Genomic DNA, 69,424 nt, shown 5'->3' with positions numbered 1-69,424 from the left:
TCGAACTTCTAAATACTCCTTATCATCACAAGTTAGATCAACATCATGTGAACTTCTAACTACCAACTAAGCTCTAATTTCATCGAATGTCAAACTCATGTGAAAATTGCAACAAAAATATAAATTTATGTATTTTTTGGCTTAATTGAAAGTTCATGTGAAAATTACAATGTTTTTTCAAAATTCGTGTATCTTTTTTACGGGGTTATTGCCGTAAAATACATCAAGTTTGCTAATTTTTTGATTTATATCATCACCTTTTTTTTTGCCAAAAAATACATGAATTTATAATTTATTTGTAATTATCCCACAGTGAATATTTCCGACGAAATCGAAACTTATGTGTCATTTACGTAGCTTATGTGGCACTGACGTGGCCTTTAATTTATTTGTTTGAGAATGATCCCCCATCCCCACCCCAGACCGTCTTCTTCCCCCCCCCCTCCCCGGCGACCGTCCTCTTCCTCTCCCCCACCCAAACCCCTCCGCCGCCCACCCCCACCCCCAGACCGTCCTCTTCCCCCCTCCCCCCCCCCCAAACGACCGTCCTCTTCCTCCCCCCACCCAAACCCCTCCGCCCCTTACCCCCAACGGCCAACCTAAGTACCCAACAGACCGTCTCCCTCCACCACTCCCGCCGCCGCCGCTTCTCCTGCTTAGCGGGCGGAGCCCTTCCCTTCCTCCAACCCCGCCGCCACTATTTCCCCTCTCGATCTCTGTCGCCTTCACCCAAAATCTTCCAATTTGCAAATCTATAATTGAGCATGGTGAAATTGGTGGTTTTGGTCGAATTTTTGAAGAAATTGGTGGTTTTGGTCGAGGAGAGAAACTGGAGGGCGGCGGAGGTCGAGCTCTGTTGATGGAGTAGGGCGGCGGAGAGGGGGCTCTGCTGGTTGGGGAGGGCGGCGGAGAGGGGGCTCGCCGGGCCGAACATCGAGTGTGTGCAGAGGATAGAAGAGGAGAGCGACGGGTTGAATTGAAGAGAAGGAAGCCATAGTTGCGCGTGTGTCTGTGTCTCTGTGTGTGTGTATGTGTGTGTGTGAGATAGAGATAGAGATAGAGGCGGTAAGAGAGAGAGTGAGACAGAGGATGAGAGGGCGGCGGCGGCGGCGACGCTGCCGTCGCCGGAGAGAAGGAAGAAGGGGGAGGGCTGTGCATGTGTGTGTGCGGCGCAGTGGGTGTGTGCGTGTGTTAGAGAGAGAGAGAGAGAGAGAAAAGTGTGTGTATGTGTGATTTGGCATCTCCGGCAGTCATGTTGGCAATTCCGGCAGTCATGTTGGCAATCCGATTGCCACCTCAGATTAATTTGGGCGAAATTATAAATGGTGGGATAATTACAAACAAATTATAAATTCATGTATTTTTTGGCCAAAAAAAGAGGTGATGATATAAATCAGAAAATTAGTAAACTATCAGTATTTTATGGCAATAACCCATTTTTTTACCATAACCCCTTTTATTTATTCACCCCTTATCTCAACTTATATGCCAAACACTCTTAAATGGACTGAAAAACACACTATATATCGTATTTGTTTAAAGTTTTAGAGAGAAAAATAAAGTTTTAGTCTGAAAAATACATACTATATATAGTAAAAAAAGAGTTTTTGTAAATGTGCATATAAATATAACAAATTTTATCTCTAGTTATAAAGAATGAAAAAATTAATATTTTAAACAAATACGATATACAAAAGAATATCGAACACTTGTATAAATATCCAAATAAAATTTAATAAACCAATTGCAGTGGACCAAGTGCCTCCATTTTTCTTGCAGACATTCCATTTTTCTACTAAAACAATATTAACATTATTTTCAGCACAATTTGATTGCCATAACTGTTTGTTTTCTACCTAAACCAGTATAGTATTGTTAGTGACTGAAAACCAAAAAGGTTTCCAATCTAAAAAAATACGACAAAATTTAGCTTAAATCATCAAAATACCTGCAGTTACACTTACACCATTCTTCAACTGCTACTTGATTCTTTGATAAATAAGTCGCTGAAGAAAGGATCATACACACACTCCTTAGCTGAACCGTAGGTATTCAAGCGTTTCTTCAGAGAGCGCAGTTCTCTCTCATCTTTCGAAGTTCTCTCCTGTGAGATTAAAGTTCGTGAGCCACACACCACAACCAAGTTTAAATGTATGTGGAAACACTGAACGAACTCTATTAGTTACCAATAAAAGACTTACGAAGGATTTCTTCAGTCGCAAGATATCTACCAAGTATTGAATCCACAACACGTTGGTCTTCGGGAAACTGTAGAGCATTACCAAAGATAAAAATAAAATTAACCTCTGGGCAAAAGATGGCAAAAGGAGTTCTCAGAATAAGATGATACGGAGTTTTTCAAGCTTGAATAATAAAAGGAGGTCTTCTCACAGTTGTTGAATTAAGAAAAGTGAAAGATGCAACAATTTTGAGGACCTCACGACTGAAAAGGTTTAGGGTTCGAGTCCCGTCAACACCTTTCAAGTCGACCTATCAAAATGCATCCATGAGTAATGATTGTGGGTAAGCTAAAAAGAAAGGGGAATCAGTGACATTTTTACCTTCCTTCCCAACATTCATCTGTGACATCCCTCATCTTCCTATAGGTATCTGCCTGCATTTAATATTATGAACCATTTTATCACTAAGTCCGACCAAAAGCATATAAGTATGACTTGGTTTCTTACTTGTATATCTCTTTTTGGACCCTCAAAAAGCTCGGGGTCCGATGATAGGTCGAGAAAGAGTATATCTTCCCCTGTGGAAGCGTCAAACTTTTGCTGTATTAGTCTTTGTGAAATCTGAGCCATAGAGTGGAAATAAGTAAATAATCTTTTACCTGTATTCATCCTTGAGAGGGTGAAATCAATAATGGATGCGACCAATCCAAAAGTTTTTATTAGTAACTTCTTTCCATCAAGAATGAATAGCAAAGCAGCAGACTCTTTCCGAGTTAACAGAACGTTACCCCTGTCCAAAATATACTCTTTTGAAGAAAATATCAAGGAACAGAAAATAATATGTTTTGCCAATGATTGAATGTATAAAAACTGAACCAGTGCAAATCCCTATGTTCAAATTCGTAAGCAGCCTCTGCCACAGCCAGTGCCAAAGTGACCTGCAATATATAGTTAAAGCTCGTGAAGCTTAGAAACTAATATAGCCTCAAAAGACATATTTTACTCCTACCTGAACTAATAAACTTCGTGCTTCATCAAAATTCAAAAGCACAAAGCTTTCAAGATCCCGACCACCATGTTCTTGAACAAAAACGACATAACACTGTAAACAATATCCTCAGCTGACTTAGAGAAAACAAAAAAAAAGGCAAACAACAATCGGAACATATATATATTAATCAATTTTTATGCACAGGATAAAGCTAATCCAAAGTGTCGTTGAAAGCATACCTGATCCGAAGAAAATTCCTTAGGGTTATCATTTTCTGAATTATTCTTCGCATCCCAGTCGTCCCATGCTCTTATTAGATTAAAATCGTAACATCCTTGACAAACCCTCAAGCTATGACAACATGAAATGGTAAATTGGGTTTAATTCTTCTTAGTGAAGTTGTTGATCAAGCCATAAACTAGATCCTAGTACTTTTTATGGAAATTGGAAAACAGGAAGTAGAATCCTGTACATATAACATTTTCTATGCAAATTGTAAATCAAGCATAGAAGAAAGAAAGGGCAGCAATTAACTGAAGTCAAAATACAGGGTTAGGTATCATATTGACAGCAGAAATTACACTAAGCCCTGGCGAAACAATGTATTAACAAGTATTCCTGTAAAGGAGTCAAATGAGTTAACACATAAGAAACTGAAGCCATTACATTTCAAGAAAATACATACCAAACACTCTGTAAACTTGCATTCAGCATAGAGGCAAGGAACAACAAATATCCAAATTGAAAATATAATTCCTTTTCTACTTCAGATACCAGGGGAACCTGATGATATATGTTTGCCAAGTTCTCAGTCTGTATGCCAAATCAATGAGTATTGATTCATGTATGTTTCAAGTTTCAACTGATTTCAGGGTTAATATCTGAATATGTGTTAAGTTGTAAAGACAGAGCAAGTTTCCTAAACCAAAAGGTAGTTTCTCATATTAGATCAAGTAACTACAACATTATAAGAATAAAGCTAACAGCATGGCCTATAAATAATAAATGCTCTCTATGACAAAACAAAAGCAAGCAGTTTTCCTTATCAAGACCTTTCCTACTACCAAAGAATAAAATGCCCAGCAAACATGCATATGCTTATAAAAGAGAAAATATAGTAATATATACTGTTAAAAAGAAAAAGAAAGTTTACTTGATGGTCTGTATGAAGGAAGTGCAGGCATTAGATACATCAGCCTCAAGTCCTCTAAGGTGATTGAGAGTGCATGAAAGAACAACCTCCTCCAATAGTTCTTCTGGTTTCTGAAGCATGTCAATGTAGTAGGATCAAAAACTTGACTTTTAATACATAATATGGATCTTAATCCAAAATGTAACAATCACAGGATACGATAGTTATGGTGATATCATATTACAAGCTGCCACACTAACAAATATGACAAGAACAGAGTGTCAGATTAGCAGGAACCTAAAAGAAGCTAGAAGAGGATACAAGAATTGTCTTAGAACAAGGAAAGTAACTTTGATCCTAGGATCTTGTAGAACATTATAAAAATGGCCAATTGTTGTAAATCACCAGAGAAATAGACCCATATAATTCAACTTTATATGGTTTCCAGCTTAAGTAAAAGCAATGAATATTTATACCTTCTGCACTTCTCCATTGACTAGCGAATCTCCACCAAATGGGACAATTTTACAAACTTTATCGCCAATCTTAAACGCTTCTCCATATGTCCCTTCCCCAACCTTGGTGATAGCCTCTCCTTCACTAATTTCAAACAATATATTTCCACAATATCAGAAACATAAGAATATAGGATATAGATAAAAAAAAATAGCAAACATGAAGTCACAAAGTATAATTATAATTTGCTGCATCACTTGCACAATAATATACAAGAAGGTCAACTAAAGTGATTACACACATAAACACCCTACTTCCTATGTCAAGCTTTTAAAGCTTAGAGACGGACTCACTCTAAGACCAAGGAGAAATGACTGGAGCGATCTGCAAGATAAACCCCAGCTTGATTTCACAATAGTTTTCTCCCCAGTCAACAGTAAGTTAGATTTAGACCAAGCCAAACAACAGGACTAGGCTTCCTACTCCTCTAGTATATTGACAATACACATTTAATAGCTAAATGTACTTGGAGTTACGTAAGAGTTAAAAACTGGACATTAAGCAACCTAACAGTCCAATAAACTCTAAGCTAAATGCTAAAGAATGAAGTGTTGATTCCCTTTTCAAACGTCTCGTAATCCAGATAAAATTCAGAGACATATGATCAGGAAAATACCATGAAATTGGCACAAAAGAAGGCAGACCAACTCAAGAAAATGAGATAAGATGAGCTGATGCACATAAAACTAGAAACTTGAGTTTCATCATTATAAATTCAATTGGCAGCAGTAAATCATAAGGATGCTAGATTTCAAAATCAATACAGACTGAGATAAGAAAAATATTATACCAAAAAGTAGGATTTAGGAAGAGAAAACAAACCAGTAATTTGATAACATGTCAGTCAGTGTTGAAGGGATTGACTGACCACAAGCATTTAAAAGAGCTGAAAATGAATCCCAACCATGACCATCCAGTGAAGATTGTCCTGAAGTCAGAGATAGTTTACTAACTGCAACCTCAATATCTTCACATGCATCCTCAATGGGCATGCTGGATGAAGGCTTGTCACTCAAGCTTGATATACGCCTTTGCTGAGTAGAATCCAAGTTCAACTGAACTCCTAGATATTCCTCTGCCGGTGTCTTTATGGTTGAAGATGAAACAGGAGTTTCCAATATCTTTGAAAGTGAGCCAGGAAATGCATATGTTTGGTTTAATTTCTTGGACATCAGCCATTTTCGGAATACTGAGGATAGATGGGGAATGACAACTTCATCAACTTGGGTGCCCATGGTCCAGGTACTAGGTTTCTTTGGTGAGGGGCTTTCTTCTAGTAATTCAAAAGCATCAACCTCTTGAAAATAAGCTCGCTCTTTATTATAATTGGGAGGCTCTACACCTTTTCCCTGTTCAAACAGACAAAGGAGATGCTGAGAAGGAAAAGAATATAGGTTTTCATCACACAATGGTTCTAAGTATCATTTCACTCTAATAATTCCAGCAGTTGCCTGTCCCAATATACCTTAAGTGCATGATACTTTACTCCATTACAAAATAAGAACCAACTGATGCCAATAATGTCATTAAAAAAATAATACTAATCCAAAGGGCAAAATTTTCTCAACGTAGCAAGTGAAACCGGAAAAAGGTAACAGCATTGGCTGGCCATACTCTAGGAAGTGGTGGTTTAGCATTTCGCCTAGCTTTCCCATGTTTTGGTTGATCCACGCATGCATTGGCAGCAATGCTTGTCCTTCCTCTGTCAATGGAAACCAACATTTGTCAACTGTTAGCATAGAAATTTCTTTTCCTTGTCAAATCGATACATAAAAAAACTAGAGTTTTTAAGAGTAAGCATTCAAATTGATGACAAACAAAGATGGTCTCAGAAACCAATATTATAGTGGCACAGCATTCGAGACTGAAGTTAGCAACAAAGGAAGTGAGAGCATGTAACAAAATCACATTAACAATGCAGCCATAACTGATAAAAGGGCCTTTAGCATTCCCTATTCTCCAATCTCTCTTCTATGTAAAATAAATGGTTACACTTAATTATTCTCACTTGTTTTTGTCCTTTTCATACGTTTACCTCTCTGCATGCTTTGCCCTAGGCACTTCATCAGACTTGTCTACTATGCAACTTTTCTGCTACTCTAGCACTCAGAGTGCATGACCAATACTCTTCAAGGAATCTGTCACGTCAGCCTTGTTATGAAAGCAAAAACCTATTTCTTTCACCAGAATTCTTATATCGTTCTCTCCTGGTCTAGTAGTTGCTACTTGGGAATCCCATCGAGACAAAATAAAATGTAGTCAACTCACATGTTCAAGACTTCTGTTATACGTAATAGTATTTGGCTGTGCCCAATCACAAACTAATATTAAATGAAATATATAAATTTTCTTGTTTATTAAATAATCCATTTTCCATCTTAATCATATAATTAGATTTTAGTGCATATTACTACTTACTAGTATCAAATGCCATACCTTTGCTTCTATGGTTTGTTTGCACAAACACTAGTATTATAGTATATACTATGTATACTGGAATGAGTTAATGATATTTTTTTTTGTTTTAATGTATCAATGAAATGCAGTCGTATACTATACTTTTTTTTATCACAGTCATTCATGTCCAGCACATCTTGAAATTTCTATATTACTATGTCCACATTCTAGTCCACTCAACACAGTTTACCATGTACCGCTATTGCTTACTATAACCCTTGGAATTTATAACCTAATTCAAATACATCTTCCAGCTTAGTCAGTTCAATCCAGTTTGTTACAAGTAGCTATATTCTATAATTACTCTATCTTCCAGCAATTAGGTACTGAGGAAGATGGATACAAATCCAATAGAAACTATTGAGATTGGAGAGTCACAAATGCTTTCATGTTTCGCCACCCTGCATTGTTCTTCCTAAATTCTTTCATGTAGATTGAAATACCTACTTATCACTTTGTTCGAACACTGAACTAACATGCTAACAGACATTATCATCTGGAATGGGTATGATCTCATTAGGAACAGTGTGCTTACCAGTTCCTGCTACTTTAAGCCCACTACTAAAGAACATAGAGACAAACAGAGAGGTAAAGAAAGAAAAGTCAGCTAAAATTAAGCTCATTACCGCATAAGCCCCGAAATGTCTTTGCATTTTAGTCAAACGACTCAACTGAAGAGTGAATTTTCATCCAACATATAAAACCAAAACCTCTCTCCCCAAAACAATCAGCACTCTCGTATGCCAATGCAATAACACAAAAATGCTGCAAGTATAATGGCAAACAAACCTAGTGGAAAGCGAGCGATTCCAACTCACACGCTTCACCGGCGCAAAGCTCTTACGGCTCCCGTCCCCGCTGCCTGAATTCGATTGCCTCCTGCCAACAGAATAATCGACAAAATCAACGCCAGTGATTTTGCCTCTGCAAATTTTTTTATCTAGCACACAGAAACAAACCTCGGCAAATCTTTCTTAACGTCAGCCTTTTGCCTCCGGTAAACTATTGCTGGCTCCCAGTCTCCAACTGATCGCTGATGTTTCTCTTCTTCTTCTGCTACGACTTCGTCCCAGAGATCAACTAACAAGCAAATACGCCGATTAAATTAGTTTGAAAAAAACTACTCCGTATGTATACTCTGTATATACTCACTCACCTGTTCGTGACGCCATAGCTGGATTTTGATTTGATTTGGGGGAAAGGCCTCAACGTCTAATTTGGTGCAGAACTTTGGAAGACGAGCCATGAGTATTTGGGCGGGAGAAGTCGCTTCTCCAGTTATTGTGCCTCCAGTTTTATCCGGTTTAAGTATTCTGCAGCAGACTAAAGAACGATTTTTGTTAAATCAACTGGTGAAGAGCCTTCGCTTTTTTTTAACGTTTATTAAATGAACAAATAAATTACAAATAAACCTTAAGCATATTTCTATAGTCTAGAACTAGTTTTTGGAACTTTTAATTAATTTTTATACATTCTCCTAAAAAAATTACTCTATCCGTCCCTAAAAATTGTGACACAATGACGGTTGTCATGACACAAAATAACGTGTCATTTGAAAAAACGACATTATTTTGTGTCAAGTTAGTTGATTCAAATCGCGTTAAATGTCAATTTATCTAATGTCGATTTGATTTTTTCCAATGATATGATATAAAACAACGTGATTTTGTGCCATATCATTTATAAAAATAAAATATAAATTATACGGTGATATCGGGCGAGTTACGTCATGACTCATGATTTTGGGATCAAAAAATGGACGCGTGATATTTTTTATACAAACATGATAGTTTGAGGTTTTTAAAAATATTTTTTATAATTCAGGACATTTTTTATAAAGCGGGTATAATTTGAAATTTAATATGAATCATATGATATTAGTCCAAATAATAAATTAGACAAATTGAAAAATTATTACTCAAACCATAACTATCTTTGTGTATAATAATGAAAATTAGTTTATTATAAAAGATAGATTAATTTTTTTTAAAATGTATAAATATAGCTCTTTGTGTGCATTCATTATTATTATTATTACTTTGAAAAGCAATGTACCTATTGTTGAATATATAGAAAAAGTACAGTTATTTATTATTTTTTTAATTAACAATTATTTGTTAAATTATTAAATTAAGTGAATGATTTCTAATCCTAAGTTCATTAAAACTCTACATAGACACAAAAACGAACTGTATGGACTCTAAAAAAAAGGAGTATTAGCCTATAAATACTCGAATTTTTTGCAAGATTGGTCGACCGCCAACAAGATAATAAATTTAGAAAGGCCCACCACCTCCCTAATCTATTGCAAGCACAGATGGCCCACTTAGTTTTGTATCTACCAACTCTCCTTTCTTCGATTTGATAAATATGAGGGTGAATTGGTATGTTGGGTTTCAAAGGTTATCATGTTTTGTAATCGATTGTGGCATTGCTAGTTTGTTAAGGGTTGAAAACTAGAGCATGCTTTCATGTGTTTTTAAAATCTTGGAAACAATTACTGAATGTTAGACATATGGCCCATTATGTTATACTAGTATGCCCGTTCGTGCGAACTTAAATGACATTTTAAATAAATAAAGTATAAATATTAAACTGAATCAAAATATAAATAAATGCAAAATATGGTTTAAAAATAAAATATTAATTACTTAATAAAATCCTGAATTTAAAAACGTAATTTTCAATTATGTATGAGGTGTAATGATAATTATAGTTATTAAATAATTTTAAATTATTGAAAATTAATATACACATTATTATTATAGAGTATTCCTCATAATAATAAATAAATAAAAAGGTTGTAAAATTTTAACAAAGAGAGAGAATAAAATATATTAAAATTTTAATAACCTATTCGTTTTAAATTTATTTTTGATGATTTTTAAATCATATTAAAGATCTTGTTACGAAGTTAAACTTAAGATGCATATTGAATATTTCTTCATAAATCAAATTTGACGATATTTAAAAAAGAATTAAAATTATAAAAGAAAAGAGAAAAAATATAGTGAAAAAATTGATGGGAGAAGAGAGAAAAAATTAGACGGAAAAATTGGAGGGAGAAAACTCCTCTTTTATATACTCCATATAGATATAGATTGGAATTAGTAAGATCGAAGATTTTTGCTTATAATTATTCCTCAATTGTTTCTCTTTCAAACACCAAAACTTTGATTTTCCTAACAAGGAAAATGAATTGCAGAATGCTGCTCTCCAAATTAATAAAGTGCATATCCCAGGTTGTTTTCCAATTAATAAAAACTTATGATTAAAAGGGATAGTTATGTCAAATACTAGTCACTGAATCATAAATATGTGCATATGGTTGATTATGCAGAGAGCAAATAACAAATGGAATTGATACATGTAAGTAATAATCAATATTAGTATGAGCATCCAGTCCACTGTATCTCCAGTCCTTGCAAGTGCTACCAAATCAAGGGCAGTGTGCATGGATCAACAAAAGGGAAGATGATGTATCATAAAACGCAACATGCAATAATTCAAAGACGAAGAATGATTCTCCACTTCATTTTAATCGGAAATCAGACGGCCAAGCCATTTTTTACATTTCTACAACGGGAACCAACATGGTGATTTTCAAACAAGAGTACGTAGGGGAAGAGATGTAAAACATGATCCTCCGAATGTGTACACGTTATCTCGTTTGAATTCATTGACAAGCACGTAATCAACTCCTGATTCAAGACGCATGTTGGAATCCTGAATGCCAATCCATCCATAAATATGTTGCACCAGTCAAACCAAAATGAAATTTGATGTTTGCAGGAAACAAAGCAAGGTTGGTCATCCCTCCTACTGCTTCTTAGCGATGTCATAAAGTATACATGCATCTGAAGCTGTCTTCATCTGTAACCACAAAACGACTGAACAGTTTAAGTTGAAGATAGACACGACCGAGGAGAATGCAGAAATGATCCGGAGAGTCACATCTACTACTTTTTAAAGGAAATATCTGGAAACTTTTATGGTACTACTTTAATAATCACATTCATGCACCATAGAAAAAATATGAACTCAAGAGAGTACTTAGAAATAGAAGACATTATCCCCATATAATTTGCTTATTGTTAGATGCATAGCAGAAAACTTGAACTTAAGAATGCACATAGCATAGCATTTAAGCATACATTTGTTGAGATATCATTAAGATAAAATGAGGAACACAATTATTTTTTGTTACTAACTCTTTACCTGTATAATGTTAATTAGTTGTTTGATTGCCCATCCAACAAGACTCAAAGGAAGTAAAGTCAGGTACAGCCAGTTTCGCGTAGAAACATTTAATAAAACCTGAGAGAAAATTAACAAAAAATAGGATGGTATAAGTATATGTCTCATTTAATGCTATACGATACAATCAAGTAAGATGAGACTCACTTCAATAAGGTTCTCAGTCGGATTATTTGCCAAAAGAAACAATATAATATAAAGCACCTGTCAGCCAAACCAACAAATTAAGTAACATATCAAAACTTGAAAGACATAGTAACAGACAATAATTACCTCACAAGAAACACAACAATAACCCATAAACTTCCGATTCCTGTAGTAAAGCTTGAAAAGCCAGCTGCTGCTATCTTTAACATCCTTATGACTACTCTTGCCCACCAAGAAGGTACTGTGGACAAAGTAGTAAGTGAATAGGGAAGCTATCACTGAGGAAGGAACAAACACATAGGAAGGTTTGTAACAGGGCTAATACCTATACATTTGCAACCAATGACTGGCAATGTCTAGAGCAAGCAATGACAAGAAAATCAACCCAGGCCTGGAAAACATCAGGAGTGAGGACTAATATTGTGGTGCATCTGTAGAAGTTCGAGACAATAAAACCTAATCAAATTTACCTATAAACTTGGGAGAGAACAACCAGCAGACAAGCTGTGCTTATCCTGTGATGTAAAATGGATTAAACAGGGTCACTTTTTTCAGAAATGGGTGAAAGGAAGCAAGGATATTAAAATGCAAGCTTACTAAAAACAAACGACAAATGTAGTAAACATGTCGACATATTATTAACATATAACCAAAAACGTACCTGTCTGTAACCATGTCAAGAACTGCACCAAATGTTGAAACTGGAAACACAAGGTTCAGGATGTTATTCCAAATTCCACTGTAATAAGCAGGTGAGACTAATATACTGTAAATGACGAATTTCGCATTAAATGTGTGTGCGAACATTCAGGCATCCGATCTATTAACAAGCAAGCTATGCAACGCCTCAATGCACACTTATTAAAGAGAAAGGTAAATCATAAACCCAAACCTTGATTCAATTTGCGTGCAAACCATCCATCCAATGCATCACATACAAAGCTAGAAACAGAAAATACACCACATTAGATTCACAATAACGATTCACCAAAAGGTTCAAAAAAAAAAAAAAAACTGAACGAGATTGAGATAGGAATCCTACCTAACAAAATACAAAAGGGAGAAAAGATACTTGTCCTTAAAGCATATCGCAAAAGCATAGCAATTCATTAGAATTCTTACATAACCTGTCCATGAGTGAACAAAACATAACATATCGAGAGGAAAAACAGCAGTCAAATCATGGATTAAGTGCAGCAGCAGTGTTGAGCAGGTTGAAAAATTAATGCTTACCGATTATGTTTGGGACGTAAAGGTAAACGGACAAGGTACTAGGTCTGGACTTGTTCGCCATTGACAAAGATCTGGCGCTGCGCGGTCGCACTGCAGTTGTCAATCGAAGGAGACGGGGCGGGGCGAGCCGGCGAGGGTTGGGCGGCGCACTGTTGTTGTGCTGCCTGCTTGGCGCTTGCAAATCGCAGCGCTTGACGGAGATGTCCGATGCGGTGAGGCCGTGGCCACGGGCGACCGGAGGAGGCGGCGACCAACGGTTGCAGAGAGAAAGTGAACCGGAAGAGGGCAGAGAGAGAGAGAGCGAAGAGAAAGAGAAATCAAAAATCTAGTACTATTTCCTAATTTCTATTTTCTGTTTTTCTAATAGTACTAATAAATTGTATTTTAATTATTTATTTTATTAAAAGTAATTTACTTGTAGATATAAATGATTATGAAGTCCGCAATTATTTATACACCTTATATTTGCAATTAAATTTGAATTAGACTTGGGTGCGGGCCGGGTCGACCCGCGCCCCAACCCTGATCCGGATCCGCGCCCCTGCCAGAGTGCAGAGTTACCAGAGACAACATGCTAGAGCATAACTACCAGAGACAACATGCCAGAGACAGAGTTCAACCAAAGACAGCTCTGCCGAGAGCCCTGCCAAAGTGCAGTGCTACCAGAGACAGCTCTGCCAGAGTGCAGCGCTACCAGCTCTGCCAGAGTGCAGTGCTGCCGAGGACAACCTTGCCTGGAGCGCTGCCGAGGACAGCCCTGCCGGGAGCCAGCTTTGCCACCGAGTTGGACTTCATATCAATGGTTACTTTTTCTTAGAATAATAGTTGATTAAATAACTAAAAGTATAAATTCTCATTAATAAAAATAGTAATAATTATTGTGATCAAATGTAATAATTTAGAAATGTTACATTTCATTGTAATAATAATTACTTTTTGGGTTAATTAACGAAAAATTCATATACTTTTTCGATTTTTGGTTTTTTCCCATGACAAAAAAAATCTGAACAGAAATCCATGAATTGGAAAATTAATTGCAATTTTCCCGTTCATTTTTTCCCCAAATTGAATCCGAGGTGGTAATCGAATTTCTAGCGTGTCACCGCCAGGAATTGAACGAGACGACGCCGTTTTAATTATAATTAAACGACGCCGTTTTATGTTTTTTTGACAATTGAATTACAAAATCTGGAAGCTCGTCGATCCAGGGTTTGTCGATTTAGGGTTCGTCGAAGCTTAGGGTTCGTCGATTTAGAGAATGCCATGAAGAATCTTGAATGGAACATTCGAGCTTTATTGGTTTTGTGTGTAGCTTGTATTATGGTTGTTTATTTTGCCTAATTCAATTCAATGTAATAGTTATGCCAACAACATTGTTTTGATAATCAATGGAAATGAAATGTTGTTGTTCATGATCATTGGAAATGGAAATGAAATGTTGGTTTGTAGATTTTAATGGCTGAAAATCTGGGAATGGAAAGCCCTGCTCAAAATACACAATCTGTAGATCTTAATGGAATGCCAGAGCTGGAAATGGAATGCCAGAGCTGACCTACTTGACAGAGCGGACCGTCACTCACAAGGCCGCCAGAGCTGCCAGAACTGGCAATTACGCGCTGATAAGGCCGCCAGCGCTGGCGACCTTAAGTGAGGTGGAAATTACATGTTATGTGGCAGCTACGTTGGATCGGAGCTCCATCGGAGATCGCCGGAAAATGGACGCGGGGGAAAATTGCAATTAATTTTCCAATTCATGGATTTCTGTTCAGACGAATGTTTACTTTTAGTTAGTTGCTTAAGTAATAATCTTTGTAAATAAAAGTAATTATTGATGTGAAGAAAAGTAATATTATTTTCACTTGATTGTACTTTTATTTTTAACTATTTTGTCAAGTAATTATTATTGTAATAAAAAGTAAGGGTTAATTACCGAAAAAACCATATACTTTTTCAATTTTTGGTTTTTTCCCATGACAAAAAAATGTTAAATATCACTTTTTGGCCCATCGTTTGAGCGTTTTCTCAAATATATCCCACCCTAAGCATATTTACAAAACAATACCCATCGTTTCATTTTTTTCTTATTTGTGGCCTGCGAAAATTTTCCGGCTACCGGTAAATGACGTGTTCCGGCCAAGTGCCATGTAGCTATTACACGTCAGCATTTAAAAAGAAGAAAACAAGAAAAGAAAATACACATCATAAGTTAAAGAATAATAAAAAATCACACCTCACCTCACTTAAAAGGAGAAAAATGGTGCGGGGCAGCGCAGGCAGAGCTGCGCGCTGGCCAGAGCTAATGGTGCGGGGCTGCTTAGCGCTTCAAGGGCATGGCTGCGCAGAGAAAGGTGCAGGGCTGCACAGGGATGGCATGCGCAGAGTTACGTTTCCGGGCCAGGGCTGCGCAGAGCAGCACTACGGGCCAGAGCTGCGCCGGGAAACGCTGTCGGGCCAGGGCTGAGCTAAGCACATCAGCGCTGAGGAGGCCTTCGAGTGCAGGGCTGCAGCTTCCAGGCCAGGGCAGCGCTGGGACAGGGCTGCAGCTTCCAGGGCTGAGCAACGCAAGGCAGAGCAGCACAGGCAGAGCTGCACAGAGAGTACAGAGCAGGGCTACACAACACTTCGGGGGCAGTGCTGCGCAGAGAACTGGGGCAGATCAGTGCCAGGCAGTGCAGGCAGAGCTGCGCTCTGGCCAGAGCAGGCATGCGCAGAGCTACGGTTCCGGGCCAGGGCAGCGCAGAGCAGCGCTACGGGGCAGAGCTGCGCCGGGCAATGCAGTCGGGCCAGGGCTGCGCTGGGGACAGCAGCGCTGAGGAGGCCTTCCAGTGCAGGGTTGTGTAGTGCAAGTAGAAGACAAAAGAGGCATAATTCAACTTTCCATCAAGCATGCTACAAAAATTCAATTCGCCTACTACAATATCAACTTACTCAAGCTAGAAGACGTTTATTAAACGACACAAACTCTACGTTGTCTTTAAAAATCCAAACCAAAAAGATGAAGTACGTCACAATCAATACAAAATACATTTTGTGAAGTCTACGCTTCGTCTCTTTTACCGCTTGCTTCAACCTCTTGTTTTCCACTCGATATTTGGTCATCTTCGTCTCTAGCTCGTCTTTCAATTCTTTAATTTTTTCGACAGCTTCCTTTTTTTTCATTTTCCACTAATCTATGGCTTCTTCTTATTGAATCAATGAGCGTTGCCTTCGCTCTTCCCTCAAATCCAACATCTGCCCACTGGAAATGGCCACAATCCTTTGGCTATTCACACAACAATTGTTAACAACTACAGCGTATAATTCAAATTGACGAAAAAATACAAGAAATGGAAAGAAAAAAAATACTCCCTCCGTCCCCAAAATAAGTTCCTCTTTGGGGACGGCACGGGTTTTAAGGAAAAATGATAAAGTGTATTGATAGTGGAGAAAAATATGTTATAATTAGTATTGAGAGTGGTGAAAAGGTGAAAAAATGTTATAATTAGTATTGAGAGTGATGAAAAAGTGAAAAGTAAGAATAAATAAAGTATTATTAGTGGTGGGGTCAATGTCCAAAAATGGAAAGAAAGAAAGAGGAACTTATTTGGGGGACGTCCCAAAAAGGAAAAAGAGGAACTTATTTCAGGGACGGAGGGAGTACTAACATACAAACGTTATCTCCAAGAGGGCATTTCCAAAACCTCATACCCGGATTATGGTAGGTAAATGACCTCACCAAATAACATGTTCCATGAATGCAAGATGCTCTTGGGTTTGAATAAACTGACTCGTCACTATCGGCCATGAGGACGTCGCAATAGATGAAGGGAGGGACTGAACGTACCGGAAAATCAACAATAAAGTCGACTTACCTGCAGGGGACGGAGGAGCTGTTGGAAATATGGTTTTGACCATATGTGAAATTAATTATTTAATTAAATATTTATTATTTAATTGAAATAATTGTTGGATGTTAATCTACGTCTCGAGTAGATAAACTTGGTATACTTGAAGTCTCAAAACCGATTTCCGGTGAGTGAGATATTGTATATCGAAGTTTGGATGTTGAGTGGTGGAATAACATTTGGAAGTGTTGGATGACTTGGGCTTCTTGGTTGGCCCAACTGAGCTTGTTTCCAGCCCAACCACCGAAGCCCATTAGGGCAGCCTAAGTCTGCAAAGAGGCAGAACAATAGTTTCGAAACTGCACAGTCTTTGAACTCTGCGAATTGATGGAGAATCAATTTTATAACTTGCAATTCAAATGGCTTTGAATTGTGTAACATCCATAATAGCTCCTTGCTGTTTAATATGCTTAAATCCTCCATATGTATGAAAGTTGCCTATAAATAGGCGTCTAGATCATGGCATTGCACACAAGAAAATTCTGCACATTTCACTCACGTCGTTTGCATAAACACTCAGTTCTTAATCATATTCCGTTTGCTGGAGCTCGTCGGATTGTGGTGCTACATCCTACGAGACGTCGCCGTTTTACCTTTGGGGAAGATTCGCCAACACCGTGAGCACTACCGGAGCGATAATCTTCTTGCGGGAAGAGATTCATCTCGACTCGGCGTTTTTCCTTTGCTGTTTGTTCTTTCAGTCCAGAGCTGCCGTCTCCAGAGCAGAGCTAACTTCCATCAAGAGCAGAGTTGACTCTCCAGAGCAGAACTGACGCTCCAGAGCAGAGCTGACGACTCCAGAGCAGAGCTGACTTCTAGAACGGAGCTGACGTCCAGAGCCAGAGTTGCGAGTCCAGAGCAGACTCGAGCCAGAGCTGACTTCCAGAGCAGACCCAACCCAGAGCAGACCAGCGAGTCCAGAGCAGATCTGATGTGAACCTCGCCGGTGCAGAGCTGAATCTTGCAGGGCTGAATTCACAACACGCGCGGAAGACTTGCTATGAACAACGAATTGGAAGGATAGACAAAGCAACAAAGATAAACAATGGAAGTATCCCAAAATATCTGAACCTAACCCACGAAATGATCTAGGCGAACGAATCCCTAAACCCCAACGTGTAGTAGATGCAGCCACTCGGGGACGATGAATGATACGCGACGAGGGATGATGAACTCACCGTTACGTCGATAGATGAATTCTTTCTTGACACAATCAAGAAGAATTCGATAAACTCAAGAGAGAATAACTCACAATTTTCATATATCAAAGTAGGGTGAAAAATTCGTCCAACAAAATTCAGCCATATATATATAGGTAAGACTAAACCCTAATCTAATGAAGGAAATAGCGTGAAAACAAGGAAACTTAAAAACAAGGAAACAACTATAACTTGTTCAGCACGTTTAAACAAAAACTGGCGAGAACGTCAGCTCTGTAAGCGTCAGCCCTGGAATACGCCAACTCTGGAAACTCCTGCCCTGGAATACGCCAGCCCTGGAATACGCCAGCTCTGGGAACTCTAGCTCTGCAAAACTCCATCTCTGAAAAACTCCAGCTCTGGAAAACTCCAGCCCTGAAAAACTCCAGCTCTGGAAAACTCCAGCTCAGAAAAACTCCAGCTCTGGAACGCCAACTCTGGACCAGCTTTGCTTGGACTTCCGTCAGCTCTGGAACTTAACTTTGCTCAGAACTTCAATCAGCTTTGCTTTGGAAGTCTGCTCTGCTCTGGCGATATGTTCTGGTCTGCTCTGGCGATCTGTTCTGCTCTGCTCTGGCGCTCTGGAAGTTTGCTCTACTCTGAAGACCTTCTCTGCTCTGGCACAATGACTTCAGCTCTGGCGAACTTGGCTCTGGTCTGGCGTGGAATTCAGCTCTTCTCTGGCGCGAGCTTGGCTCTGTTCGGGCTGCATCAAGATCCATTCCAGAGCAGACCCAACCCAGAGCCAGGTTTGTTTTTATGCTTTGCAGGAGATTTAGATTTGATAGATGGAAGAGTGAATTTTGGAGATTTTGGGTTAGAATGGCATACTTAGGCGCAAACTGGTGTCCAGAGCTGAAAAGCCCGCGCCAGATCGGAAAAGCCCGCGCCAGAGCAGAGCGCGTAGATGAGTCTGTGCCAGAGCCAGAGCTGACTTTCAGAGTCAGAGCTGACCATATCCAGAGCTGAACTTCACTATCAGAGCTGAATTCTCCTGAGCAGAACAAACTTGTCAGAGCAGAGCTAAAACTCGACAGAGCTAAAGTTCCAGATCTGTACATTCCAGAGTTGAGTTTTTCCAGAGCGTACAATTTCCAGAGCTTACTTTACGTGCCAGAGTCAATATACTTCTCCAGAGTCAACTTATCCAGGCGGACTTTACTCGCCAGAGCTGACTTCCAGCTCTGCCATACCTTTCCAGACCGTACTTTCAGCTCTGCCATGACGCGCCAGAGTTAGCAAATCTTCGCCAGAGCTTGCGATACTTGCTGAGCACGCGCCAGATGGACTTTCCTTCCCTGTTACGATTCTATTTCCTTAAGGCTAGCTTTGCAAGGCCGATTTTGATGGTAACTAGGGCTGGAATGAAGTCTATAAATAGGGTCTAATATTCATTGTAACCAACTTCTTTGCCCTAATCTTCCGTTCAACCTTGGAGAGTCATGGTTCCAGCGCTGCAACCAAGACTTAGGATTTTATTGCTTTCTTTAATTCTTCAAGTTTTCGTTACTTTTGTTCTAAGTTACTTTCAAGTTTAGCTTTGTTTAGTTTATTTCGATTTTGTAATCAAGTGACAGTGATTGCACCTTCGAGACGTTTACGATATTTCGTATTTAATTCAAGTTCTTTCGTTTCATTATGTTTATGCTTTGCTTTTACGTTTATGCTTTCTTTTCAATTATGCAATTTAAATTATGCAATTTCGTTTCATGCCTAGTTTAGAAGTTTTAATTCAAGTCTTTAAATTTCGTAATTTAATCGCATTTAAATTCTTAAGTTAGCTTTACTTTAAGTTGTTTAATTCTTGCCTAGGGTTTCATAGTTTCTTGCCTAGATTAAGTTTAAGTTTAATTTACAAGTTTAAGTTTATTTTACAAGTCTTAGTTTAATAATCAACCTTTACTGCTTTCATTACTGCTTTCGTTGTGACATAATTAAGAGCCCTTTAAGATCTTCATTGAGAGACGACATTGGGTTAACTTACCACTACTAGAGTGTCCTTGTCCTATTGCAAGTCAATCTAGAGGTGTTTCTAGTTGAGTCAAATTTTGGCGCCATTGCTGGGGAGGGTTTTAGGCGTTTTAGTTGTGTCGCTTTTCTTTACGTTTTTACTTGCTTTATTTAATTTTCAGTTTTTCCCTCTTTTGTTACTTTCTCTCCCTCCGGTGCGTTTAATCCGTGTGTTTAGTGTTGTGCATGCAGGGACTCCGTAGTTTGAAAGGACAACTGGTGTCTTCGTTGGATAGCACAAGCACAAGGGTTTTTAGAAAGAAAGGAGAGGAGAGCCCTGACTCTAGTTCGGACGAAAGGGAGAGTGACAGAGCTGACGAGCTCTGGCTTGCCACCATTCTGGACGATCTCGTGAACTCTGACCACAAACGTACAGAGCTGAATCCAGCACAGGAGGAGAAGGAGATGGCCCAAAATAACCTACAGTACATGGGAGACTTTTCGCGACCCGTAATTGAAGCCACCAGCTCTGCCATTGTTCTACCCACTGCAGTCCGCAATTACATACTGAAGCCACGTAAATCTTTTGTGTTCATCGCAATTCTTCGTCAATTTTCTTTACACAGCGCTTGAAATATTAGGATCAATTGCAGACACATCAACTATCCAAACAATGTTAGTTTTGATGGAGAAGTAGGCCAAGTTCTTGTCTCCCAATTGCATCTCCATAACCCCATCTTCAAAAACTTTGATGGGGCAAACACAACCCAAGAAATAATCCACATCCACGCCAAGGTCAATGATAAATTGCTTTGTCTAAGATTTATCATCGCCATATTCCTTCATCAACCATATATGAATCTCATTTACCAGGCTGGAACACATCAGGCTGGAACACATCAGGCTGGAACCAATCAGACACACATAAGTAGTCCCCTAAAATATGACATTATGGAATTTCAATGACATTTCAAATTACACTACAATAGTTTTTAAATGATATTATGATATATTCGAAACAAAAATATAAGATTTCAAATGAAACTATCAAATTTCATATGACACTATGACATTATCACCCTTTGAAATATTGTAATATCATTTCAAATCTTAAAGTTACATTTGAAATGTCAGAAAGTTTCATTTGAAATGTCATAGTGTTATTTTCGTAGTGCCATTTCAAATATTAAACTTTCATTTCGATAGTGTCATAGTGTTTTGAAATATTGTAATATCATTTCAAATCTTAAAATTTCATTTGAAATGTCAGAAAGTTTCTTTTGAAATGTCATAGTGTTATTTTCGTAGTGTCATTTCAAATCTTAAACTTTCATTTCGGTAGTGTCATAGTGTTATTTTAGTAGCATATACATTTTTTTCTCGTTTTTTTCTTCTTCTTATTTTTTCTTTTTCGTTTCAAATTTTTAATTATTTTTTTATTTTATTTACTTCGAAAAATAGTATCATTTGTTCTATATTAAAAGTTTCATAAAAAAATAGTATCATTTGTTCTATATTAAAGGTTTCATTTAGTAAGAAAAATAGTACTTTATTCTATATTTAAAGGTTTCATTTAGTAAAAAAAATAGTATCATTTGTTCTATATTTAAAGGTTTCATTTAGTAAGAAAAATAGTATCATTAATAAGTGATATTAAAAGTTTCGCTCTTTTTTTTTGTTATATATTAAAGGTTTCATTTAGTTTGAAAAATAGTATCATTTGTTCTATATTAAAGGTTTCATTTAGTTAGAAAAATAGTATCATTTGTTCTATATTTAAAGGTTTCATTTAGTAAGAAAAATAGTATCTTTAATAAATGATATTAAAAGTTTCGCTCTTTTTTTGTTATATATTAAAGGTTTCATTTAGTTTGAAAAATAGTATCATTTGTTCTATATTAAATGTTTCATTTAGTAAGAAAAATAGTACTATCATTTAGAAATGATATATTAAAAGTTTCGCTCTTTTTCTTTTGTTCTATATTAAATGTTTCATTTAGTTTGAAAAATAGTATCATTTGTCCTTATCCAATCCGCTCTTCTCCGCGAACATCAGCCCCACCAAGTTTCCACCAACAACGATTTAATTCGCGATCTTACAGCTCTGCCCCTTCCTAGCATCCCCCATGTAGCTCACCTTCCCCAATACGTCGAACAACGGCCTCAGCCACTCCACCACCTCCGCGTCTCCGCCGGCGAAGATCGCCAATTTGCCGAGAACGACACCCACGTCGCCGCCGGAGACCGGGGCATCGACGGAGTAGCAGCATTTGTCGAGCACGGAGCGGTAGATCTACTTTGCTAGGGCGGGATGGCTGCTGGTGTGGTCGACGATGACAATGTTGGGGTTGAGAGAGGGGAGAAGAGTCTCGAGAACTAGGGATTTGACGTCGGAGTAAAAAAAGAGTATGAAGTAAAAGAAAGTCAACTACAGTAAAAACAAAATTACTGAATGCAAACGGTCCGAATTTAGGAAATGGGTCAACATCTGGGCCGGTGCAACCCGGGTGCACCGTGCACCTGGTTGCACCCAAGAGTGCCTCTTTTCAAATTACTATTTTAACATCGAAATGTATTTATATTTATCTACAATATTTTGTTCTTATCTCTATGAATGCCACGCAAAAGGTGCTCTAACTTTTAGTTATGGTGATGTATACGGTTGGTCGATTATACATACATCAGTTATATGTTTATTCATTAACATTTTTTTTTTGTGGGAAATTTTTAAATTTACCTTTAGCATCAAAATAAAAGTAATTTAAAAAGACGAAGTAGGAAAAAGCCGTCCTAACTTTCGCAGTCAACTTCAATATTGTATGAAATAAAGGAAAATAATTGGTAGTAAAGAGAGTTCACGGATGACAAATGCAGTTACCATATCTCACTATTTAAAGATTCAAGGTCAGCATTCAGCAATGCTGTGTGTATTTTATTATCCCTTCATCAAATTTAATTCAAATAATCAAGAAAAAAAAGCACATGACAAAGAAGTCATCTTCAGGAAAATGTCAAGAAACATTACTATATAATTTGTGTTGTATAAATGAATAAAAGAATATCCAAATCTCTCTGACTTTTGGTATGCTTCCATTTTACTGTTTGTGTTTTATAACCATTTGTTTGCGTTGTGTTTAATTGTGACTGACGCTTTTCCTCACTACCTACCTCTGATAACTCCACTCTTCCTTCTTTCTCTCTCATCATATTCTTTGTTTATTGTATTATCAATGTATTTAATGTGTATATCCATGATCATATATTCATATTCCTTTCCTGAAACCACCGCAGACAGCAATTATCATTTCATTATTACCATCATTAATTAATTATCAGCACCGTTTAGCATTCTATGCACCTATGCTGCATCTGCAACTACAGCACTTTCTTTGTTGTTATCTGGGTAAGTGTGGTTGAGGAGTGTGGAACACCCACCACTCACATTTTTGTGTGTTTTTCTGAATTCCCAAAAATAAGATTTACCCAGATTTGCAATTTAATTTCTGAAGGGCTTATGGATGAAAAGATTTCATTTTTCTTTTATTACTTGAGGTTTCTTGAAATGCTGGCATTCTGGGTGATTCTGTAGCTTTCTTGGGAAGAGATCTGTTGTTAAAGGCTTGGTTTTTTTGTAGTTTGAGAAAAATTATTCTGTGAAAAAGGGGCTCTCAAGATCTGGGCTTTCAGAGGTTTCTTTTCTTGTATCCAGTTCTCATAAAGGTAAGAGCTAAGCTTTTTGAGATATCACGAAATGTCTCTCTTTTTTGTCTTACAATTAGTTTTGTATTCTTGGTTAAGATTCATGTAATAAAGTTCTTCTAGATAAAGAGACTTTTGCTTGTCTTAACTTCAGTTGGAGGTGATATAAAATGGGTCTTCTTCAAATTGTGTCTTGTTGATCTACTTTTCCTCTCTTGTAATCATTGGCTCCTCATATTGCTAATCCTATACTTGTAATGCTGTAATCTTTAGAGGAATGTTAAGCTGAAGTTGAATTTGAAATAAGATTTTGTGAATCTGCCTCAGGTTTAGTGCTGCTTGCTTGTAGCTTCAGTCATGTTCTTTATTGTGCATTAGTAATTTTCCCTCTAGAAGTAAGTTCCCAAGAACCTTTAACAAGTGACAGTTGGAGTTGGAAAAAGATTGTGGGAATCTAAAATGAGGGGCTCAATAATTGATTTAATTTGAGAGAACTCTTGTTCGTTCTTTGCTTTTCGTACCCTTCGTTCCTGCTTGTATGAGATTTAGTAATTGAATCAAAATTACTTCCACAATGTGTCTTGTGTGTTGGCTCGTTGAGTGGCAGCAGGTCTCGTTATTGCCATTACGATAAGTGTTAATGGGCAAAAATGCCCTATCCCTTATGTGTTTTTTGAAAAATGCCCTCTCTTATCATAGAAAGCATTCTATGCCCTAAATATGTGAAGCGCCTAATTTACCCTTTGATGTTGATGGGTTTGCTTGGTTTTTTGTGAAAGTCTTACATATTTGACCGATTTGACAGCCATCTGTCATAAAAGTCAACGATTTGACAGCTATCAGTCAAGAGTGCATATGACCGTGGGTGGCTAGATTATGTGTCCGCCCGGCCGGACACATGATTTTACCGGGCGGACACATTATTTTATCGGCCGGACACATGATCTGCCACCCAAATCATGTGTCCGACCGATAAAATAATGTGTCCGCCCGGTGAAATTATGTGTCCGCCCGGGCGGACACATGATCTAGCTGCCCATTGTTCATATGTATTCTTGACTGATAGCAGTCAAATCGTTGACTTTTATGATTGATAGCTGTCAAATCGGTCAAATGTGTAAGACTTTCACAAAAAACCAAGCAAACACATCAAATCAAAGGGTATTTAAAGAATAGGGCATAGAATACTTTGTATAATAAGAGAGGGCATTTTTACAAAAAAAAGATAAGGAAGTGGGCACTTTAAATTTTTGCTCTTACGATAAATGGGTTTTGGCAGCAGAGACCTGGGCTGTGAAAAAAGGTTGAAGAGAGATTGTGATGTTATTGTAAAACTATGATGAACTATGAATTTTTTATGCAAAATAATGCTAAAAACATTATTGATAATTAGTTATTTTGCTTGCTCCTTGTAGAGGTTCTTTGACATTGTCAAGGATGGCTTCCGACCTTAATGCTGAGCTCTCGAAGAATGTTGGGGGTTTGGGCATCAAGGTTTGGGAATTCATTGGAATAATTGTAGGGTTATTGATTGTGGTTATCCTCTTCGTGTTGACGTACTATCTTACCTCACAAAAGAAATTAAGAAGGGCTCAGGAAAAACTTCCTCTTAGCCAGATACCTACTGTTTCAAAAGAAATTAAAGAAGTACGAGTAGAGCAGGTTTCGACTGAGGAGTTTGCTCCACGCGACGGAATTCTTCTCACCATTCATGATAAATCAAGTGATAAAGAATCAGACAAGGTCTTGGTTCATCTTGGAATGCCAAAGGCGAAAAATGCAGAGAACAGCAGCCAATCAGGCTCGTTCCGTCATATTGATAAAGATATCTGCGGATCACAATCAGGCGAGGAAGGGAGTTCGGGAACATTTGCATCGTACAAACCATCTTCATCGCATCCAATAACTGCTCCTTCTCCTTTAAGTGGTCTGCCTGAGTTTTCGCATTTGGGTTGGGGTCATTGGTTTACCTTAAGAGACCTTGAGCTCGCCACCAATAGATTTTCGAAGGAGAATATTCTCGGAGAGGGTGGATATGGAGTTGTTTATCGAGGACAGCTTATTAACGGTACTCCTGTGGCTGTTAAAAAGCTCCTCAACAACCTGTAAGTTCTAAATTCTATTTCAGTTTCTAGTAGAATCGTAGAGTTAGTTGCAAAATAACTTCAGACCTTTTGCCATTTTTGTGATTTAATAATATGTCAGTAACAAACATTTGATTTGTTGTAATTTCTCACACCAGCCCTAATAAATCCATTTCAGTTTAAGTGAAAAGAAACTAAAACAGACGTATTAATTTGAAGTTTGCTAGTTGTGATTCCACGTTTTGATGTTCTATACGCCAGCATCAAAGAGAGTTAGGTTTACTTTCACTGAAATAACGGGCTGTGTATCCAATCGCAACAAATAAGAAGCTCATAGTTATGAGATTGCTAAATTTGAAAAGAGATTAAATTGCAATGATGGATAAAGGTCGTGTCTTTTCCTGCAATCAACCCTATATCTTTCGTCGGTGGGCTTTCATGTCCATTTTCTATGGCTAATATATTTGTCTTATTCCACTCAGAGGTCAAGCAGAAAAGGAATTTGGAGTGGAGGTTGAAGCTATCGGCCATGTGAGGCACAAAAATTTGGTTCGACTGCTGGGATACTGTATCGAAGGAACTCATAGGTACTGTTTGCCATCAACAACCTATTACAGTTTCTAAAGCTGTAAATTTCCTTTGTTGTCGATGCATACATTTTCGAATTTCAGAAACGTAAACATAACTGTAGTCGTTGCTTCCAAATTAACGTGACAGATCCATTATGAGCTCTATAACATTTAGGACTGGCTTTTATATATTTAGGTATAAATTTCACATCTGATCATTCTGAACTGCTCTCATTTTATCATTTCAGGATGCTAGTCTATGAGTACGTTAACAATGGTAATTTAGAACAGTGGCTTCATGGAGCTATGCGCCATCATGGGTATCTTACATGGGAAGCCCGGATGAAGATTCTCCTCGGCACAGCTAAAGCGTAAGTTGCTTAAGCTGCGACTTCACCTTTCCAATGATCCATCCATCCAAACCTATGATTGTAATTTCCATTTTTTGGTGATAAAAAATGTCATTTTATTGTGCTTGTGGCAGTCTCGCCTACTTGCACGAGGCAATTGAACCAAAAGTTGTTCATCGGGACATAAAATCCAGCAACATTCTGATCGATGAAGACTTCAATGCCAAGGTCTCTGATTTTGGCCTGGCCAAGCTGCTCGGTGCAGGAAAAAGTCACATCACAACTCGAGTAATGGGTACCTTTGGGTGAGTTTCCGTATTTAGTTTCTTTATCTGAAATCTGGTGGCTCTTAAGCCTTCCGATGCTTGTCAACTTTAGAAAGGTTCCACGGTACTTTAAAAAGGTTGGTTCAAATGATTTTCAGGTATGTTGCCCCGGAATATGCAAATACCGGCCTTCTAAACGAGAAGAGTGATGTTTATAGCTTTGGGGTTTTACTACTGGAAGCGATTACTGGAAGAGATCCGGTCGACTATGGGCGACCTGCTCCAGAGGTAATTACAAGCCACACATTGTCTACTGAAATTCAACCAAATAGGCATACATATTTTTATAGATTTACTGCCACATATCATTTGAAGCTTGTGCAACCAAAATGTAAAGGTTTTTGTTTCTAGTTAGATATGCTTTAAGCCTTCTTAGGAAGTGTGATGCTTCCCTTTATACGAAGGGCATTTCATTATAAGCTCAATGTCGCTGTCAGACGACAATCGATCTAAACTTGGCTTCAAATGCTTTATTATGTCTTCTACTATGCACTCATAATTCTTAGTTAGTACTGTATTCGACTGGAATTCTGAGTCCTTGCAGGTTAATCTAGTCGACTGGCTGAAAGTGATGGTTGGAAGTAGGCGTTCGGACGAAGTAGTAGATCCAAACATCGACACAAGACCATCTACTAGAGCCCTCAAAAGGGCACTTTTGACAGCTTTGAGATGCGTCGATCCAGATTCTGACAAGAGACCCCGGATGACCCAAGTTGTACGGATGCTTGAATCCGAAGAATATCCCATTCCCAGAGAGGTTAGCGTCTCGTCTTTTTAACTTTCTGACAGCTACTTCAGCAAAGTATATCTTGTGTTGCTAGTTGGAAGATGGAAAAGAGATGTCGTAGATGATTGTCCCCTTCTAGATCACGTACATGAACCAAGCATAGGTGCAACTCCAAATTGTCTTTGGCAAAAACTTGTGTGTTTATTAATCACCAATTACGATTTGTTAATCACAATTAGGATTTAATTAGGGCAGATGCACCGGAGCGTGCCTTGTAATCTTTTAGGTTAACCCCAAACCATATTGGAATCTCCTTGTCCTTTTCCACTAGCCTTTTCCTAAGTTCATTCACAAGTATTTCGTTTTTGAATAACACAGCATTTTGCAAAGTCGAGGAGTATGAAGTTAGGGGGCGTTTATTTTGCATGATTGACTTGAGGATTTTTCCAATCCCACCCTTTCAATGGGATAAGAATCAAGCAAAATTAGCTTAAATGATAGAAATAATCAAGGGCTTTGGGATATTCCAAAATTTCAATCCATCAAAGTAAACAAGGGATTAGTCTTACTATTTTTATCTATTACTGCTAATCCTCCAAAGTAAACGCCCCCTTAGAGGATGATTTATATCTCTTAGCTCATGTTTGTGAGACAAAGGCGACCCGTGGCCGGACAAAATGCATTTGGAGCATAGTTTTCTTCTTTTGGGATCCTAAGTTAATCTTTGGAGATTTTAAAACTTTATAGGCTACTAACCATTGTTTAGCCCATCATTTCTCCTTGATCTAAAGACCTTTAACCATAAAAATTTTCATGCTCGAATTCTCCAGGATCGAAGGCACAGAAGAACACGAGCAAGTAGCAACGATATGGATTCACAGCGAGATCATTATGATACAGATAAAAGTGACAGCCAAGAGCCAAAGCCAGAGAGCAACAAAACTTGAATAGAAATCATCATGTCGTCGTTTCGAAACGCGAGAGTTTGACATGGCTGGCAACGAATGATTTGCTTGAGGAGGTCCATGTGCTGTAGATTGGTGCAACTGCAGGGATTTCTTGCTCCTTTTTCCATATTTTTTTTTTCTATTTTGTGCTTGTATATTTTTCTTTTTTTCGTTTGGTTTACTATCGATTATTGTCCGATGCTGCTAGCATGATTCATTCGTATACAATATGTTATAGGTAGATGGTTGCTTTGTGATGAAAATGGTGGCTCATGTAGTTCGCCATTTGTACGTTTATGATAGTAGGGATACTTTAACAACGTAGATTATCAATGGTGATGTAATATGTAATGCTAGTCATTCTTGATAAATTTATTTGTTGTGTAGCCATCTTCATAAAAATATATATTTCATGTCACTTTTGACTCTTTCAATATAAAAAAAGACAAATTTTGTAAGGTGTTCCATGATTAGGGATGTCAATTAAACTCGAAATTCTTGAATTGGTCCGAATAGATCGACAATTCGATAAGATTAGGGTTAAAAAAATTTAATTTGAAAAAAAATACTATAATTAGAAGCTTCCTAAATAAGTTATATGTTCACTGATGTAAATATTTGAAGCTTCCTAATGTATTGAGTCGTTACTTCCTTTCTAAATGCAATCTGATAAAGTATATCAGTTTCATATTGACAAGCACATATCCAAGAATGTAAAATGCAAGCATCATATTCAGGCTGTGTACAATTTTAAAAACTGATCAATCAAACCTAAAATCTTGTACCATGACAAATACTTCATTCAGCAACAACTTTGTACAATGCTAGTTGCCAGCAACGAATAAAAGAATCAAAAGTCATTAGGGTGCATTGTTCATCATTCAAGATGGCTGCAGCAGCCTCTGTTTAACACGCTCGGACAGTTTCCCGTGTTGTTTCTCGTATTCCTCCTTCAACTCCTCCAATCGCTTGGACACCTAATTAGTAGTTAAATAGTAGTATCAAAGGTATTAGTAGTGATACTTGGCAAACAGGCAGACGGTGTACAAGTCGAGTCAAGGAATAAGTTTAACTCTTCTAATCCACTGGATTCTGCTACTTTACCAATTTGCTGTTTCAATAGTTGGCCTTAAATAAACCCAAGTATGCAAGTCGCAATATGGAAGGTTCACATAAAAGCATGCATGCACGCGTGTCTTTTCACCCTAACCGACCAGCAGGCAATAGTCAAGTGGTCATGGGGTGGGGTAAGCGCTAACCTCTATGGAGTAAGCCATTGGTAATAAAATATCTGGATTCATGGCATCTTCAGGAAAATTCCGCAGCGCATGTATAAGTTTTTCGAAAGGCAACTTCACCTGCAAAAATACATAAAGTGTCATCAAATTCCAAAAGAAAGATAGAAGAGAAGATTGTGAGGATTCGGATAGGGTGACTCCACCAGATCATCATGGCAGAATTTTAATAGTGCTAAACCAACTTTGAAGACAATCTTGACACCCTAGGAAAAAATAGTGACAAAATGGAATCAGCAAGTTTAAGGGGGTAACTATATATGATAGGTGATTTGCAATATATAAACAAAAAGTGAGAACTAACCTCGAAAAGAAAGACATCCCAAATCCTAAGAGCCAAATGGAATGGGAACGAGTAAGAAAAAACGGTTATGAACCATTGGCTAGCATACATGCTAGGGTTTATCATTTCTTGAGAAAAATGCCCTCCCAACTCCGGTAATTGCTCTTTCACTAACTGATCAAGCTGGAAAAGATATTGCTGCACAAGAGGCAAACCAACCTGCGCAAATGAATGAATTTCATCAATACTTCAAAATTAATGTGATCGTTTAAATAAAAAAAAAAGAAGAAGATCATATTCCCTCAAAAAAGAGGTAGGAGTAGGGATGATATATTTCCCTCCATAATCTTCCGACTTCCCTTAAAACTTTTAACTGAAACTACTGATAATTACATTGCACATTTGCACCAGAATTATTTATTCTCCCAATGACATGAACATATAACTAAAAATTGGAAATTGTTTATTCGTTTTGGTTGATGATGTTCTAAAAGAACTTTCGCCAACATACGCCCACCAAAGTCATTTTAATTCCCAGGTTATGAAATGAGATTTTGAAAATAAAATGATGAAACTGCTCAATTAAACTTTACCAAATACATTCCTTCCATTGGAGCATGGACAGCTCCTTTTAGAAGGGCTACCAGTAACCAAAATGCATCTTCTTCACTCATATAAAGAAGCAAGAGACCTGCGACAAATCCCATGCCCTGCAATAAGCACAATTTCGATATGGTGAGAAACAAAATATCGTAGATACGTTGATAACTAACAAGCTGAAAATACCACCCACCTGTACATATCCAACGTCTCTGTCATATACAGAGTAAGCTTTTAAAACATTATAAAGGGATCTTTGACCTGGACCATGTCTCTGCTGGAAGAAAACATGCGAAGGAAATGTACGAGAAATATCTCGGATGATATCTAGCTCAGAAGCAGATGTCTCATATATGACTAGTTGCTGCAAAGAAATAAATAAAACAGTATGATTGGATAGATATAACAAAGACCTGCTTCAATAACATTCATCGGTTCACAACAAAAAGGTATGAAGAAAATTGTAATCCAGCCGAACCAAACTCATAAAAATAAATAAATAGACCATGGCAAAAAATATTATAGTCCAGCATTCAAGCATCATATACACAAGGACTCTTCTAAAACTTTCGTGTGAACTAAATCAAACTCCAATGAGGTGTTCAAAATGCACAAGAATTGAGAATTCAAGATTAAGAACACAAGATGTTGCCTTTGCTTCGGTCAATTGGGTGATCCAGCCACCAGCTATATAAAGCTACTATTTAACTATAGTCAACTAGATATCCTTCTTTATACAAGTTGATGGAGTTAAGGGATATTATGCCATGAAGCTAATGAATTGTTAAACAAATAATAGTTGTGTGATGGATGATCTATTATTCGGTAAGGAACACAAGGAACTCCGACAGTTATATCAGGTATACCTGCACCTTTCCAGAAATTATGTAAAATCTTAAATTAATTTCTCATACCCTAACTAATGACTTTTGCCATATCGAATACCAACGAATAGCAACCAGCACACCCAAAGATAGCCTGGCAAGGTACTGGTCAAAGGGAGCACTCAAATAAATAAAACAGCTAACAAAATATCCCTGAATAAGTACATCCACTTTTCCGTTCAAATCAGCAGTGCTGTTCCGACTGTTGATTCAGTCACACTCTACGATGGTAAATTCGGATCTGCAGATCACTGACAATTATCTCCTTGTGCTATATTTGACAGCATACAATAAATTCAAGGATGTCACATAACAGTTAAGCTTTTAACTTTATACTCTTTTACACATTACTTTCAGCAGGAAACATAATGTGCAATAAGAAGGATGCTTATTCCGTGCATAATTGGCATAAAAGTAAAATTTGTTCACCTCATAAACACCTGGATTCATGAGCAAGAGGTCACGACTTCCAGATATCAGTTGCCAGACAAGTCCTCTTAGACAATCGGGAATTCCTTTCCTTATTCTCCTTTTGACAACATGGGGTTTCCTGCGAACATAATGCTTCCAATCACTTCCTCCAACCCCTATCATCTTTCTCCATTTTCTAATTCTTCTTTCCTCGCTGGAAATGAATATTAACGTGAGCATTATGATGTTTGAACAGGATCAACAAAACATATATACAAGCAAATGAATAAATAGTTCTCAGCAAAGTGCTCTTTGAAATATAACAGATTCCTTTCGCACATCACTGTCAAGTCCAGCTTGATGGAGCTGTTTGTTATCTCTTCAGCAAGTGGAAAATATTTATGAAGTTTTCAGGTTCATATAAGCAGGATTTGTAACTTCAATCTTGGGTGTTTTCCTTCTCCTCACTTTAAAATAATACGTTAAGGGCTCGTTTGGTACGTGGTTTGGGATAAGACATGATATCTTTGACTATGATATCTACTAATTTATTAGATATCAATATCATGTTTGATAAGATATATAAAAAAGATTTTACGTTATCACACCTCTCAGGTGTGATACAGAATCCAAAAGATATGGATAATAGATAACGGGTCATTAATTTATAAAGGGCTTTGAGTTTTGAAGCAAACAACATATTAGTGTGTTGTAGGTATCTATCCCACACTTATCATGCATAGCAAACAAGCCCTAATAAGTACAACAGTGTGCTTCCCAATTACTATCAGTTTAGAATAAAGTAAAAGTACACCAAAGATTCATAGAGTTCAAACCAGAAACCTTTATGCCACAATTTAAACTGTACTGAGAAGCTGCTCTTGGAGAGTCTTCTTTTTTAAAAGGGTAAATTCATCATTCTAACAAGAAATTTATTGCATTTTTCAAATCCCCACCTTTAAAAAATATCAATTTAATACCTCACCTTTAGGACTTGCTTCAAATCAAACATCAAATCAAAATCCGACAACCTAAAAATGACGTTGAGTACTAGAATCCTATCGAATATGATGTCGTTTAGTTTTGATTATGATTTTTTAACATGAAACAATGTTGTTCCGATGGAAAGGACGTCACTTAGGAATGTTGTGCTACGCGACATTTCCCACATAGGATTTCGGCACTCCACATCATTTTCCAGGTTGTCGGATTTTGATTTAATGTTAGAAAAGGTGAGGTACAAAATTTATATATTTCGAAGGCCGGAAAATTATAGAATATGCATTGAAGTTTAGGTTAGAATTATGAATTTACCCTTTTCACAATGAACAAAGAGGCTTTTGCTCAGATTTGACCTCAGGTTTATCCGATGCCGAGAAATTTATCTTAACCTAGCCTTTTCTTCATACTAGGTGCCAGGAATATTTGAGTATTAAGGGCTTGAAACTAGAGTGTAGAATATGGTGCTGATACAATAGGTGCAGCGTATAACCGTGCACTGGCAATCTAGTTATCAGAAAAAACAGAATGCGGAATTTAATCACCATAAAAGCTACAGCTATAATTGATGCAACACAATAGATACCTCTCATACTCTGCAGCTGATCTGCTCTTTGCTAATCCATCAGGTGAGTTAGTTTCCTGCTTTACAAATCCAAATCGATCAGCTTTAGGCAGTGAGGCAGGCGAGGGCTCTTGTTCATCCACTCGTTTCTTTTCCATCCGAGAAAACCCCAAAAGCTAGAACTAGATACTGCTACAATGTCAGCACCAATGGAGCCTCCATTTCAATATCAAACACAACAACAAATCCTGAAAATCGCTCAAGACCAAGCACGAAGCAGCATAAATCAGATTAAACAATAGTATATATCAATAAACGCAATATATCAAAATCGATCCATACAAAATCATATTCGAGAAAATGAAAACCAGACGCATTGGTGCAACAATCTCCTTTAACATATATGACCCCAGAGCATAAAAATAGAAATACATGACGAAATACAGATAATGGAAATGATGGCCATCAAAAACAGGGTTTACACTCCACCTACAAATTAACAGTTAAATAGCATAGGAACTACAACGAAATAAACATTCGATTTAGCATATGATTGATGAAGGAACATTCCATCAAAAACCAAATTAACAGTTAAATAGCATATGATTCGATTTTGTTTTTCTATTTTTCTTTTTGACCGCTAATATTTGTGGAAAATGCAGAGAGATTGATTGATTGATTGATAGGCTTAAGAGAGAGAGGAAGAAGAGAAGAGAGTAACAGCAGTGCTTGTCGTACCGGTAAGATGCGCGTGGTTGGGGGGTGCCGCGACGGCGGTGCGTGTCGCCGGCGGATTGATGGCAGCGCTGGCGGTTGGTAAAAAACGTGTAAGAAGCTCGGGTTTGAACATTGTAATCCGTTCCCAAGTTTTTAGAAGGAAAAAAATAAGAAAAATCACTAATCTGCCATTCACATATTTGCATTTAAATATTTTATAATATAAGGCAACATTTATGAAATTAAAGATGGTTAAATTTTTAAAAGATTTAACAAATGGGTCAAAGTAAAATTATATATATAGTATATGAAAAGGTTATATTGAAAAAGACAAATATTTAAATAAGTGAGAAACAATCTCATCCATTGATCGTGATTCATCAAACGATTCAGAATTAAGAATAAATCTTGTGTTCAGATTTTGATGAACATATCAATACTTATGATGAATATATCAGTAATTTTTTTATAAATGGCGTATTTGTTGAAAAGACGTATTTGTTTAAAATTTCGCATTCCAGGATTCGATCCGCAAACGTTCAATAAAATTATTGCTAAGTTTATAAAAAACTATTGACATGTTCAACGTTCCTAACTTTCAGAAAGAAATTAATTTCTCCATAAAACATAACCTATATATATATTTGCTATCGAAATATAAAAATTTATAATTTTAGGTTTCTTACGTACATCATCCATATAATTTATACTTCTTTCATCTCATAATAAGTGTCTACTACTTTTTTTTTTTACTTTTTATTCATAACAAGTGTTTATTTTTAAAAGTAAAGTAAAGTGTTTATTCCTCTCACAAAATAAAAGTGAGCTCCACTACATTTTAATTTTTTATTCTTTAATCATACATATCTAAATTTTTATGCCAAAAAAAGAACATTTGTTATGAGTGGAGGGAATATAATTTAAAATTTAAAAAATATAAATATTCTTCGTGCACCGCATGAAAGGCAAATCTAATTTATTTATTTTTCTTTTGAGGAAAAAGGTAAATCTAATTTAATTTATAGTCTAACTTTGATTTATTTTTAGTACATCTTGAATTTTGAAATATTATTTAATTATAATTACAATCATAATGAAAATATGGCATTAGTTGTTTTATTATACAATAGTGTGCCAACTTTCGAGCACAATTTCAATTATATCAATAGTTCAATAACGATGGGCTACCTGCCAGTAGAGATCCCTCTTTTAAGATAGAATATAGGAGTATTAGGTTTTTGTGTTTGAGGCGATCGATCCATCGTTTCAAACGTAATTTCGATAAGGAATGACCATTGCCATATTTTTGATGTGATTATAATTACAATTTAATAAATTTTCAAAGTTTAGGACATATATATATATATATAAAAATAAATTGAATTTAAATTATAAACTGAAATTCATTAAAAGTTTCAGCTACAAATTATAATTAATTATAAAAAAATCATCTTAATTACATTCTTGTTTACATCGACTATCTCCACTTATCACTTTTATACAACTTAACCCAACTTCATTTAAAGAAAATATATATATTCACTTTTCAATTCTCTCATTTACAAAAAAAGCTTCCAAACTAATAGTAGTACTATAATTTCTGCTCTATCAGTGACACTAGCTCAACCTAACCACCTATACTGTTAGATAGGGAATAAATTTTCATTGCTTAAAATGAATTTTGTATTTTTTTTTTCATAATTAACATGTACCGGAGATATTAATGTATTATTTAATTATATAAATAAATATAAGCCTCACAAATATTTCAATATATTGGCCGACATATTTATAATTCAACAATTATTACGTGTTTTTATTATATAATTGTACTTGTGTAAGAAAAGTGTAAGAATTTTTCTCAAAAGCCAATGCAAATTCATCAACAGCCAATGATATATTAGTCCATTAGCTTTTAATTTGAGCATGATCAATGTTTTTATAAAAGGAAGCATATTTTCATTATAATTTTAAAATGTGGGTATTTTTACCCATTAATACTTAAAAAAAAAAAATATTGTTCGGAAATCTAGGTAGTGATCGGCAAGATGAGCTAGCCGTCGACCAATTACCTCATTTTTTATTTAATTTTGGTTGAGAATTCAATAGAGTACAATTTTTTACAGTTATATGACTTTTAAATTCACATGACTATGTAATCACATTTCCTACAATGTGATTCATCTGAGATTAAGACAATAATTCAGATTTGATCTTGAAAATGAAGTTAATTAGTTACAACAATGGATATATATATTCGAATAGCATATATTAAGTACAACACGTTCTCACAAAAAAATACTATAATTTTTTTACTGTAAGTCTGCAACTAACCTTAATTCTAATGTAAAAATTTCAAATATCTTATATTTTGGAAAGGAGGGGAGTATATCTATCTACATGATTTGCCTTTCTAAGTAGGGATGAGCAGAAACCGAACCGAAACGCAAAATCGAATCGTTTCGGTGCGGTTCGGTTCCGAAAATGAAAAACCGATAAGTTTCGATTTTTAGTTTTTGGTTCGGTTTTAAACCGAATCGAACCGATAAATATTAATATTTTATTATATAATTAATTTTCTAATTTTTTAATATATAATTAATTTTCTAATTTATAATATTAATTAATTTATCTTTCTATATTTTCTAATATTTTATTATATGATCTTGACTTGTTATGTTTTTTTTTTGAGCTAAGACTTGTTATGTTGCTATTTGTTAAACTTTGAAACTTGTATTTGTGTTTTTGTAATGTTTTAAATCCTTGAAACTAACACTTTTTGTAGACTAAGTATTATTATGTTGTCGGGATTTGGCATTTGAAATTTGTGTTTTTTACATTATTTTACAGGTTTTAATTGATATTTTTTTCAAAAAAAAAATTGCATTTCGGTTCGGTTTGGCACCCCCAATTGGTGCGATTCGGTTCTAATTTTAACCATCGGTTCGATTTTCAATTTTCGATTTTTGGTTCGATTTTGCACCGAACTGAACCGATGCTCACCCCTACTTCTAAGGTCTATTTTCTATTCGTAGTTCCTATATTCCCATTATTTTTAAAAATAAAAATCATGCTGTAGTCAACTGCCATTAATTATAATTCTTGGTAGTGAAGTCTTGGATCTGTAGAGTAATCGATGACCTCATCAATAGTGCATTAAACAACGCTTACTACATAATTAATTAGTATTAATTAATAATTAGTCATAGCTGATAGCTGTGCTTGTGGTTTGACACATTGGGTGGGCGGAATTAGATAAGCTCAGTACGAAAAAGATTGATGCATGCAACGTGGGGCTTGTTATGAGATGCATAGTCTAGTATTTGTATACTCCATTCGTCTCATAAAAACATGAACAAAGAGAAATGACACGTGTCTTAAGAAATGTTAGTTGAGAGTTAAAGTGAGTGAAAAAGAGATCCCACTTTAAAAAGTGTTGTGAGAGTAATGAATTAATTAAGAAAAGATAGTGGTGGGCCATAATGAATTTTTTTATAAAATAAGTGTAAAAAGGAGGGATGAAAAGTAAGGGGATAATTTCCAAAAATAGTAATGTTCATGTTTTTGTGAGACGCTCCAAAATGAAAAAAACGCTCATATTTTTGTGAGACGGCGGGAGTATAAAGTTAGGTTCACTTAAAAAGAGAAATAAATACTTCACTACAAATACAATGTATATTTATTGACCTACTTTTAAACGTCTATGGTTGGCTACTCCCTATTCTCGATCGATCGATAATATTGCATGGGTTATTTATAGAATTAATGACTCGTAAAAGTCACGAAATTTGGACATATTATAATTTTATTTTTTAATAAAAAAATTCTATTTATAAAATCTCGAATTTTGGACGTATTCCAGTTTCAATCTCTAATAAAAGATTTTGCATGTAAAACTACAAATTTTGGATATATCTGAATTTTATTTTTTAATAAAAAAAATTTGCGTATAAATATTAAAATTTTTAATTTTATTTACGGGAATAGTATCGGACCACGTAGACGTAGGTAGTATTTAAAGTGTGGAAAGTTGCCATTAACAAGCCATGCCATTTGTCAAGAAACGGGTAGAAAAACACACACGATTCCTTCATAGAAAAGCATCATGCATCATGCATTATGTCCCTGACAAATTTTCTTTTAAAATATATGTACATGTATATATATAAAAATTAGGATATGTACTCAAATGTCAACAGTCAACATCATTTAGAAAATATTTTAATCAAAGAATTCAATGAATGCAGATAAAATCATAGGCGTGGATATTTTGTTTTTTTCAACATATCAACGAACATTAGTATGTTCATTAGTATTTTCTATAAACATATCAATGAACATAATATATGGATGCATTATTCACGTAACAGACTCTTCATCAAATTAATATTCCATAAATAAAATATTTAAAGTACACAAACTACAAATAAAATAAAAATAAAATAAAAAAATGTTAAAAAATTACGAAAAAACTACCATATAGAGAAAACAATAAAACTAATTAAATCATTTAAACTTGAATCAAAATTTATGAATAAATTAATTTTTAAAAAAATTTAACCTTATTTTTGTCCGGACAAATTTTGTCCAAATAGCACTACTCATATAAATATACTACTCCCTTCGTCCTTGTAAAAAGTATTCATTTGTAAATGATACGAATTTTAATAAAGTACTCAGAAGTCAGATCATTTTATGAGAATGGACGAAAATGGCAAATTGAATACATTTTTCATAGTATAATATAACTATGATTGTTTATACGAATTGATTCTTATTTCCCACGCAAAAAGCATCCGAGTGCATTAACAATGGCGACGAGCTGTGCATGATGCATTGCCTTACCTCATGATAGTCACAGGTCCCCGTCAAGCACCTCCCTATCCTACCACCCCCCATGAAATTAACAGAACGGAAAAAGTTCATATAATAAAGCTTTTCAACTTCTAGCAAAAGGCTAGCAATACCTATTGCAGTTGAGCGGAGCCTGCGATTCTCTCAGATTTCGTGTTTCAGAAGAAATGCAGGTTTAGAGAGAGAGAGAGAGAGAGAGAGAGAGAGAATGGATAACTTCATCGGCAGAGACGAAATCGAGTCGTTCAGAAACGAGCTATCCGATCTAGGCAGAAGCTTGAGATCATCGTTCCGGCGTCGCGCATCGAGCGTCCGCACCGATTCCGCGTTGAGCTCTGTCATCGCCGATGAAGTAGTCTCTCAGTGGGCGGAAATTGACAGGCTGCCGACGTTTGATCGGCTGAGATCTTCGCTCTTCGACGAAACTGACGGCGGCGATGGAAACGGAGGCAGAAGAAAGGTGGTCGACGTCACGAAGCTTGGCGCGCCGGAGCGGCACATGTTCATCGAGAAGCTTATCAAGCACATTGAACACGATAACCTTCGTCTTCTGCAGAAAATCAGGAAGAGAATGGATAGGTACCATTTATTTTAGTCAAATTATGCTCTCATGTTATTAATTGGATCGTGTTTATTACTGAAGATCGATGAAGTCAATGTCTTGAGATTTCGAATTTTTTGGGTGCAGAGCTGGTGTGAAACAGCCTACTATTGAGGTTAGATATTCAAACTTATCCGTAGCGGCAGAGTGTGAGGTTGTTGATGGGAAGCCTCTGCCTACTCTTTGGAATTCCTTCAAAAGCTTGATTCTGGTAAGTTTGCTTAATTATTTTAGATGCTATATGTTTTATGAATTGACAAATTAGATGCTTTGCCATAGCAAAAATCAACAGAGAAACAAGTTTTGCCTGTATAAACTCTTTATTGATTCTTGTCACAGATTAAGTTTTGTTCTGCTATCGGATTATTAGCTATTTGGCTAAATAGTAAAACATATTTCAAACAATTAGACTAATATTACCCAAACTATAAGAAACTATGCAAATCTATTCCCGACGAAATTTTAGGGTGAATGAAATTCGAGTAAGATTGTTTGATATGAACCAAAAAACTTGTTCAGAGAAATTCTCAACCATTCTTATCAAGCTTTCAGGTACTCAAAATTTTTCCGGCAATGGATTTGCTGGATAGTTTTATGTTGTTTGTGTATTAATTAGTCAAAGTTGATAGTTCACGATTGAATTGAAAAAATGATAATAATTTGTTGGTCTCTGAAAAATAATCAATTTTTATTATTTTGGTATATTCACAAAAAATAATAATCATTCTATTTATAGACATTATTCCACAACATATTATCCTTAATATATCAATTTATTTATCTATTCTACCACGTAGTGCGCCCTTTCTTCACCCACAACACAATTAATTATTATTATTAACACTGCCCTATAGGTGGACTCTTTCTTCACTCACAATACATTCAACTACTTTTAATTAAAACTATCTCGGCCCCTTCTAGGACCATTTTTGGGAGAGGGAGGGAGTATGTATTAGGCCTATTTAGCCTACTGATTATTTAGCATAACTATGACTATAAACAATGAACCACATGAATATTAGGCCTACAGCCAAAGTGTTGACGTTGTCCTGAGCTTCTACCAGTGCTTTTCTGCAATACTGCTTCTGGATATTCCTTTGGGAACATGCAAAAGTTATTACCATGTTTACTGAAGCACGTTCAGCTCTTTGTTTTGCGCTCTATTCATTTCAGTCGATTTTTAAGGCCGTTTCACTAGGAGTTAATAGGAAGAGAAAGGAGAAATCTATGTGGATTTGGATGTTTCAAATCATCTGCATAAAATCAGAAAAGCAAAGCTTCTGGAATAAAATGTCCACTTTTTCTTTGTGTAGGATATCACCAGGCTTGCCCTGTCTGCCAACACAAGAGGCCCGTATAGACATCATCAAGGATGTCAGTGGCGTCATCGAGCCTGGAAGGTGAAGTGAAAAAGCTTTTCATACCGTCATATGTCACTAAGATTCTTAAACTTCACTGGGTAGTTCTTACTTGCTTTCTCTACAGATACTGTTTTCCAGCTCTATATATTTTCCTTGTCGATCTATCAGTCCATTTTGTCTTACCCTATGCATTTCAGTATGAACACTCTTGTTTACGGGGTCCTTTGATATGCCTCGACTAACACATTCAGCATTTCAGTTTATAGATTGGATTCATGTAATGTTATACAGATTGCACAGAAGCTCCACCTGATATATCCCTTTCCTTTTCAAACCATCAAAAGTCTGGAAACAGTCACAAATGGTTCAATTATTGTGTCCCATTATTTTGTTGTATGAAATATACTTGGGAATTCGGAATTCTTAAACTTTTTCATCTTATCTAATCGCAAAACCATCCCTACCCATTTATCATCATTTTAAGATGCCAATACAGCCTGTGTTAGCTCCTCTCAAATTCAACACGGAGTGTTCAATCATCTTCAGATTCTATGATTAGAGTATATGCTGATAACAGACTCTTATGCAACAATACGTATGCAAAGAAAATATATTCTTGTAAGTGACAGAGAGTATCAGATTGAAAATCCTCTGCTGCCATCACTATCATTTAGGATGAACTTATAGACTATCTGCTAAAAGTTTCCAACATATCATATCAGTGACAGAGGCAAACATTAAAATTTTATTCATTACATTTTCTGGCTAAGGTTATCTTGCTTAGTTAAGTTTTCCATATCTAATGTGCGACTCCTTTGATTACAGAATGACTCTATTACTTGGTCCTCCAGGATGCGGAAAGACTACCCTTTTGAAAGCTTTAACAGGAAATTTAGACAAATCGCTTAAGGTAGTTTTACTTCCCTTTTCCCCTCCTAATTTTTAAGAACCAGAGATGTTTGAAAGATTAGGTCCAACAAGGAGAAGAAATATCTTCCTTTTCTCGTTAAGTGGGAAATAGTTGTTCAACACTTCTCCTTTTTAAGGAGTGGGCATAATCTTTTTAATGTGAAATGACAAGAAAAATCAAGAAGAAGTTATCTCTTTATTTGTGATGTTCTCAAAGAGTATGATTACTGATGTCAATATGGTCTGGTACTAGCTCTTATAGTAATATGTAAGATTGTTTATTCTGCTACTACAGGTTTCTGGAGATATCTCGTACAATGGATATAAACTTGATGAGTTTGTACCTCAGAAAACGTCAGCTTATATAAGCCAAGATGATTTGCATATCCCTGAAATGACTGTAAGGGAAACACTTGATTTTTCAGCTCAGTGTCAGGGTATTAGTAACAGAGCAGGTATGCTATTTAAATGAGGAAACTCAGATTTCATTTTGAAAACATTTGTTATTAAAGTTGTGATATGCTGTTTTCTTCTTAAGAGATTATGGCTGAGGTCAGCAGAAAGGAGAAAGAAGCCAACATTGTTCCTGATCCAGAAGTAGATACTTACATGAAGGTAAATTTTCTTTGATTCGTTAACTGGACCATGATATCAATCTTCAAAGTGTACTATCCTGGACAGTGGACACCATCTTTTTTGTAGGACCATCATACCACCTTAAATAAATTCTAAAACCAGGAAAGGATTTCTAAAATGCAAGTCTAAAGAAATTAAGAATGAGAGCTCAAAATCTACCCAAGATAATTGCTCCCAATAGCAATACTTGATTCCATTCCAATCTACAACTTTTGAGTAGCGAATCTTTTTATCTATCTTTGAGTTTTTAGGTAAAATGTTGCTACGTCCTGATATCTGCACTATTGTGCAGGCAATTTCTGTGGAAGGACAAAGGACTTCTCTTCAGACCGACTACATTTTGAAAGTATTTTTATCTAGTATTTATTTATTTATTTTTTGTCTTTTTTGGATATCTTTGCTGGAGCACTTGTATTTGACAGTTTTCATATTCTTAGATTCTTGGTCTTGATGTCTGTGCCGATACGCTGTTTGGAGATGCCATGAGAAGAGGTGTATCTGGTGGCCAGAAGAAGAGACTTACTACAGGTAATTTTGATGCCAATACTTTGTATCTTTTCTCTGATAATAAATGATGTTCCAGGGTTATATAAACTAAAATGATTTTGTTGTAACTTAAATTAAGTAATGCTGCATGTGGATATTTCAGTAGTTAAGAAGGACAGTAACATGCAGGTGAGATGATAGTTGGACCAACAAAAGCCTTATTTATGGATGAAATCTCGAATGGTCTAGACAGCTCAACCACATATCAGATAGTTTGTTGTCTTCAACAACTTGCACACATCTCAGATGCTACAATACTTGTTTCACTTCTCCAGCCCGCACCAGAAACATTTGATCTCTTTGATGAGGTGATTTTGATGGGTGAGGGAAAGATTGTCTATCATGGACCTCGAGGTGATGTCTTAGAGTTCTTTAGAAGTTGCGGATTTGGGAGCCCTGAAAGGAAAGGAGTGGCTGATTTTCTCCAGGAGGTAAGTGTTCAGAAAGTGCTAAAATATGTTTAATTTTGGCCTTGTAAGATACAATAAAGTTAACTGTTGACTGGTTTTTCCAGGTTATTTCTAAGAAAGATCAAGAACAATACTGGCTGGAAACACAACAACCTTACAGTTACGTGTCAGTTGATATGTTCGCAAGCAAATTTAGGGAATCTGTGCATGGGAAGAAGCTTACTAAGGAACTTTCTGTACCATTTGATAAGTCGAATAGCCACAAGACTGCTATCAGTTTTAGTGTTTATTCTCTTCCCAAATGGACTCTTTTCAGAGCTTGTATGTCGAGAGAATTTCTTCTCATGAAACGAAATTCTTTTGTGTATGTTTTCAAATCAGCCCAGGTTAGCCAAATTATTTTCTGATTCTTCCTTTTCTTGAGTGCACTGACAATATCACTTTTCACTTTCTGTCCCTCGAGAGTTGTTAACTCTCTGAAGTATCTCTGGTTTGCAGCTTGTCTTCATTGCTGCTGTAACAATGACTGTATTCCTGAGGACGCAAATGCACGTGGATCTTGTCCATGCAACTGATTACTTGGGAGCTCTATTTTATACTCTTATTATTCTTCTTATTGATGGAATGCCAGAGCTCTCTATGACTATAGCAAGGCTTCCAGTTTTCTACAAACAGAGGGACTTGAACTTTTACCCTGCATGGGCATACGTTATTCCAGCAACCATCCTGAAAATTCCTATGTCATTGTTGGAAGCTCTGGTGTGGACGTGTCTTACTTATTACGTTATTGGTTTTACCCCTGAGGCTGGGAGGTTAGTAGCGGATGAATTGCTTAAAATTCAAACATTCTGCTTATTTTGTCTTGGAGCATATCTTTGATTCATAGGGCATGATATTAAACAGCTCGTCAAGATAAATTTGCATTCCTATTAATCTAGCAATAACGATGCTCACCATTTTACAGGTTTTTTCGCCAGCTGATTTTAGTTTTTGCTGTGCACTTGACATCATCATCTATGTTTCGATTCCTGGCATCTGTCTTCCGGACTGTAGTTGCATCCACAACAGCTGGAAGTTTGGCCATATTGTTTGTGATGTTATTCAGTGGTTTTATAATCCCACGGGGTGAGTAATTTCTCAAGTCATAACTAATTTAGTATCCTTCATGCATTCATTAGTCGCATACTATTACCTAAAAATACAATGTTCTGAAGAAATGGCCTTTGCAGCATCCATGCAAGTCTGGTTGAAGTGGGCATTTTGGGTTTCTCCTCTGTCGTATGGGGAGATAGGCCTTTCGTCCAATGAGTTTCTTGCTCCGAGATGGCAAAAGGTGGGTGCACTGTGTGCATACTGAACTTCGGAAGTTCTTGCTAAGCTATACATTATTATGGTCTAAAACTCTCAACATGATACATAATCAATTCTGACTTTCTACCTTAATCACGTTCAAGGTTTCACATAGATTGTCTTTTATATCTCCGTAGGAGCTGACTGGAAATACAACAATAGGAGATCAAACACTTGCAAACCGTGGGTTAAACTTTGGTAAAGATCTGTTTTGGGTATCACTAGGCGCCCTTATCGGGTTAACACTGCTCTTCAACCTTGGCTTTGCACTGGCGTTGAGTTACTTAAAACGTAAGGACATTACTTAAACACTACAAATCCATGCATGATCTGAATACTGTACTAATGGATTCCAAACGCACCAGCTGCTGGTTCTCGTGCTATTATTTCAAGCGACCAACTTTCAAAGCTAAAAGGTAATGCCGAAGAGCATTCCAAAGTTTCTCCTCGTAGAACCAGTGAAAGTTCTCAAGCAGGTTAGGCATTTCCCCCTTTATTTATATCATAAAAGTACATTAAATCATAATTGACAACACTATATGCGGGTTGTTGTTTTTGTCACTGGTTGTTGATTTCATTCTGCAGACAGAATGGCTTTACCCTTTCAACCCCTAAGTATGGTATTCCAAGATGTGCAGTACTATGTGGAAACCCCCATGGTAAATCTAGCAACCAATTTACTAGGAATTTCCTTATCATCAGATATTAAGAGACACTAAACAAACTGCTGAATTTTGCTCTGCTTCCATTTTAGGCAATGAAGGAGCATGGTTACACTCAAAATAGGCTTCAGATTCTTTGTGATATCACCGGTGCATTCAGGCCTGGTGTTCTCACAGCACTCATGGGTGTCAGTGGGGCTGGGAAAACGACGCTTCTTGACGTGCTTTCTGGCAGGAAAACTAGTGGCACCATCGAAGGAGAAATAAAAATCGGAGGGTATCCTAAAGTCCAGAGTACATTTTCTCGGATTTCAGGTTACTGCGAACAAACTGACATACATTCTCCACAAATTACTGTGCAAGAATCAGTTATATTTTCAGCTTGGCTACGTCTTGATCCAAAAATTGAGGCAAAGACAAAATACGTATGACAGCATGTCCTGAAACTTCAAACTTTCGAGTTTTAGCAGCAAGTTCCCCATCAGTATGATAAAATAATTTTCTTTTGAAATCTATTAGGAATTTGTCAAAGAAGTCCTTGAAACCATTGAGCTTGACAGCATCAAAGATTCATTAGTGGGCTTGCCGGGTGTTGATGGTCTGTCAACTGAGCAAAGGAAGCGGCTAACCATAGCTGTGGAGCTAGTTGCTAATCCCTCCATCATCTTTATGGATGAACCTACGACTGGGCTGGATGCCCGAGCAGCAGCAATCGTTATGCGGGCAGTGAGGAACGTGGCAAATACTGGAAGAACCATTGTGTGCACCATTCACCAACCGAGCATTGATATTTTTGAAGCATTTGATGAGGTAAACAGCTTTTCATGAAACACACAAATCAGGTCTTTTAACTTCTTTTTGGAAATCTGCAAAAATATCGGTTGGATAATCTTCTTCACTTTTCTAATAGACCATTGTTACTTGTAGTTATTACTATTGAAAGCTGGAGGTCGCATGATCTATTGTGGGCCGTTAGGTCATCAGTCTTGTGAAGTGATTGAATATTTTGAGGTGTGTCTTCCCTTGCAACTTCTATATTTTTCTTGTTTTTTGAACTTAATGGATGTGTCTTTCTTAGCAAAACATCTTATGTTAACATTGCGATATTTTAATTTTCATAAAAGGCCATTCCTGGTGTGGAAAAAATCAGAGATAACTATAATCCAGCTGCATGGATGTTGGAGGCCACTTCCACTTCCTCAGAAGCTGAACTTGGCGTAGACTTTGCTGAGATTTATAAGAATTCCAGTTTAAACGAGTAAGACCATCATGAATAGCATCTTTAATGTTGCTTCAATGAAGCTACTCATGGATGCTATTATCCTATAGGGGTAATAGCGCCTAAACACACGAACTTTCACACATTTCTGATTTTTCTATGAACTTAAAATTTTGCTTCCAAATACGCGATTTTTTTTCCCCTTCATTTCATACACTGCGAACATTTCCAGCAAATAAATATTAAGGTGGAAGTCATAACTATCTACATGGCTGAAACAGAAGTCTTCCTAAACAACATAACTTAGCATTAGGTAGATTACACTATAGGAACACAAAAATGTATTAACGAATCAACAAGAAGTGGGACATGCAGCCGTAGAAAGAAATATGAACACCGACTTCTATGGCTGCATGTCCCACTTCTTCTTGTTAAATTGTTAATCTATCTAATGTCCAATTTTCCATTTAATCCACGTAGATAGTTCCAACTTCACCTCAACATTTGTTCGACTGAAAATGTTCACGTCTGTAGAATCAGAAAAAAAATGAAAATACATGTGTTTGGAGGCAGGATTCTAGGTTCATCCGCAAAACTAAAAATGTGGGCAAATTTGTGTAGTTGAGCGCTAATACCCCTATTCTATATTGTGATATCTCAATCTGAACTCCCTCTTCTATTCATACATCATGTTAAATATTCCTTACAACTCATTGGGTGTATTTTTCTCTCTGTCTCTCTTTATTTTATTTGTTTTGCTAAAGGAAAAACAAAGAGCTTGCGGCGAAACTTAGCATGCCACATGCTGGATTAAAAGATCTGCATTTCTCAACCCGCTATCCACAAAATGGTTGGGAGCAATTCAAAGCTTGCCTCTGGAAGCAGCACTGGTCTTACTGGAGGAGTCCTAAGTACAACGTGATGCGCTGGATTCACATGATTTTTGCAGCTTTCCTTTTTGGCTTGGTGTTCTGGGGTCAAGGAAACAAAGTGTAAGCTCCCGCAATAACTTCACACTTTTCTGTAAATTAAGCCTTTATCAGTTAGTGTAGCTCCTGCATGAGAAGTCAAGTCACATCATCAAACATTTTGGTATTATCTCAAAAATACACCCAACTAATCATGAAAACTTAAATTATTCTTGGAAACTTATTCTTGACATCATGAGTTCAGAGTTTGCTGTTTGTTTGGCTGACTTTTTATAGGCAAATCTACATTCCTCTCACCGGAAAACTAGTCATGCCTGAGATCTAAATATCCCTTCACACAATAGTCTAAACATCTTTTGGCTTCTGTGTCAACAGACATAATCAGCAGAGTCTATTCACTCTGCTGGGCTCAATGTACGCCTCCACACTATTCTGTGGTATAAACAACTCCTCTTCAGTTCTGCCGTATGTTAGCACAGAGCGAACCGTTCTCTACAGAGAGAAGTTCGCTGGAATGTATGCTTCGTGGGCTTACTCAGCCGCGCAGGTAGGCTGCTCGCCATGCCAAATGTCACACACCATTATTCAATCTTGAACTGTTGCCAAAAAATCAAAGATACAATTAGTCTTGTGTGATGACCCCATCATTTTCCAGGTCATTATCGAGATTCCATATCTCTTTTCACAATCAGTTGCATTCACGGTCATCACATATCCGATGATCGGATACCACTGGACCGCGTACAAGGTTTTTTTCTACTTCTACACGATGTTCTGCACGCTGCTGTACTTCACTTACCTCGGAATGGTGCTGATTGCCATAACACCAAGCTTTCCCGTGGCTGCCATTTCGCAGTCGGCCTTCTACACCATGTTCAATCTGTTTGCTGGGTTCTTGGTCCCTCACCCGGTTAGTTAGTTAGTTAGTTAGTTGGTTACTTCTCTCTCTACAAGCAAGATTCATTTTGTTTGAGTAGTGTTGTGATGGATTAACTGTTTTTTTGCAGCAAATTCCGAGGTGGTGGATCTGGTTTTATTATGTTATTCCGACTTCGTGGTCGTTGAATGGCATGCTTAATTCACAATTTGGTGACATAGAAGAGAAGATTATGGTGTTTGGAGAGACCAAAACGGTAGCAGCCTTTGTGAAAGATTATTTTGGATATCAACACCATCTTCTACCTCTTGTTGCTGTGATGTTGTTGTTTTACCCTATTCTTTTTGCTTCCCTTTTTGGAATTTGTATTTCCAAGTTGAACTTTCAAAGGAGGTAATGCTAGCGGATAACAAAAGCATTTGGTGTGGTTTGTTGTAATAAGTTATTGTAACATATTTTTTTTTTAGGGGAAATATATACTTTCATTTAATCCATATCGGAAATGGCAATATTGCTATCATTGCAGCGGGTTCTCAGCCGATCGAATATACGGAAACGGTGCTTCTTGGCGAGCTGCATGCTATGCTTATTGCTGTGGGAGCTTGCTTCTCGCTCGACTTGGGTCCTGTGGTTATTTATTCGAATTCTCTCTTGGCGATTCACTTGCTACACGATACACATTATGGTTCCGAATCGTTGTTCGATGAGTTGTTTGAGGCCTTTGCCCATGCTCGTGAGACTGTGGTGTTAGAGTTTTTTCATGTTTGTCGTGCGGCTAATAGAGTTGCTCATGAACTTGCTAGATATGCTTTATCGGTATTGTAACAGAATTAGTTGTGATATATTAATAACATTGTCCCATCACATATATATATATATATATATATATATATATATATTTTTGCTAACATTTTATCCATTTATTCACAACTTTACCACACATGACCCATCACAAATTCTTTATTTTTTTTATCGGGTTAAGGTGCAGATAAGCCCCTCAAGTGGAGGCCCTTAGAGCGTTTCAGTCCCCTTACTAACTGTGTGTGCAAATTGGCCCCCGAACTCAAAAAAACGGTGCAGATCGGCCCCTCTGACTTAACACCGTTATGGGCCGTTAGTCAAGGGGGCGATCTGCACCATTTTTTCGGAGTTCAGGGGCTAATCTGCACCTTTTAACTTTTTAATTAATTCATCCCTCTCGCTCAAAATTTGATCGTCGTTGTCGCTGATTCAAGCTCCGGCGAGGCCGGCGGAGGGCGCCGCCCCTTTCTTTCTCTCTTGGGCCCTAAACCTCGGAGCTCGCTCGACTGCACACGCTTAGCGTCAAGGACGAGCCCTAATTCTCCCATTCCGTCGGAAATCGCCGTCGCAATATCCGGTGAACCCGCCGCATGGCTTTTCTCGATGAGGAGTCGCCTAGCTTTTCTCGATAAGGAGTCGCCTCTTTCTCTCAAATCCGGCGAAATCCGGTGATAAAGGCTGACGATGCCCGTCGCCATCTACACTATCGGCGTGCTGTTGAAGAAGGACGCCTTCAAATCAGAGACCATGGCCAACATGATCTCGATCTCGATCTCGATTGGGGTCACGATCACCGCCTACGGTGAGGCGAAGTTCGATTCGTTGGGGGTGATTCTGCAATTGGGGGGCGGTGACGTTCGAGGGAGAATTCGAGTTTCCATTTCGATTATGTGATTCTCGGGAGCAATGACGTCGATTTGGAATTCCCGATTTGGGGCTTGGGAACTTGATTTCGTGATTTTCCTCATCTGACGGCGATTGACGCCGGAAAAGTTGGTCGGAAAAGATGAGATGTGATTTTTTTTAATGAACGGTGTGCAGATTAGCCCCCGAACTCCAAAAAGGGAAAATGTGCAGATTAGCCCCTGAACTCCAAAAAAACGGTGCAGATCGCCCCCTCTGACTAACGGCCCATAACGGTGTTAAGTCAAAGGGGGCGATCTGCACCATTTTTTTGAGATCGAGGGCCAATTTGCACACACAGTTAGTAAGAGGACTGAAATGCTCTAAGGGCCTTCACTTGAGGGGCCTATCTGCACCTTAACCCCTTTTTATCTCATTAATAACATTACAATAAAATTGAACCATTTCTTAATTCATAACACACTCATCTAATATTTATTAAAACTCGTGCTATTAAAAGTAATGCATGTTTTTGTGGGATTAAGGATGTAGAATATAAAATTCATATTAAAGTAATTATTGTTATAAGAAAAAATAATTATTGATACAAAAAAAGGTAATATTATTTCAAAAATAGTATCTTTCTTCATGTCACTTTTCATGACCACAATAACAATTACTTCAAATAATTTATATTTTTCAACCAGTCCTGACTGGCAGAGTAGCGGAGGGCGCGAGCGCAGAGCGAAGGGTGCGGCGACAGTGTACTTATTTTAGTCTAGTAATTATTAGTATAACAAAAAATAATTATTTGATATAAAGAAAGGTAATGTTTCAAAAATATTTCTACTTTTTTTTATGTCGATTATTACTTTTCATTACAACAATAATTACTTTGAATTATTCGGTCCAAACTTGTAATCGGCGCCCACACGGCTCCCCAACCCTGATTTGACCCATCTCACTTATACATGCAGTTTGACCGGAGAATTTGTGATTCTTATTTGATCTTTTCTCATTTGGTAAATGTACATATGTATATTATTGTTATTTAACTGCATAAACATTATTTCTAAACTATATACAATTTATCGTTATCTCTTATAACTTCCATTGAATCAATTTCAGCACCTTCTTCATTAGTCACCAATGCATTTGTAGCATCAAATCCAAACTTTTGACCTGCAAAGCATTTTCCACGCATAAATCCTACCGAAAAACACTAATTTCTTAAATCTCGTGTCGAAAAGAAGTTGATCAACTTAGTTGAGACGGAGAGAATATTATCCTAAAAAAAAATAAAAAAATAATGAGTTTAAAATACCTGCAATGCTCCTGAGCTCATCAAGTGAGTTTGGCATTCTCATCAATTTCCCAGCATCGGTGCAATTATTCACTCTCCGATTTTCCGGATGGCCTCGGTAGATGCTAACCCTCAGCGGAAGCGAGCTTTCCTCTCTGCGTTTCTCGTCGTGATTAACGCGGGGGGTCGTCGTGTCGGGCACAGCTATGCAGTGCCCGATCTCGCGCTTCCGCAGCATCTCGCTCAAATTTGCCGACGGAATCATGTTCTCGACGGCTTCGTCGACGTGGGAGCCGTTGACGAGCAGAAGCTGCACCATTTCTAGATGGTTCTCCGCCGTGGCGACGTGGATGGCGGTTAGGCCGTGGCGATCCTTGGAGTCGACGAACAAGCCGTGTTTCAGGAGCTCCTTCATGACTTCCGCGTCGTTGCGGCGGGCGGTGTCGCAGAGGAGATCGCCGGCGACGTAGGGGTCGGAGATGGAAGCCCAGTGGTACATGATCTTGAATACCGAATGCTGCTTTGCTGCAATGGCTTCCCATAGCGCTGTGTTGCCATCAAAATCTGCGCCAATTGCTATAATCAATTAATCATGCATATATCACGAGTCAGAGGATTTTTTAGGACAATAACTTATGTTGATTTAGAAATTAGAAAAAAAAACTTTCGGATTTGTAAAAATATGACACTAACTTTTTTTTAGAGTAAAATAGGACACTAATTAATAAGCGTTGTAAAAATAGGACATTTCTCGGCCGATAATTGGCCGAAAAAATGTCCTGCGGATGCAACACTTATTAATTAGTGTCCTATTTTACTCTAAAAAAAAAATTAATGTCCCATTTTTACAAGTCCGAAAGTTATTGTCCTAATTTCTAAATCAATCTAAATTACTGTCCTAAAAAACCCTCGAACTCCATATATCACCGGTTTTGGCATGATTTTATAGCAAAATAATAAGGATTGTTACCTCTAAGGTGTAAGCTACAAGCATGCTTAAGGAGAACGACGACGCAGTCTTCGTGGCCTTTGGATGCTGCTATATGCTGAGATCATTTTGCAACAAGGATTATAATATTAAACACAAAAATATACTAATATTGAACAAAAACATGCATATATATATATATATATATATATATATATGCATTAATTCTACAATACATATTTATAGGGTAAAACAAAAATTTATTTTAAAATGCTATAAATTAGGAATCATTCTCAGCCTATAAGTCATGAAAAAAAAAAATCTACGATGAATTGATCACTTTGTTGAATAAATTCAGGGTCTTAGGTTTGAATTTCATAAAAGATGATTAATTTTTTTTGAATTCGTCACTTTCATTGCAAATTCATCATAATTTAATGGTTCGTAGTTTCTATTTTAAAATGAGTCTGTAATATAATAAATTTGCTGTGCAAAGTGATAAATTAAAAAGAAAAGTAAAACAATTGCCCTTTATGAATTTCAAACTCAGACCTATAAATTATTCAACAAAATGATGAATCCACTATAAATATCTATAATCTAAGAACCGAGAATGATACTACGAGTCTAGGAGAACTGAGATATACATAATTTTATCTTGATTTGGATATATACTTCCTCCGTCCTGTATATATAGGCTTGTTTTCCTTTTTTGGATGTCTTATTTATATAAGTTTATTTTCATAAAAAAAATAATGTTATTTACTCATTTATTATTATATTCCTATTTAATTCTTTAATTTATTCTAATTTTAATTCATCATTAAATAATAAATATGTGCATATCAGGAAGTTTACTTATACCGAGGGAGTTAGAAGAAGGTACATACCAAAGGAGTCCTCCCTTTAGAATCTCCAACATCAGGGTCAAGGCCGGCCTTGAGAAGCTCGTTAAGAAACGCAGCGTTTCCAGTTGCCGCCACACTAAGCAAGTTTATCGACATGTTCACATCACTCTCATCCCCACCTTCAACAAATAACTCCCCCAGCCGTAAATCCTTCAGCTTCTTGTGATGCTGCCATTGCCAAAATATAGCCACCAGCTTTAATTTGTTGAACAAATTAAATTAAATAAAACCAGTAGTTGGCATTAATTTAACCTGCAGGAAGTTCTTAAGCATGATCACATGATCTTCTTGTCTCGTCTTCATCGCTTCCATTAGGGCTGAGGTTTTGAGCCTCAGCAGCTGCGAAAGCTTCTTCGTCCGATACGTGAAGCTCTGCGGCGTCGAGCAAAACGCCCCGACCTCTCCGAACATCCCACCGGAGCCGAACTCCCAAACAACTTTCTCTTTCTCCATTTCGCAATCGATCATCTCCACCTCCCCGGAGACGATTATGTACACGTCGTCCGCTGCCTCGTTCTGTATTATGACGTCCTCTCGCGGAGGGATATACTCTGCTTTCATATCTGCAACCTGATGAATTGACGCCATTCAACTGGTCACGCACGAATTAATAATATTGGTGTATATATACGTATACGAAGGTGATGTAACAGTACTGACGAGGAGCATGAGGATTTCCCTCGAGACGCCCTTGAACAGGTAAACCCCGTGCACGGTGGGCAAGAAGAGATGGTGTTGGATGGTTTTGCATATTGCCTTGGGCAGCTGCTGGATGAGCTGCTGCTGGTTCAAGCTCTCTGCTTTGAATCTGAGGCACATGTAAGCCAGAATCTGGTCTTTCAACCTCGCAGGCAGACGGTTGCGAGACACGAAACTCGATGCTGCTTCGATGCTACTTCTCTGCACAAGCAAATAAATTAGGCAATGAAGGATTAGTTAAAACAGACATATAATATTTGCAAATCAAATCCCAATCATTCGATATTCTTGCAAATTCGACCCACATTTAACATTTCTAGTATACTTTTATACTTCGTTCGTTCGTCCCAATTTAATAGGCCATGTTTTCTTATTTGAAATGGAAAGTAATACATAACAAATGGAAAGTAATACATAACAAATACTTCATCCGTCCCATTACAAATGTCTCAGTTTTCATAATGGGATGTCTCAATTTAACAGGTCACTTCCTGAAATGGAAAGTAATACATAACAAATACTTCATCCGTCCCATTACAAATGTCTCAGTTTTCATAATGGGATGTCTCATTACAAATGTTTCATTTTTTTTTTTTTGGCAAATAATTAAGGGAATTTAATGAGCTCACCCACCCTACTCTCTCTCTCTCTATACCAACTTTTAAAATAATACTTAAACAATTTCAACAAATTCAATTTATCTGCTAATTACACATTTCTTAATATCTATGTGCCTAAAAGTAATGAGCCGTTTGACGGATGAAATATATATCTCTACAAAACTAATTGTTTACATTAATTATCATTGTGACCCACACATAATTATCTCTTATTTCATTTAAAAAATAATATTTCCATTTTTGTTCGTTTCTTAACATTCGTGCTCAAGTCTTATGGTCTATTGAATTGAGACGAAACGAGTATTGAATAATGCAGATTCTGACTAGGTAATTAATTATTTCATACCGTCGAAAACACATAAATTAATTTTTTATTCAAAATTTGGGGATTTTTGAAGTAAGAGTGTAAGTTGAAAATATTTTTTTTAAAAATGCTGAAATTTAAAAACACAAATTATAACTAACCCTTTAAGTTTCAACGTCGAATGGATGTCTAAATCTATACTAATAGAAAAAGAGCCTAAGGCAGTTTTACGATTTGTGGATTGCCTATTTTACTTCTGTTATATATTTATTATTATTATATTTATAAAATATAAATTCGTTTTGATATACATTTATTTGTCACCCAAATTTATAAAGAATACTTTATATCTATAGCTATTGATAAGGCTTATAAATAAATATATCCATCCAATAAATTATCTAATAAAAGTAATGAATTAATAGATTTTTTTAAATAATAGATTACCAATTAAAATAACATTAATTACACGTACAACGTACATTCTTTCTGCTAGTTTAAGTGGTTAATTGGAGTAGAATTATGTCCAAAACTTAATTAAAAAAAAAAAATAGAGGACTTACGAATTCCATAGTCCTGCGGGTGCCCTCAACGACCAAGTTGGTCATGTTGCCAATGATGTAAGCGGTGAGGCCTAAGTTGAAGAGCATGTAGCAGATTATGAAAGCCATCTCTAAGGTGTTCTGCGCGTGTATGTCGCCGTACCCAACCGTCGTCATCGTCGTCGTCGACCAATACAAGGCTGAGATGTATCTCACCCACAGGCTCGTCTCTTTGAAATTAGGTATGGCCGATCCGATCCACGTGTTCCCTTCGTCCGGATACTGCACCGCCAACAAGTATGCCAGGCATGCCGCAAAATGCGCTTGCAACAATGTGACCTAAATTCCATTCACAAATATTGCTAATCTGTGCGACATTATCTATTGCGTGCAATAAAAGATACTCATTTCGTCTCATTTATCTTGACACATTCGCTTTTGGCACGAAAATTCAGAATAAAAGGTTATGAATGTATAGTGGTAGGACCTACTTATTTTATGTGTAGAAAAGGTATGGAGTATTTCTTTTTTTAGAAAGTGTCATTATAAATAAGACAAACTAACAAGAAAAGTGTGCCAAGATAAGTGGGGCGCCAGAAGTCAATAGAAAATCTGGATTTGAATGAAGAGCAACACATATGCGTGATTTGGATTTATTTACTTACAAATAGGAGTCTAGCACATCGGACCCAAAAATAGCTAAACCTGATGTCTTTTTCGATCCTGCACATGAAAATTTCGCCACTTATAAGATTCGAACCAGACCACCAATTTATTCTAAAATGTGATAATTCACCGTAGATCTTTGCGATTTTAGGATTGAAAATGATTTCTATTTTGTACGATTATATTCCATTAGCACTTATACACATGCCATAAATATAATCTCAAGTGTAATATATTAATTAAATAAGGTGAAAGTAAATTAGTACCTGGTAAAGAAACACTTGACACGGCGGAGACGCCAAAATCGGAGCATGCCGAGGACGGAGTAGGAGACGTCGGCGTGATGCTTGCCGGTAATGAAGAACGCAATGGTCTCGAATGGTATGGTTGAAGCCACATCCATTATAAACCACGTTGATATGTACCTGCAACCATTTTGTACATGTTCTCACTTTCAACTCAAAATTAATAGTATTGCTTATATAACTCACATTTATTTAATGAAAAATTAAGTTTAATAAACACTGTAATCAGTTATTAACTCAAAAAATGCAACAAAATGTTTAATAGTTATGGTACAAATATATATGAGTTTTCACTAAATTGTGAAAAAAAATAAAAAGATTACGACAAATTGAAGTGTAAGAAAAAAATATTAGTAATGGTACACAAATGAAAAATCAAGGAGTGAGAATGGGGGATACTGAATCGTGACGCACATATTTCTTTTGTAGGCGATGGAAATTAAAATTAAAGGAGTAGTTATGAAAGAGGTATGGGAGATTGAATATTTAAAAAAGAAAAATAAATAAGGTTTATTTTGTTATATATATATGATCAGAACCGATCACCTACCCACCGTGGGCAAGCATAACATGTCCACCACTGATGTGACAATTTTAATTAAGAAAGAGAATTAATAAATATTACTCTAATTAAAATTATCTTACTATAATACAATTGCCACATCATAGTGGACACGTTATGCATGTCCACGGTGGGTAGGTGATCGTTTCTGATATATATGATACACACACTACCATGATAAATTAGAAAAATGATACTTCCTTCGTCCCACGAATCTTGACACGTTTGGTTTTGGCACTGGAATTAAGGAATTGTAAATTAGTGTTTTAAGTGTGTAGGTAATAAAGTATAAATGTGATAAAGTATAAGAGATAAGGTGATAAAGTATGAGAGATAATGTAATAATAAAGTGATAAAATTGGAGAGAGAGAATGTAATAATTGTTATTATATTTAGAAACGTGTCAAGATTCGTGAGACGATCCAAGAAAGAATACGTGTCAAGATTCGTGGGACGGAGGAAGTATCATCCTTATGGAAATGAGCATTGATCCTTCCTTCATATAACGATTTCCAATAGATATATTATGAACTAAGATTACAAATAAATATGAAAATCGTGTTACTTCTATTTTATTCTCGTTTTTATGAATGGTGGCTAATTGAAAATCCACTTTGCTGTTGGATCCAATCGTTGGGCCATCCCTTTCTCCTTTATGGGCTGGTCGGTTGGAATAGAGAGGGCCCACTATTATTCACCTATCGCATATGCTAATTCTCATCATCCATAATTAATGCTTTTACTGAAAAAAAAGAAGAAAAAAAAGTATATAATGGACCCCCACTTGGGAATTATGGAATCGCATACAATCCTTCTCCATTTATCTTATTCTTGATCCCTTAGCTCAAAGGGGAACTTTCTACATTATTTGCCTACCACCGACTCACCTATTGTTTTTATTTTATTTTTTTGACTTGGGAGAGTTGGGGAGGGAAAACAACGAGATTTAAATCCAGGACCTCATTGTTCACACACAGGAGGTCGCACCGTTTGGTGTCCCCTTGGGACCAACTATGATCATATTTGACCAATAAAACACAATATTTAACCATCTATCTTAAAAATATTAATTTTAATTGTTTTTATAATGTTAAACTATATTGCCCTTAACTTGAACAGATCGAATCGAATTGGGCGCGCGAGTTCGGGTGGTGCTTTTGGCACTATTATTATAATTTGTGCCAAAAGTATCAACAAAAAGCAAAAAAAAAAAAAAAGATTGTAATTAAGTAATTTGGTACTAATGTTATAATTTGTGCAAAAACTATCAATATACTTAAAATAAATGAAAATATTAGTGCCAAAAGTACCAATATAAAAAAAAAATTAAAAAAATCAAATAATTTGATACTTTTGGCACAATTGACAATATTAGTGCCAAAAGTATCAAAGTACTTGGTATTTTTTGTTCTAAATAATTTGGTACTTTTGATGCAAATTAAATAGAGCTAATAATTAAAAAATAAATATAATTAATTAATTATAAATTATACTAATGTATTAGTGAGCTTTAATTATTTTATGATAATACTAAAATATACTCCCTCCGTCCCACTCCAATAGACTCATTTTTCTTTTTGAGATGTCTCACTCTAATAGGCTCGTTTTCCATTTTGAGTAAAAAATGTGTACCATTTTTCTACCACTTTCCTACTAAAAAGTAAATTTTTTTAATCTCTGTGCCCAAAAGAAATGAGCCTATTGGAGTGGGACGGAGGCCAGGGACGGATCTAAAGGCCAGGCACCCCAGGCCGTCGCCCGGTCAAATTTTTTTTTTGTTACCTATAAATGTGTGATTTTAAATTTTTTTTATCTATATATGTTAATCTTGCCCGGTCATAATTGTGTCATTTCAAATAATTATTCAAGATTCAAATCGTTTTCTTTATTAAAACTTTATTAGAATCATCCGGTGAAATCTCGCCCGGTCATTATTAAATTTCTAGATCCGTCCCTGACGGAGGGAATATAAATTAAAATTGAAGAAAAAAGGGGGGAACTAACCTTTTAGCAATCTTTTTAGAATCAAGCACCAATAATTGAGTGGTTGAATCGATGTAGGCAACAAAAAAGGTGAGGATAATATCGAGCGCAAAAAAGATGTCGACGATGTTGTCAGCTATGTATAGTGGCGGGCTTGGTTTGGAGTTGAGAAATGCGATCTCGAAAGGGCATACCCACGCCGAGTACACCACCATCACTACCATCAATGTCTCCCAACACCTGCACCAACCAACCACACCTCAATTCCAATTATTTTACTCCTACTAATTCACAATTTAAATAATACTATTATCAATACATCATATTTTTCTGCTTTTTCTACTCTTTTCACACGTTATTTTAGTTGAATTTTTCTCTCTTTTTTTCTTCTCTCGGACAAGAAGGAAAATTTTACCGAGCAGCCTCTTTTTCCACTTTTCACTCAAATTCATGATAATATTATCAAAAGTTATAGGTGTGATAGTATTTTCACATGCTGTATATTTTTATAATCTTTCTAATTTCAATATATATATATATATATATATATATACACAATTTATCTCATCTCTTTATCTTTCTCATTTTCTCTATTTCTTTTCTCTCTCTTATTTCTCTCTCTTCATAATTATTATGAGATAAAAAAGTGTGGAGAACTTTAACATTAAAGTGTGATAATTTTTCTCATCTTTTTTTTCATTTTCAATTTAAAACCTCCTAATTTTCAGTATTTTTGAAAAATGTTTTGTTATACAAAATTTTTAGGTGGAATACGATATTGGATTATTGAGTAATGTGAAAAAAACTGCCTAAAAATCCGATAAGATGATTCATCGTTTCGTCAAATTTTACATAATGGAATATTTTTTGAAAAAAAAAAAGCAATTGATGATTTTGAATAGAAACGAGAGTTACAGACATTTTCACAAGAACACTGAAAGCTAAACACACAAAACATAATTAACCATAGTAAAAATGATTTTAATATACATGTATTACAAATAATGATGTTTAAATATTACATTTCCACGAGTCTCGTGTTGTTACGAAACAAATTTGACTTCTCGTTTTGAGTAAATTTTATTTTAGGCCCACACCTAATTAATCTAACAATTACATGGTCTGTAGTGGATATAATAAAGCTGCTGCTAATACACCTGACTTATCTAATATATAGGCAAAAAAAATATAGAAGTGAATTAATACACAGATACTTTCTCTTCAAAAAAAAAAAAAAAATACAATACAGTTACTGTATATGAATATATAGGCATCTGCATTTTTCTTGCCCTTAACTTCAACATTAAAAAGCCTGTCTCACCCTTCTCATACTAACCACAATACACATGCACATGCACAGCAATAATAGCAATTGTGTGAATAAATTAAGAAATTAAAGATTTAAAGTTGTTGCTGCATTTTTTATACTCAGTTCAATTTCTTTTTCTTCTTCTTTTTTTAATTACAATATTAAATTTAGAGATCCCCATTATGGTGTACTCAAATTTGAAAATTTTTAACTTAAACATTAATTACTTTATCGTTGACAACTACATATATATAAGTACAAACTTCATTGACTTAAGTCTACTCTAATAGGTTACTCCCTCCGTTCCCCAAAAGTTTGCCCTAACGAAAACGGCACGAGTTTTAATAAAAATAGATAGAAAGTTATTTGATGATAGGGTCATGTGTAAAAATAGTGTTTAAAGGATTGAAATTATAAAGTTGGTGATAAAATCATATATAAAAATATAAAGTAATAGATCGAAGCAAACTTTTCGAGGACGTACGGATGAAGTATTAGAATGCCAATTAATTATCCACCCTTAAAAAACTCGATAAGGAGAGAGGGTATATCGATAACAAGATCCTGATCAAGTCGACGTAGGACAAACATAGCATCAATAATATATGCACAAGTGTATTTATGGAGCAAAATGTCTCACTTTTTTTTTTTTTTTTGCAAAAATAATTTTTTAAAGATTGTTTGACCATGAATTCCAACCCGACACCTTTAACCTCATATATTAACCATTCTATCACTGGACCAACGCACGCACAGAATATCGAAAATGGAAGGTTAGTCTCACCGGTATCTTGTATCCATTGGAGAGATGATTCTTCCATTAGTAACATTGTAGCTACTGTAACCTGAAACACCCAGTGGTGGAACAACAAGCTTTGATAGATTCTTGAAACTTAGTTCCTCAGATGAAGAACTCACTTCTTCATGGCCTTCTTTGTTCTTGTTGGAATTTGATTTGTGACTACACCAACCAAAACTCCCATCCATTTTTCAACTCTCTCTCTCTCTCTTATAAATTTTGTTTCTCAAGGAAACAAATACAAGTTAAAAAGCATTTAGGAAAGAGGAAGCAGGAAGGGATGGGGAGAGCTCATTATATATATAAACTTATATAAATATATATATTAGTGTATGAGTGGTAGAAATGGTATGATAATGGTGTGGTGAAGAGACAAATAATTAAATGATGATATGGCGCTTTCATATTACTACAATAGTGGCCCAATGGTGGGAGCACCTGCGATTGATTGATTTTGTTTGCGATAAGGCCGTTATGATGCATAATTTTACTCTGTGTTACTCCCTTCGTTCACGATAAGTATGGTTTTTTTCTCATTTTCGTCTATTCATAATATTTACAAAAAATTTATCTCACAAATTATTTATTAATTACCTAACAAATACTCTCCCCTGTCTCATTACAAACATGTCTTATTTTTCATAATGAGATGTCTCATTACAAATGTATCATTCTTTTTCTGGCAATATATTCTCTCCATATACTTAATATTTAAATAATTTTCATCAACTCACTTTATCTACTTTTTACAAATTTCTTAATCTACGTGCCTAAAAGTAATGTGATACTTGTAATGGGACGGAGGGAGTACAATCGATGGGACCATTTTTCTATTTTATACATATTTTTAATTTTTTTTTTAGGTCGTTTGTCTACGTGATGGAACGAGGCCCCCTACCTACTTTTGTCTCACTTGTGCCCGCACACAAAGAATCCCATCGAGTAATTTATACTCCAATCACTTATCGATATGTTGATTTTTTTCGACCTAATTCCAATCACTTAATTTACTAAACTTTCCTTTTCTTGTTTTTTTTTTCATGCATGATTTTTATATGTTGATTTTTTTCGACCTAATTCCAATCACTTATCGATATAATATAGAGTTTAAATTCTTACAAAGATGTAGAAAGTAGCATATCAAAAAAAGGGAAGAAAAGATAGAGATCCGTGGTTGAGTGGCCAAGGATAAGATACGTATTCTGTAAATAATGATGGGTTTAACAACAAGAATCTTTATTTGGGTCCGGATTTAATATGCATTTTTATGGCTTGCTCAAAACAAGTCTTGGAATAATGCTATAAATAATGCATCAAATGCCAACAATTTGGTGGATATATAATCTGATTAATGTCCTTCCTTAATTTCCTTCTTTTCTTATGACCAGCAGAGACGACGCCTATTCACACGTAAAAAGAAATTATTTTAATAAATAATTTTGTATGAGTGTAAATTTATGTTTTATTTTATTTTATAGTAATATTTATCGTTTTAATATATTTTTTGAACCAAATACTGAACAACGTTAGAAGATAAAATATTATAAAACTCATAAAATTAAAAAATTCATTTATGAAGGATATTACCTAGCTACTTAAGTGGATGAAGAATTTTAATGAATACTACTACTTTATTAAAATATAAAATTTAGAATATATTTTTAGATTTATTATATTGTATAATATATTAAATTTCAAAATTGACCTTAGATTAAATATATATGAGGGATATAATAGGCGAATCAAATTTTGTAAAACGAGGCTCTTTTATAATAGGTATAGGCTTATCCACTTTCTTGATCAATTTTTATTATACAATATATAAAAGTACTCTATATATATATACTCCCTCCGTCCCTAAAAATTGAGACCCAAAGGAGATAACACAGGTTTTAAGAAAAAATATGGTAGTTGTGTTTGGGTGGAGATTGAGTCTCACACCTTTTAGTAAATAGTGAGAGAGAAAGTTTGTGGGGCCATTTCCAAATCAAGAAATGTCAAAATTTTCAGGGACGTCTCGATATAGTAATAAGGTCACAATTTTCAGGGACGGAAACAATTTTCAGGGATGGAGTGAGTATTAAAAAGATAAAATTCTTTCATATATCGAAACAAACAATTGACAAACTTAACATTGGCTTCGAATGCCATATTCAGGAAGCTGAAGTTGATAGGATCCTCTTTTAGGGTTTAATTCTTTGCAATGCAAATGAGAATAATATGATGAAGATAGCAAAATAATAAGAAAGTTGTGAAAAGATTAAGTTCTCTAATGTTTCTCCTTTTCTCAACATTTAATTTTGATAGGTACAAATGTTGCATAAGGAGCTAGGAAAGGTATCTGTCAAAGTCGATTAAGATTATCATTAGTTCATTTCCTTCAAAAAAAAAAGATTATCATTAGTTCATAGCAGAAGACAATATACATAACTTGTTAGTTTTATTATCATATAATCCTTAATAATGAACCTTATTTTATAAACTCATATTTTTATAAACACATATGAAAGTTAAATGGACTGGAACTTTGAACTTTTGGCATCAAGCATTAACCACATTAACATTAAACTTGTTGAGTTTAATATTTTATGCTTGAATACAATGTTACCAATTTGTCATTATTTTTTCTGCTATCTGAAATATTTATAATTGTATATGTATGTTCGCTTATCACATTATATAAGTAGATCATATAGTATGTAGATTATTTATGTTAGTACGTCTTTACGTATTGAGGATCGCAGTGAGATATATTCTTCTTCTCTTATCAACGTGAAGAATTAAAGAACTCAGTAATTTTCAATTAAAATAACTTAAATCTTTATTAATTAAATGTCAATTCTACAAATCGAGGTCAGAATGAACAACAAGATCAAGAACACTAAAATAAACACTACAAGAAAACACGCAATTAACGACCGAAATTTTCGATCGTTAATTTTGCGGCGTTAACGACCGATTTACGACTGATTTTATTTTTTATTTTTTTATTATTTAATAACGACCGAAAATTCGGTCGCTAATTATTTTTTTAATATTTTATTTTTCTTAACGACCGAATTTTCGGTCATAAAAATTATTTTTTTAGTTTTTAATTATTTTTTAAATTTTAACGACCGAAAATTCGGTCGTAAATATATTTTTTTAAAATTGTTTTAATTTTTTTTAAAATATTTAAAAAAAATAAATATTTTTAAAATATTATTTTTTTAATATTTTTTAAATAAATTTTTTTTAAAGAGTTAAAATTAATTTTATTTATTTTTTATTTATATTAATATTTTATTTATTAACGACCGAATAATCGGTCGTTAATATTAATTTTAAAATTTCATTTTTATTTTTATTTTTTGATTATATATATATAAATATTTAATTATTTTTTTATTAATTTTCTATTTAATTATTATTTTTAAATTATAGAGAATATTTTAAAAATGATTGTTTTTTTCATAATATTATTCTAAAAAAATAGATAATATTGATTATTAATAAGAATGTTATATTATTTGCAAATAATAATAAATTATTAGATTTATATTATAATAAATTATTAGACTTATTAGATTTTCTAAATTATTAGATTCATTATTTTCAAAATATTAATAATTTTATTATTTTTCAAATATTAATTTTATTAATATTGATTATTTGATTTATTATTGATTTTGTTGTATATTTGATTGTTATTTTTCATACTCATATTTTCTTTTCTTTTTTTAAGTACGATAATATTAATTTTTTATTATTTTAAATTCGATCGTATATTTACCTTCAATGTGTCGCCGGCACCACAAATTTTAGTTATTATCTCGACATATTATAAGGTTATGAATTATTAATGATATTTTATATTGAATTAGAGTTTAAATGAATTAATAGGTACTATATATATCAATAATACGAGTGTTCTGTACTGGTGACTACTCGAAATGAACTTCAAGGTTAAGCGTGCTTGACTTAGAACACAAGTAAGATGGGTGACCTACTGGGAAGTTCCGTCAAATGGTATGCAATTAATGTCAAAATACATTAGAAATACACTAAAAATACTTGTGGGATACAAAGATATATATAAAAAAAATGTATATTTTTTTTGAAAAAAAAATATTTTTTTTATTAATTTTTAACGACCGAAAATTCGGTCGTTAAAAATAAAATTTCGGTCGTTATTAAAAAAATTAAAAAAATAAAATTTTTATTTATATTATTGTTATTTTTTTTTCTCTTTTCTAACGACCGAAATTTCGATCGTTAAAAATAAAAAATCGGTCGTTAAATTTAACGACCGAAAAAACGGCCGTTAAAACTCGGGCGACGATGCAAACAACGAATGAAAAAAACGGTCGTTAAAAATATTAACGACCGATTTTTGGGTTTTAACGACCGAAATTTCGGTCGTTAGAGCCGCATTTTCTTGTAGTGAAACCCCTCTTTTTTTGACAGGATGAACCCTAGAATAAAGAACATTGTGTTTTAATTTTAAAACGACTATGTTTTATTGCGCAATCTATTGACGTCATTCGTTACACCAGTTACACATCAGATTTTTGAGATGCCATGTCAGTTTCAATTTTGGCGTAATTTGAAACTATGGTGAAATTACTAAAGTTATAAAATATGCTTGTTTTTTATAAATGGGAAAAGGTGCAGATTGGCCCCCAAAGTAGTAGCCCCTATAGCGTATAACCCCTCTTACTCACTGTGTGTGCAACTAAACCCCTGAACTTCGAGAAAATGGTGCAAATTCCCCCCTTTGACTAACGACTGTTAACGACGTTAGGTCAGTGAGGGGAATTTGCACCCTTTTCTTGGAGTTCAGGGGTTTAGTTCCACACACAGTGACTAAGGGGGGTTTTACGCTACAGGGGCTACTACTTCAGGGGCTAATCTGCACATTTTTCCCTTTTTTTTTAAAAAAAAATATCTCTCATCTATCTTTTCTCTCAAAAAGTCACGTACAAAAAAACATGGAGCCCTCCTCCTCCAAAATTTGATCGGCGCCGCCGCTGATTCAAGCTCCGGCGAGGCCAGGTGAGGCTGGCCGAGGGCGCTGCCCCTTTCCCTCTCTCCTGGGCCCTAAACCCCGGAGCTCTCTCGGCTGCACACGCTCAACGTCAAGGGCGAGCCCTAATTTCCCCCTTCCGTCCGAAATCACCGCCGCGATATCCGGCAAACCGGCCGCCTACCACCAACGACACCCACCGCATGCTCTCTATCTCAATCTGTGACAGATCGCGAGCCCTAGCTTTTCTCGATGAGGAGTCGCCTCTTTCTCTCAAATACGGCGAAATCGCCGCCACCGCTGCTAAAAGGCCAGCAAGCAGCCAATCCATGGCTCCAGTGCAGCCGCACCCGGCCGGAGAGCCGCCTCCTGCTCGATTCTCCTCTAAAGAGGACGAAGGATTGAACCTTAGCACCGGCCTGCCTCCACCGCTCGAATTTCAAACGAAGAGCTAGGGGTGAGCAAAAAATCCGAAACCGAATAACCGAACCGATCCAAACCGAAATTTTAAAATATGGTTCGGTTTTTTCGATTTTTCGGTTCGGTTCGGTTTTTTTTCCATAAAATTTCGGTTTTTCGGTTCGGTTCGGTTCGGATTTTTTAAAACCGAACAAAACCGAAAAACCGAATTATATTTATAATATATATATATATATAATATTTTAATTATAATTTTATAATATCTAACTTCTAATATATTTTTAATTTTATAGTTTTTTTAGAATTTTCGGTTTTTTTTCGAAAATTTCGATTTTTTCGGTTTTTTTTTAAAATTTCGGTTTTCTTCGGATTAATTCGGTTTTTCGGTTCGGTTCGGTTTTAATTATAAAATTTTTGGTTAATTCAGTTCGGTTTGTTCGGTTAATTCGGTTCGGTTCGGTTTTTTTTTTAAACCGAACTAAAATATGGTTTGGTTTGGTTTTAGCAAAAACCGAACCATATAACCGAATGCTCACCCCTACGAAGAGCGCCGCGCACGCTCTCCATCACCCCCGGCTGCTCTCTCTCAAACTTGCGGTCGTCCTCTGTGCTTTGCTTCAACAAAAGACAGCGCGAAGGTCGCCCCCAAATCACACCGTATAAGCAAGCCAGCCGCCTCAAAGCTTCGCGAGTTTGTGATGTTTGGCAAGGCGTCGGCGCCATCGCCAAATTTGACGCCTCTCACAATGTAACGATCATAACTTCCTTATTTTCGCTATTTTCATATAATGTCGATTTGATTGGAATTGGATTAATCGTTTGTGTTGCTGAAAAAAGATTGATCCAACAAATTGGTGATTCAACCACCATTAGCGGCGGTACAGTGGCCGAGAGAGAAAGAGGGCTGAGTGAGACAGATGAGAGTTAATTAAAAAACAGAAAAGGTGCAGATTAGTCCCTAAAGTAGTAGCCCCTTAGTCACTGTGAGTGCAACTAAACCCCTGAACTCCGAGAAAATGGTGCAAATTCCCCCCTCTGACCTAACGTCGTTACCAGCCGTTAGTCAGAGGGGGGAATTTGCACCCTTTTCTCGGAGTTCAGGGGTTTATTTGCACACACAGTGAGTAAGAGGGGTTATACGCTATAGGGGCTACTACTTCGGGGGCCAATTTGCACCTTTTCCCTTTATAAATTTCAAAGTTCGTGAAAACGATTAAAATGGGCACAAAGTTCGTATATTGAGACGATAGTCGTACTTGAATCCAAACACAAAATTAAACAAACATCACTTAAGCTTTTGAACCCAAATATAATAAATACTTTAATGAATTTTACAAGAGAGGCGATTGTAATACAAATTATAAGAGCTTCCATGCTCGGCCTCCCTTGATGTTGAACTTCTTCAATCTACCGTAAAACATGACTACTATTAGGATTAGTTTGGCTTCATCACTCCATTTTCCGGCAAGTCCGTACCATTTGCTCACACATTTTGGATCTGCTCTTAGCTGTCGATCGCAACTATACCCAGTTGTCAACCCCACATTCCCGTACGCACTGCAATCGTTATCACAAATTTAGATACATTTAAATTGGTAAGACGTTTTCCATTCAATCAGTAAGTCGATCGAAGGGTTCCAATCACTCAGTGCTAGGGCGCGCGTGTGAGTGTGAATAGTAACTCATAAAAAACATTCTCACAAAATTTTGTATTAGTCAATGAATTTAGGTGGTTAAGATTAAATAAAATAAATATTCTATGACTATATATGTTAAAGAATACCCCAAATTTAGGTCTTATATATTTTTATAAAAATATGCTCCATTTGTATTTGTTTATGTTATTCACTTAATTAATAATTGAAATTAAAATATTTCAGCCAACCTAAACTAATGTGCGTCTTCATGAAGAAACAAACATCAAAATCGATGATATATATATATATATATATATATATATATATATATATATATATCTACAACTAACCTCATATGTTTTTTTTAAATGATGAAAAATCAATAAAAAAAACTCTCAAATTGTCTAAAAATTGTGACTCGAACTATTAACTGAACAATGCATATTAATATAAATTATAATTGTAATATTTTTTTTTGTTCGAGCTTATATAAGTCATCTAAGAGTCAAAATTGGGGATATAATTTAATATTAACCCTTGATAATAAGATATCACGTCATTCAATACTATTAAAACAAAGAATTAATAAAGCAACGTAATAATATCGTGTCTCACTCTCACCTTATCACTTCAAATGCTATATTCAACACGCTGAAGTTGATTGGATCCTCTTTTAGGCTTTTCCTCTCCGTAACGCAAATGAGAATGATGAAAATAGCCACATAAGAAAGCTGTGAAAATGCAAAGTTGTCTACCAAAATGTGTCGTTTCCTTTTCTCTTTTTCTTGTGAATTTGATGGGTCTTCAACTTGATCGCCTCTTTTAATAGGTACAAATGATGTATACGGTGGAAGGTACCTGCCAAATTACATTTTATTTAGAGTTTTTATTTGTCTAAATTACATCCATTACATCTAGGACTGTAAATGAACAGAGCTACTCGCAAGCTATTCGAGATTCGGCTCGAAAAAAGCTCGTTCGATAATAAACGAGTCGAGCTCGAGCCTAATTTCGAGCTCAAAATTTTTATCAAG

At 35.9% G+C, this 69,424-nt stretch overlaps 7 protein-coding genes across 11 annotated transcripts in view; 2 read left to right on the top strand and 5 right to left on the bottom strand.

Annotated features, from left to right (window-relative positions):
* Window positions 1-1,750: 1,750 nt before the first annotated feature.
* LOC131022079 (serine/threonine-protein kinase haspin homolog) lies at window positions 1,751-8,570 on the bottom strand. Of its 2 annotated transcripts, none has more exons than XM_057951465.1 (15): window positions 8,433-8,570; window positions 8,236-8,356; window positions 8,066-8,155; window positions 6,434-6,521; window positions 5,642-6,168; window positions 4,780-4,903; window positions 4,325-4,434; window positions 3,411-3,522; window positions 3,190-3,282; window positions 3,057-3,118; window positions 2,840-2,970; window positions 2,688-2,758; window positions 2,562-2,614; window positions 2,187-2,268; window positions 1,751-2,104 (listed from the first exon to the last, which is right to left on the bottom strand). In XM_057951465.1, the coding sequence occupies exons 1-15, from the start codon at window positions 8,446-8,448 to the stop codon at window positions 1,973-1,975; spliced, it is 1,812 nt and encodes a 603-aa protein (XP_057807448.1). In that variant the 5' UTR covers window positions 8,449-8,570; the 3' UTR covers window positions 1,751-1,972. The 2 variants fall into 2 exon arrangements, with proteins under 2 accessions (XP_057807448.1, XP_057807449.1); XM_057951466.1 differs by having other exon boundaries at window positions 2,202-2,268.
* Window positions 8,571-10,790: 2,220 nt separating this feature from the next.
* On the bottom strand, window positions 10,791-13,302 carry LOC131022078 (probable CDP-diacylglycerol--inositol 3-phosphatidyltransferase 2). The gene is made up of 10 exons (XM_057951464.1): window positions 12,914-13,302; window positions 12,723-12,807; window positions 12,573-12,622; window positions 12,342-12,381; window positions 12,151-12,195; window positions 12,006-12,071; window positions 11,807-11,921; window positions 11,681-11,737; window positions 11,495-11,593; window positions 10,791-11,149 (listed from the first exon to the last, which is right to left on the bottom strand). The coding sequence occupies exons 1-10, from the start codon at window positions 12,972-12,974 to the stop codon at window positions 11,096-11,098; spliced, it is 672 nt and encodes a 223-aa protein (XP_057807447.1). The 5' UTR covers window positions 12,975-13,302; the 3' UTR covers window positions 10,791-11,095.
* Window positions 13,303-22,871: 9,569 nt separating this feature from the next.
* On the top strand, window positions 22,872-29,050 carry LOC131022077 (probable receptor-like protein kinase At5g18500). 2 transcript variants are annotated; one of them, XM_057951462.1, is made up of 9 exons: window positions 22,872-23,028; window positions 23,582-23,666; window positions 25,061-25,750; window positions 26,212-26,316; window positions 26,547-26,669; window positions 26,783-26,953; window positions 27,073-27,202; window positions 27,519-27,731; window positions 28,532-29,050. In XM_057951462.1, the coding sequence occupies exons 3-9, from the start codon at window positions 25,083-25,085 to the stop codon at window positions 28,646-28,648; spliced, it is 1,527 nt and encodes a 508-aa protein (XP_057807445.1). In that variant the 5' UTR covers window positions 22,872-23,028; window positions 23,582-23,666; window positions 25,061-25,082; the 3' UTR covers window positions 28,649-29,050. The 2 variants fall into 2 exon arrangements, with proteins under 2 accessions (XP_057807445.1, XP_057807446.1); XM_057951463.1 differs by having other exon boundaries at window positions 23,021-23,349.
* A 250-nt stretch (window positions 29,051-29,300) lies between these two features.
* On the bottom strand, window positions 29,301-34,591 carry LOC131022076 (uncharacterized). Its single transcript, XM_057951460.1, has 9 exons — window positions 34,424-34,591; window positions 33,707-33,933; window positions 32,140-32,335; window positions 31,020-31,190; window positions 30,820-30,936; window positions 30,248-30,445; window positions 30,090-30,149; window positions 29,908-30,006; window positions 29,301-29,625 (listed from the first exon to the last, which is right to left on the bottom strand). The coding sequence occupies exons 2-9, from the start codon at window positions 33,841-33,843 to the stop codon at window positions 29,530-29,532; spliced, it is 1,074 nt and encodes a 357-aa protein (XP_057807443.1). The 5' UTR covers window positions 33,844-33,933; window positions 34,424-34,591; the 3' UTR covers window positions 29,301-29,529.
* A 4,607-nt stretch (window positions 34,592-39,198) lies between these two features.
* On the top strand, window positions 39,199-49,620 carry LOC131022075 (pleiotropic drug resistance protein 3-like). Of its 3 annotated transcripts, XM_057951459.1 has the most exons (24): window positions 39,199-39,835; window positions 39,945-40,072; window positions 41,182-41,257; window positions 42,044-42,128; window positions 42,423-42,582; window positions 42,666-42,742; window positions 43,056-43,109; window positions 43,201-43,291; window positions 43,439-43,740; window positions 43,824-44,105; window positions 44,218-44,531; window positions 44,684-44,844; window positions 44,949-45,052; window positions 45,207-45,360; window positions 45,435-45,545; window positions 45,655-45,728; window positions 45,824-46,156; window positions 46,251-46,541; window positions 46,659-46,742; window positions 46,856-46,989; window positions 47,715-47,942; window positions 48,255-48,426; window positions 48,535-48,789; window positions 48,887-49,620. In XM_057951459.1, exons 1-24 carry the CDS (start codon window positions 39,465-39,467, stop codon window positions 49,151-49,153), a joined length of 4,308 nt encoding a protein of 1,435 aa, XP_057807442.1. In that variant the 5' UTR covers window positions 39,199-39,464; the 3' UTR covers window positions 49,154-49,620. The 3 variants fall into 3 exon arrangements, with proteins under 3 accessions (XP_057807442.1, XP_057807440.1, XP_057807441.1); XM_057951457.1 differs by lacking the exon at window positions 39,199-39,835 and having other exon boundaries at window positions 40,013-40,068; window positions 41,171-41,257; XM_057951458.1 differs by lacking the exons at window positions 39,199-39,835; window positions 39,945-40,072; window positions 41,182-41,257; window positions 42,044-42,128 and having other exon boundaries at window positions 42,451-42,582; window positions 42,668-42,742.
* Window positions 49,621-51,377: 1,757 nt separating this feature from the next.
* LOC131022074 (potassium channel AKT2/3) lies at window positions 51,378-61,709 on the bottom strand. The gene is made up of 11 exons (XM_057951456.1): window positions 61,314-61,709; window positions 59,242-59,460; window positions 56,637-56,795; window positions 56,370-56,427; window positions 55,726-56,043; window positions 54,200-54,439; window positions 53,792-54,109; window positions 53,522-53,707; window positions 52,674-52,749; window positions 51,725-52,267; window positions 51,378-51,582 (listed from the first exon to the last, which is right to left on the bottom strand). Exons 1-11 carry the CDS (start codon window positions 61,514-61,516, stop codon window positions 51,473-51,475), a joined length of 2,430 nt encoding a protein of 809 aa, XP_057807439.1. The 5' UTR covers window positions 61,517-61,709; the 3' UTR covers window positions 51,378-51,472.
* A 6,313-nt stretch (window positions 61,710-68,022) lies between these two features.
* The window catches only part of LOC131022073 (cation transporter HKT1;5-like), a 3,389-nt gene continuing 1,987 nt past the window's right edge, over window positions 68,023-69,424 (bottom strand). Inside the window, exons 2-3 of the mRNA XM_057951455.1 lie at window positions 69,012-69,248; window positions 68,023-68,310 (exon numbers count right to left, since the gene is read on the bottom strand). Coding sequence (XP_057807438.1) covers window positions 68,112-68,310; window positions 69,012-69,248 — 436 coding nt within the window. The 3' untranslated portion in view covers window positions 68,023-68,111. The remainder of the gene's footprint in view (window positions 68,311-69,011; window positions 69,249-69,424) is intronic.

Source organism: Salvia miltiorrhiza, chromosome 4, assembly GCF_028751815.1.
Source record: "Salvia miltiorrhiza cultivar Shanhuang (shh) chromosome 4, IMPLAD_Smil_shh, whole genome shotgun sequence".
In the NCBI taxonomy this organism is placed as follows: domain Eukaryota; kingdom Viridiplantae; phylum Streptophyta; class Magnoliopsida; order Lamiales; family Lamiaceae; genus Salvia; species Salvia miltiorrhiza.
Note: the sequence above shows the minus strand (reverse complement) of the source record. Positions and strands in the feature narration are given on the sequence as shown.

What these genes read in the sequence shown, in the direction of transcription:
- LOC131022079 (XM_057951465.1), bottom strand. An exon ending in AATCGCTCGCTTTCCACTAG is followed by an intron (nt 6,522 to 8,065) that starts GTTTGTTTGCCA and finishes TTCCATTGACAG; the next exon opens with AGGAAGGACAAGCATTGCTG. An exon ending in GTCCAAAAAGAGATATACAA is followed by an intron (nt 2,615 to 2,687) that starts GTAAGAAACCAA and finishes TATTAAATGCAG; the next exon opens with GCAGATACCTATAGGAAGAT.
- LOC131022078 (XM_057951464.1), bottom strand. Translation starts at nt 12,974, where the DNA reads ATGGCGAACAAGTCCAGACCTAGTACCTTGTCCGTTTACCTTTACGTC. An exon ending in TTACGTCCCAAACATAATCG is followed by an intron (nt 12,808 to 12,913) that starts GTAAGCATTAAT and finishes ACTCATGGACAG; the next exon opens with GTTATGTAAGAATTCTAATG. An exon ending in TGCACGCAAATTGAATCAAG is followed by an intron (nt 12,382 to 12,572) that starts GTTTGGGTTTAT and finishes TTGTGTTTCCAG; the next exon opens with TTTCAACATTTGGTGCAGTT.
- LOC131022077 (XM_057951462.1), top strand. Translation starts at nt 25,083, where the DNA reads ATGGCTTCCGACCTTAATGCTGAGCTCTCGAAGAATGTTGGGGGTTTG. An exon ending in AAAAAGCTCCTCAACAACCT is followed by an intron (nt 25,751 to 26,211) that starts GTAAGTTCTAAA and finishes TATTCCACTCAG; the next exon opens with AGGTCAAGCAGAAAAGGAAT. An exon ending in ATGGGCGACCTGCTCCAGAG is followed by an intron (nt 27,203 to 27,518) that starts GTAATTACAAGC and finishes GAGTCCTTGCAG; the next exon opens with GTTAATCTAGTCGACTGGCT.
- LOC131022076 (XM_057951460.1), bottom strand. Translation starts at nt 33,843, where the DNA reads ATGGAAAAGAAACGAGTGGATGAACAAGAGCCCTCGCCTGCCTCACTG. An exon ending in GAGACGTTGGATATGTACAG is followed by an intron (nt 30,937 to 31,019) that starts GTGGGTGGTATT and finishes TGCTTATTGCAG; the next exon opens with GGCATGGGATTTGTCGCAGG. An exon ending in CAATGGAAGGAATGTATTTG is followed by an intron (nt 30,446 to 30,819) that starts GTAAAGTTTAAT and finishes TCATTTGCGCAG; the next exon opens with GTTGGTTTGCCTCTTGTGCA.
- LOC131022075 (XM_057951459.1), top strand. Translation starts at nt 39,465, where the DNA reads ATGGATAACTTCATCGGCAGAGACGAAATCGAGTCGTTCAGAAACGAG. An exon ending in ATGTTTTCAAATCAGCCCAG is followed by an intron (nt 44,106 to 44,217) that starts GTTAGCCAAATT and finishes TCTGGTTTGCAG; the next exon opens with CTTGTCTTCATTGCTGCTGT. An exon ending in TTTTTGAAGCATTTGATGAG is followed by an intron (nt 46,542 to 46,658) that starts GTAAACAGCTTT and finishes TGTTACTTGTAG; the next exon opens with TTATTACTATTGAAAGCTGG.
- LOC131022074 (XM_057951456.1), bottom strand. Translation starts at nt 61,516, where the DNA reads ATGGATGGGAGTTTTGGTTGGTGTAGTCACAAATCAAATTCCAACAAG. An exon ending in TCTAAAAAGATTGCTAAAAG is followed by an intron (nt 56,796 to 59,241) that starts GTTAGTTCCCCC and finishes AAATGGTTGCAG; the next exon opens with GTACATATCAACGTGGTTTA. An exon ending in CCCGCAGGACTATGGAATTC is followed by an intron (nt 54,440 to 55,725) that starts GTAAGTCCTCTA and finishes TTGCTTGTGCAG; the next exon opens with AGAAGTAGCATCGAAGCAGC.